Source organism: Perognathus longimembris, chromosome 18, assembly GCF_023159225.1.
Source record: "Perognathus longimembris pacificus isolate PPM17 chromosome 18, ASM2315922v1, whole genome shotgun sequence".
In the NCBI taxonomy this organism is placed as follows: Eukaryota; Metazoa; Chordata; class Mammalia; order Rodentia; family Heteromyidae; genus Perognathus; species Perognathus longimembris.
In genome coordinates, this window is record NC_063178.1 from 19,535,463 (window position 1) to 19,606,937 (window position 71,475).

General features: G+C 47.4%; 1 protein-coding gene across 5 annotated transcripts; it reads right to left on the reverse strand.

The window, feature by feature from the left end:
- Positions 1–4,857: 4,857 nt before the first annotated feature.
- On the reverse strand, positions 4,858–26,948 carry Clxn (calaxin). 5 transcript variants are annotated; one of them, XM_048367725.1, is made up of 8 exons: positions 26,891–26,948; positions 22,719–22,877; positions 21,383–21,487; positions 20,684–20,835; positions 19,768–19,872; positions 16,323–16,401; positions 9,978–9,981; positions 4,858–4,868 (listed from the first exon to the last, which is right to left on the reverse strand). In XM_048367725.1, exons 1-6 carry the CDS (start codon positions 26,946–26,948, stop codon positions 16,345–16,347), a joined length of 636 nt encoding a protein of 211 aa, XP_048223682.1. In that variant the 3' UTR covers positions 4,858–4,868; positions 9,978–9,981; positions 16,323–16,344. The 5 variants fall into 5 exon arrangements, 3 of the variants coding, with proteins under 3 accessions (XP_048223682.1, XP_048223681.1, XP_048223680.1); XR_007213991.1 differs by lacking the exons at positions 4,858–4,868; positions 9,978–9,981 and adding exons at positions 15,632–16,118; positions 16,154–16,209; XR_007213992.1 differs by lacking the exons at positions 4,858–4,868; positions 9,978–9,981; positions 21,383–21,487 and adding exons at positions 15,632–16,118; positions 16,154–16,209.
- Between the last annotated feature and the right edge of the window lie 44,527 nt (positions 26,949–71,475).

Below are 71,475 nucleotides of genomic sequence, written 5' to 3' on the forward strand. Positions count from 1 at the left end.
GCTATGGGCCAGAGCAAAGGGAAAATAAACAAGAAGCTGTGGGTCTTGGGGGGAAATCTTTTCCTGATGGAGTAAATGGCAGCATGAGGTACAAGGCAGCCACAAGTTACTAGGCGGGTAGGGGCACTGTGTCCTGCGACCCAAGGCCAGCAGGGAAGACGCGGAGACGCGATGGCATGCCGAGGCGCGTGGGGCAGGTCCTGCAGGGCGTTCTGCCTGATGGGAGTCTTGGTGAAGAGCTCCATCCACACATGGAAAAGTCCACCCCAATGAAAGGCAAAGCCGGGCCCCTGCCCCCCGGATGGGCACCTGATGGGGAGCGAGGCATCTTCTTGCCATCGGGCTGACTGGCAGGACCTTGAGCGTGCGTCCATTCCACCCCTTCCTGGTCAGGAAGGCACGGATTTCCCCCTCCCCCTCTTCCTCTCTGGACTTCCTGACAGAGCCCCATGAGAGAAGCCAGCAGCCCTCAGGATGCCCTTCCTCTCGCCCCCGGCCAAATCGCTTCTCGCTGCCATGAAGACCATTTCCTTTTATTGAAAAGTCTCCTTGGGTATATACAACATTTGCATTGAAATAACTCTGTGCTCGCTACAGAGGAGTTATTTTTGTGTGCAATGAATGGCAAGCAGAAATTCCTCTTGCAGCCAGTGACCTCGTCACCGCGGGCTGGGGCCATGTCTGTTGGATCTTCAGGACAGCCAGATCCGGGCTGGCTGGCGCAGGTCCCGGCGAGGGGATCTGATGCTGTACAGCACCTGTTGCAGGGATGGGAGGTGGGAATCAGACTGGGAATTCCAACCATGAGAGAGCAGCAAGCACCTGAGAGTCCAAGGCCGACAGAGCAAAGGGATGTCAGCAGTACTCGATTTTCCTCTAGAGCAGGGCTGTTCTCGATGCACGCGTGTACGCGTACACTGAAGCACCGGCCTTTGGGATACTTATGGATTTCAGCAAAGTGGACTTCCCTCTTTTTATGCTGGTACTGGGGTTTGAACTCTGGGCCTGGGAGCTTTTCCTTAGATTTTTTTCACTCAAGGCTGGCATTCTACTAAATCAGCCACAGCTCCCACTTCCAGCATTTTGGTGTGTAATGGTGGGTAAGCGTCTCGTGGGCTTTCCTGCCTGGGATGGCTTTGAAGCATGATCATTAGACCACAGCCTGAGTTGCTAGGGGTTCCGGCGTTAGCCACCGGGACTCCATTGCAGCTCCGAGTGCTTTCTGTGTGCTCTGCTATTCCTCCCCTCGCCCCAGCCAACCGTGTGTTGTTCACTTTACCGCTGAAGAGGACGCGTGAGCTCTAAAGCAGACGCTCTGTCCCCAAAGCCACCCTCTCCATGTGTAGGGAGGGCTCTTGGCCATGTCCTGTGCTCAGGGGCTACACTGGGACCCTGCAGGGGCCGCTTCCTGCTCCTAACAGAGCTTGAGGTCTGGCTTGTTTATTACCCAGGAGCCTGTGCTTCGCGGATGACTTTCCCCTGCCAGCCACCAGAAGTATGTTTCCCTTAAGGGAAGGGAGAGCGCATCTCGTCTGTTTTGCTTTGCCACACACCTGGCAATTCCTAGATAAGGCTAGACTATTGCCTCACTCCCTGCTCTATCTTCACGCAGCTGGCTGTTGTCCATCAAAGTGCAGCGCGGTGTGTCTCTGTGTGGCTTCCTATAGGAATTAGCATCGGGAGCCTATGTCGGCTCTCTTGCAAAATACGTTGAAGAAGCCAGCTTAGCATGTGCCCGGAGAGTTTGTTCCCTAGTACGTTCCATCTTAACTCTTCCATCCTGGGTCTCAACAGTCAGCACCCGGCCGCTAGCTTCCTCCCTTCCACCTCCTGCTTGCACAAATGTTAGGACGGCTGAGGAGGAGTCGGTGCGTCTAAGGCCTTGTTCGTGAAGGCTGTAATCAGAAGCTCAGAGGCTTATCTGCTGTTTCTGAAGCGAAGATCAGCTCGCCTGTGTGTCTAGTACATCTTTATTACCTGACCTCCACGTAGGGTCAACTTCCCTGTTATCTATGAAATGACTGGAAAGGCCAACAAGACTAGGAGACCCTGTGTCTAAATCTGGGAAATTCACTGGTAAGACTAGCAAGAGATTGCAACAGCCGACAGAGCAGAGAATGTGGGTAACTTGTAGAGAAGGACCTGCTGGATATAAGTGTGAATTCGTGTGTGTGTGTGTGTGTGTATGAGTACAAGTATGAAGTCATGTGTGTATGTGTGCATATACATACGCGTGTGTACACATGCACACACACACAGCCATGCACACACACACAGTTTAAATTAAAACTACATCCAAATGGTGAGACAAAGGGTAAAAGGTGAACCAATGCAACAGTAATACTTACAAGACAACATGCTGTAAACCAACTGTACAATGGGGGGGAGGGGTGTAGGAACTGGGGAGGAGGGAAGGTGGGAGAAAAATGAGGGACGAGGTAACAAGTTTGACAAAAATGTACTCACTACCTTATGTATGTAACTATAACCTCTCTGTATATCACCTTGACAATAAAAATTAAAAAAAAAACAGAAAACAAAACAAAACAAAAAACCAACAGAGGGTGGGGTGCTGGTTGGCCTAAACCTATAATCCTAGCATCTCAGAAAACTGAGGATCACAGTCAATCGCAGTTCGAAGCCAGGCCAGTCAGGAAAGTCTGTGAGACTCTCATCTCTAATTAGCCACTAAGAAGCAGAAGGGGAGCTATGGCTCAAGTGGTAGAGTTCTAGCCTTGAGTAAAAATGCTATAGGACAGCACCCTGAGTTCAAGCCCTAGTATTGGCACGCGTGCGCGCACACACACACACACACACACACACAGAGTAACAAAATGCTCTAAAAACTCTTACAGAATGGATTGCGGTTTGGTGGTCCGTAACAGGTATAGGAATGCATTTCTTCAAAGCAACCTGTGTGCGCGGGGCACTGTTTTCCTAAGAACACCTCCGCACGCTTAGCCCGCGGGGATTTGCCTTTGACCTGGAGTCAGCCGTCTATGAAAGTCGCCCATTGTGTTCTTAGCTGCGCATTTTTTCAGGGAAGGTATTTGTGCATCATCTAATGAGGAATCTCCTAATCACCTCCTCCTAGCAGCTGAACTGCACCTGCCTCGGCTCCTTCCGGGCATGCCCACGTAGGACGCCAGCCCCTGGAGGACTTCCAGCCCCGCTCAGGAACCGCGGCAGGTGGGCTGGCGGCCAGCGGCGCTCACTGAGCCCTGAGCCCGGGAGACAGGAGCCAGGCCGTGACGGAGATCATGACTGGAGACTTAGGCTGAGGCAGAAGACAGGTCAAAACCTTGCTGCGGCCAAAGCGCACGGAGCGTTACACGACAAATCATCCACATGTAAGAGCTAGGAGCGCCCACATCTACAGAGCACCCCGCCTAGGCCGGGTCCCTCTGTACATGTTCTAACTTAAACGTGTGGCAGGAATTACAATGACTGTCCAGTTGTCCTCCTGACGGTCCTTCCTCCCCACACAAACACACTGGGTACTTGCCTGGCGCTAAGACCAGAGAGTTCCTGGCATTTGTATGGACCCCTTGGGAAGGCCTGGGGGCAAAGCAGGTGACCCATCCATCTGCAGAGCCACGCTCCCAAAGCTTCATGATTGTGTGTGTATGTGTGCATGCACGCATGTCTGCACGCACATGTGCACGCCTAGGTATTGTGTGGCCAGATGCAAGTGGAGGGAGAAACCCGTTTCCTGGAATGACGGAGTAGTTCTCACGCAGCAAGCCAACCAAAGGCGCATTGGTTTGCTAGACCTGGTGTAGGATGTGGCTTCAAAGCACGGGAGAGGGGACAAGTCTCAGGGCCCCCAATGAGGAGGCAGCTTCAGTCTTACAGAAAGAAACAAATAAGAAAGGGGGGGGGAGGGAAAGGGAAAGGAAGGAAGGGAGGAAGGGAAGAAGGCATGTTTTGCCCAGCTTACCCGCAGCTGGGAGCCGGGATCTGCCATCTCTGGCTTCACCTAACCAAGCAGCAGAGATTCAATCATATCGTCTTAAAATAGAGGATTCCTACCATCCCCGTGTCCGGTCTCTGTGTATCTGTCTGGGGCCGGGAGATAAGTACTGAATTGTTCTGCATTCTGATTTTTATGCTGGTAACTAGTATTTCTCTCTCTCCAATGCGCGCACACACACACACACACACACACGCACGCACACACACCGTTTCACGTTTGTACATTCTTCCCCACGCGCAGCAGGTCCCGACAGGGCCATCTGCAACATCAGCTGGCTGTGTGCCTCACACGGACTGAGGACAAGAGACCTGGGCAGCCAGGCCCTTGGCCTGAGAAAGCAGGGGCTCAGCTCGCAGCAGAGCGAGTCCTCTCACGCAGCGCTGGTGCTTTGCTTCAGCTCGTTTTCTCCTCTCTGGGGCTCCCCAGCTGGCCTGTCAGAGGAGAGGCTCTGACAAGTGCCCGGAGCCTCTCCAGCGTGCTGTCCCCAGGACCATCTTCACCAGCTGGCCACAAGCCAGGGACCTACTGTCCCTCATCTCCAAAGCCCCCTCTGACCACCACCTCTTCCTGTCCTTCCCACGGCCTCTCCCACCTTCTCATCCATATTCTGACCCCCTCTGGCCTTCCTGTGGGCTGATCTGCTGAGGTGTTTCACAACCTGTCTTGCTCTTTTGCCACCCAGCCCCCCGCTTTGGAAAGGACCCATTTGCTCTTTGCTGCCTCCTCTTCTCTTCTGTTTCAGAACCTTCTCCAAGCCCTGCTTGACACTACTCTTCTGCACCTTTCTGCTTCTTGCCTGGATCAGCATCCAGGTGGAGCAAGGCCTGGGTTTCTTCTGCTTATTTTGTTGGTCACAGTCAATGTTCTAAAGGTCATGTCTTGAGTTAACTTTCTGGTAAGCTACCCAGCAACCCTCTTCCTAGACATCTATACTAGGCTCCCCTAAATGGAAAGGGTGAGCCTTCTAGGACCAAGCACTCAGAGTCGGTAAAAGACACATGACTCCATTTCCAACTCCGGTGTCCAGCTCAACACAATCGCGGCTTGTGTGTAAAACTGCCGGTACTTCTAAACGATGCTGAGAAATCATCTAACAAACTATTGTAGACTAGTTACGCTGTGTGCTAACCTGTAGTAGGGAAACCTTAAGAAGCTGCCTGGCCTGCAAGGCAACTGGGTTGAGATACTAAAGGCAGACAGACAGACACTCCCGTGTGCTGGACAGTGGGCAAGGCCCCGGCAGGAAGATGTCCTTCTTTCTTCTCTAGAGCAGGTGGCGGGCAGTGCCCGAGGGGAGGCTGGGCCTCGGACCCCCTGACATGTCCTTCTGGACAGCGTGGCGGTGGAGGACTGAAGGTCACTGAGGAGAGCAGAGGATTTGAGCGTGGGCTCGAGTGGCGCACTCTGTTGCAATTCTCAACATTCTAGACACTTCAGGGCACGCTTCCTGAGCACAGGGGCTCCCTGGGGATGGGGGGGGCTCCCCAGCCCCAGGCTTCCCCAGCACTGTCTCAGCTGGCCCACACTGGCCCTCAGGCCCCCCAGCCCTCCCTTCTGGAACAGCCAGAATCGGAGACTCGGCCAAACCCCTCCCCCCCTGCAAAGGCAGACAGCGAGGACAGCACAGCTATTGAGAGGGGAACCGCGTGGCTGGGAGGCGCGGGGCAAGTCCCGACTGCACCTGCAGGTTTGCCTTTCCTGAGGCCGCCGGGCACTGGCTGGGCTGCACCTGCCGCCTCTCCTCTCCGCGCATACCTGGGCGCCGTGCAGGCCCCGGCCTGCTGGCACATCCTGCCGCCCGCCAGCCCCGCTCCTGCTGCGCCCCGCTCCGCAGCCTGTCACTCCCCAGCCTGTCACTCCCAGCCCTCCAGCTGAGGCTCGCCGTCCATGCCCCCCCCCGCCCCCCTCCCTGCCTCCCTCTCTCCACGCTCTTCCACAAGGAGAGCCAGGCGTGGAAACGGTTTCCTCCCTCCGTGAGCGGTTGTACGTTCACCACCTCTCCCTCCCCCCCCATCCTCCTTCTACCTCTCCCGCCTTCTTTCTCGACAGCAGTCGCTCTGCTTCTCTAATCGCTTTGCTCCTGAAAGGCAGTGCAAGTTCCTCTCGCATCCCTCGCGGTGGGGCGTGTGGAGGGCAGTTACAGAGCAGAGACAGGCAAACACCGTGCAGCAATCCAGACGCCCTGAGTCTGGGGACCTCGGGATGAGGGAAACACCCCCAGATCCTGTGTCATGACCGCCTCGCCATGCCCGGTCTGCTGTTCCTCCCTCCCACACTTCTGTGAACTGCCATCACTGTCGGGTCATTAAGAGACTAGAGACTCCACCACATTTAATCACATTTACACTGCCCCAGCGGAAAATCCACCGCGGCATGAATTTAGCTTTTTGGAAATCATGAAACTTGGATGCAAATTTGTGTTTGGTCCATGGGACTTTAGATTCTCTGCTTTCATGCAAACCATACATCTTCTTGACTTCCTTAATATTTTAAAACTTTAGGGCTGGGCTGGGGATATGGCCTAGTGGCAAGAGTGCTTGCCTTGTATACATGAGGCCCTGGGTTCAATTCCCCAGCACCACATATACAGAAAATGGCCAGAAGTGGCGCTGTGGCTCAAGTGGCAGAGTGCTAGCCTTGAGCGGGAAGAAGCCAGGGACAGTGCTCAGGCCCTGAGTCCAAGCCCCAGGACTAGCCAAAAAAAAAAAAAACTTTAGGGCTAGTGTTACACACATACTAGGGGTTACTTTTCCCCCCATGTGGTGGAAATTGAACCGAGGGCCTTCATATTGCTAGGCAAGAGCTCTACATTGAGCTACCTGACAAGCAGTGTAGTAAGTTTTCAATGTAGATTTCCCTAAACTACAGTCATAAGTATCGTGCCAGTTGCTTTAAGAATTAGCATCCCATGGTAGGAGGGGCTGTTAAATGGGATAAACCGCCATGTATTTCGATGTTGAGCTTGTCGTGAGGGATGTATGTGTGTGAAAGAGATCATTTCATATAGCCTAAAAGAATAACATGAATTAAAATTCTACACATGTTCACATCGGAATATATCTTAGTTTCATGAGATTCCCTTCTTTCTATTAATTCAATTATAAAGATATTTTTAAAATATCCTTCAAATTCCTTGTGCTGACTAAGAGATAGTGTCACGTATGTAGCACCAGGAAGGAGCCAGGAGGCAGAATTTTTTTGCGCATAGTTAGCGTTCATATTTAATCATTTAATCTATGAAGAACACAAGCGCAGTCTAAGACAGCACTCAATTCTCACCCCTCGTCATCTGAGCGTGTACATCGTTTCCAGTTTAGGGAACCCTATCACAGACATTATCTCATTGCCTTGCAAGAACCCTGGGAGGAAGGGGTCCGGTGAGCACACGGGTTCCCGCTGCATTGCTCTCATATTATGGACATCTACAGACAGAAAGAAGTCTTTGTCACCACTCAAGGCAGCTCCGCTATCTCTGGTTCCTTCATCAGAGGACTCTGGCTTCGGCCATGGTGTCCACAGGCCAGTGGAGACCACAGCCCCTCTTCCTGCTCTGCGGTCTTTGCAGGCTTTGGAAGCCTCGTGGCTGCTGCGTGGGGTTTATCTTAGGGAGACTCTATTAGGCAAAAGCTCAGTCTTACATCTGGAATTCCATCAGCACCAAAGATGAAAGCCTTTACATCCAAAGTAGCGCTTCCAACCCAAACCAGACTCCCACGCGTGCTCAGATTAGAAGCGGGCAGGGAGAGAGATCTGAGGGCCCAAGGAGGTGTTCTTCACAGTGACACCGACAGCCTCCGGGACCCCAGGAAGACTGCTGAGAATGAGGGGGACACTCAGTTACGCCAGTGCTCAGAACTATCAGGCTAGAAGAACAGATGTTGCTGTAGACAAACCTTTCAGGCGAGAATTAGATAAGCCGAAGCCTGGCTTTGTCATTATCAGTTGGGAACACATACCAAGTTTCTGGATCATCCCAAACTCAGTTTCCTCAATCTGTAGGAGGAAAATTATCCTGCTTGTTCATGTTTACCTGTTGGACTTATGCTGAGAAACTGATGAGATAAGGAATGTGGAGGGCTTAGTATGAAAGTGCTCATTGGATTTTTGTGTAATTTATTATTGAGATCATGAGGGTTATTTTGAGTCCGTGCTCTGACTCTGCCATTTTCTGAAGGGTTCATTAAGAAAGGCTTAACCAAATGGTTTTAATTAGTATTCCAGGCTGCTCTGTGCTTCACACGAATGGCTCCACTTGGGTGGTACTGACTCAAGCTGCAAATGGGACTCCCAGAGAGAACTCTGGAATTCAGCGGCTTACTGCCGTCCGGCCTCCAGCCCAGTCTCGGGGCTGGGCGCCTCCGAGAGCAGCAATGTCCTTACTGGGGCAACACGGGGCTCAGGATCCCTTCCAAGTCCCAGGCAGGAGACTGGAAGGTGCGTCTCGGGTTGAGGGGGAGGACAGCCTGTATTTCACCCAGTTTATTTAAATGCCCTTTAAGTTGACAAGCCCTCACCCCAGGGAGCTCTCTGTGAGCCTGGCGGGGACCACATAATAGCTGCAGTGTGGCGCTGAGCAGGCAGGAGGAGGTAAAAATAAACAAGAGGATGTGTGTCTTAGGGGGAGGAATATTTTCTTGACGGATTAGGTAGGAGGCAAGAGGTACACAGAAAAAGCCACAAATTACCAAGGATGGAGCCATGAGCAGTTAACTGCCACCTAGGGTAATGGCACCCTGATAAAGGCATGTCACATGGAGAACTACACGGGGCTTTGCTGAGGATACTTCTCTGTTAGCTTCCCTCCCTTCGTGACTCTCCCAGGAAATGGAGCTTTCCGTGGGCGCTATCTTATGAGAAGGGGCTTTTCCTTTCCTAGGTACGGTGTTGGGCTCGGCTCCCTCCTGGGTGATAACTTAGATGGGAAATCACTTGAAGAAATCATCTACTTGGCGCTCACAGAGAGGGCCTCACTACACCCCCAAAACACAAGCCCTTTACCACTGACGTCCCTGAAAAGATTACCCAACTATTCCTACATTTCATAAGATGACCAGCTTGTGGGTTAAACTGCCACTTTGGTTGTGCATGTTTTCATAGATTGCTTATGAAGGATGGAATGGCCATACCTCTGCTAGCCACGCGAGGTGAGAACCGAGCCACTAGCTTTCATTTAGCAAGAGTTAGAAGATGGAAAAAGAAGGAAGACTTGGTCAGACCAAGTACAGACTCAAGTGATACGAAGAACCTAGGAGCAGCTCAGAGGAACACTGGCAGGCTGTTCGAATCGAATCCTACTTATCCACAGTCTTTGGTTTGCTGTGATGTAACCGTGCGTCTGTGTTGGGATGAGGGGGGCCGAGGCCGTGCCCTGCACGTGGCGTGCAGGTGTCGCTCATCCTGCGACCCAGGACAGGCCAGGAGCCGCTGGCTGCAGCCGGGATGGCTCCCGGGACGTGGCCCCGAGTGGGAACTTGGGGAATGTTTTGGATGATTTTATGGTGCCAGCAATTGCAGGCCTGGTTTCTTACAAGTGCAGTCTTGTACACAGAGATGTTTGTGGGCTAAGAATGTAGGACTACCAGTTTTCAGTGGTGGTTTTTAAATCCTGCAGTTAAAAAATAGTACTTGATTGTTTCCCAAACAGAATCTCTCTGTGCTGCTTGAGGGATGATGTGTACTTCTTCAAGAAGAGGCCCTGGTTGTTTTTCTGCTGGTCCTGGAAAGAAAGCGAGGAGGGAGAAGGCCAGGGCTTGGGGGTCCTGTGTGCGAGGAAGGGTATGCCCAGCCCTCCAGATTACAACCATTTGTTTCAGAGCCTCAGCCCCGCTGTCCCAAGAGTGGAAGCAGCTGGGCTCGAAGTTGGCTGTACTTAGGGTGCTAAGTTGAGTCAGGCCGAGCAGGGTAGAAGGGGCCCCCGGGTGGGCCAAGGTAGATAGCAAGGCTGCAGAGGAAGTTTGTGTGCCCAGATGGGTTGTCTAGGAAAGGAATTTTGTATTAAAACCACCCTTTCTTTTTTTCCAGCAGTACGGGAGATTGGACTCCAGACCTTTTGTTACTAGGTTGGCACTCTACTACTTGAGTCACAACCCCAGACTTCCTTTTTGCTGCTGATTTTGAAGATGGTCCCTAGTGACCTTTTCTACCTCGGTGGGCCTGGAACCATGATTCTCCAGACCTCAGCCTTCTAACTAGTGATGCTTACAGGCCTGAGTCACTGGACGCTGGCTCTCAGTTGAGAGTCACTGCAGTGGCGAAGTTACTGAAACCTGACAATGTAGACATGGCAACAGGAACACCTGCTGGGGTGCATGGTGACCAGGCACAGGAGCGGTGTTGCGATCGCACGCTGAGCAGCCCCTGGACGTGGACAGAGCAGTCTGCTCACAAGCTAGTATCATCGGAGACGCGTGCGAATGACTTGAGGGATTTCTTCATTAACACTTTTCTAGGTTTATGTAATGTTAAATGATAAGAAGGATTGTTCACATAAAACAACCTTCATAGAGTCCAACTTCAATAAAAATTTAGAAAGATATGCATACGTATAAATGTTACTTATTTATCTACACTGAGGGTGCAATGCAAGGCCTTACACGTACGAGGCAAGCTCCAGACCACCGAGTGACATCCCCAGCCCCGGATGTACACCTTAAGAATCGGTGCAGATCACACGCGTGTGGGTGGGTGGCATCAGCGAGGCGATGGAGAGGTTCCCGCACACGCGTGGCCCGCTGGGTCCTGTGCTAGGAAGGGCAGCTCGACCGCAAGACCTTCACGGAGCCCGGCCAGCCTGCACGTGATACCACTGCAGACGTCCTGGCCTGCAAGTCTGCTTTGCAGATTCACTGCAGGAAGGTATGAGGCGTGCAGGAAGATTAATCCACGGCGTGCTCACTTGTGGAATTACAAGGAGCAGTACAAATGGTTGGAACAAACAAAATGTCCACACGCAGAAGGCTGCTTCGTGCAGCCTGTTGGGAGGGAAGACTCGGCAGCCATGACACCCAGACCCTGAAGAACGTTCACGAGGTAGAGTGGCACACACATTTATCTACTCACATTTGTAGTTATTTTTGTGTCAGTACTGAGTCGTGTGCTCGGGGCCCAGAGCTCCTTCGTGGCTTTTTTAAACTTTGGGGTGGGGGTCTTTTGGTTTGGTTTTGTTCTGTGTTTTCTTCTCTGGTACTGGCCTACACTTCTAAGCAAGCACGTCTCCACTGAGCTACATCCCAGCCCTTGCTTGGCTTTTTTGCTCAAGGCCTGTGCTTCCCTACTTGAACCACACCTCCATTTCTGGCTTTTGGGGGTTAATTGAAGGTAAGAGGCTCACAGACTTTCCTGCCCAGGCTGGCTTTGAACCGTGATCCTCAGATCACAGCCTTTTTTAAGTACCTAGCATTATAGGCGTGAGCCACCAGTGCCCAGTTAGGTAAAGATACATTTAAAAAGCAGCTTACAAAGATGTTTACTTACAAATACCACTTAAAAAAAAAACCTGAAAGGATCCACTAGGATGTTTTTTAGTTTTTAATTTCTTAAACTTCTGAAATAGTTCTGAGTAAACTTCACTATTTTGTAATCAGAAAAATCAAGTAAAATTGATTTTTTTTTCCTTCTTTTTTTAAACCAGACTTCATGCTTGTCATCCTAGCTCCTTGGGAGGCTGAGCTGGGGAGGAGCCCTGTGCAGGGGCGGGCTGGGAAGAAAAGTTTGAGAGCGCGAGGGGGGGGAGGGGGGAGGGGGTCGAGATGGTGCAGGCTGGTCACCCCAAGCTATGCAGGAGGCTGAGATTAGGAAGGTCACATTTCTAAGCCAGTTAGGCAGAAACAGCCACAAAGTTGTGCACCCCCGCAACCCCAGCAAATGCAGGAAGAGGCACAGCTTAATGGGAGACAAGACTCTTTCTCAAAGGCAACCAGCAAGAAACAGGGCTAGACGCATGACTGCAGGGGTAGAGGACCAGCCTAGCAAGCACGAGGGCCTGAGACCAAATCTCAGTACTATCACAATTGCTTTTTCTTGAGCTAGATGCCAGTTAAGATGGTACTGGCCGCCACTCCTCTTCAGAAGGAGCACTTTAGCAATGGCTCCCCCTCAAAAGCAGCTTTGGAATTGGCACAGCGAGGGGGAGAAACTGTAGCACCCAATACGACACAGCACTCAGGAGGAGGGCAAGAAATGTGCGGGAGGCATTCCCCCCCCCATTCCCACCTCCCCACCAGACCCGGTTACCAGACCCCAACCAGGGTTCCCTCCCTGGTGGAAGAAAAGAGCAGCAGGGACTAACACCACCCACCCGCCACTCAGTGCCATCTTCCCAACCCCACAGGCAGCTCAGCTCTTAGAAACCGCAGCGTGACCCTGGCTGACAGGCTTGCCAGGGGCAGGAGACGCCCTGCGTCCGCGCCTCCCGCTCCACCCGCCATCCTCTCTCTAGAAAACACGAGGCATTTGACTCAAAAAGGAGCGGAGGAGCCAAGCAGCAGAGGCTCGTGCCTATAATCCTCACTAATTCCAAGGCTGGGGTCCGAGGATCACGGTTCAAAGCTAGCCAGGGCAGGAAACTCCATCAGACTCTTATCTCCAATTAAGCAGCAAAAATCCAGAAGTGGAGCTGTGGCTCAAGGGGTAGAGCACCAGCCTTGAGCACGAGAGCTCGGGGCCAGTGCCTGTAGACTCTGAGTTCAAACCCCAGGGCCGGCATCGAAACAGAAAGCCAACCACACAAACAAAAGACAAAAGCAGAGGATCTAAATGCTCATTTAAAAAGAAAAAGATCATAGGTATAGGGAAAAAAGTGTTCAACATCACCAGTTCAAAGTGAATACACTCAGCACCACATAAACAGAAAAAGCTGGAAGGGGCGCTGTGGCTCAGGTGGAGAGTGCTAGCCTTGAGCAAAAAGAAGCCAGGGACAGTGCTCAGGCCCTGAGTCCAAGCCCCAGAACTGGCCAAAAAAAAAAAAATGCCACAGCTCAGCTTTATGTGGTTATTATTATTGGGGCTGGAGATATGGCCTAGTGGCAAAGAGTGCCTGCCTTGTATACATGAAGCCCTGGGTTCAATTCCCCAGCACCACATATACAGAAAATGGCCAGAAGGGGCGCTGTGGCTCAAGAGGCAGAGTGCTAGCCTTGAGCAAAAAGAAGCCAGGGACAGTGCTCAGGCCCTGAGTTCAAGCCCCAGGACTGGCAAACAAAACAAAACAAAATAAAAAGTGAAAACAAATCAAAATCACAAAGTATCAGTTCACGCTACTTAGGATTACCCCAAAAAGATAAAAAGTAACATATACTGATAAGGATGTGGAAAAATAAGAACACTCCCAAACCACTGTGGGAGTAAAACAATATACAACTGTTATGGAAAACAATATAACAAATTAAAGATAGAACTAGCATGCCCTATTTCTAGGTATATATCCAAAGGAAATCAGACCATGCATTACAGGGGGAAACCTGTAATGAACCCACATTCTTTTCAGTGTTATTCTTAGTAGACATAATATACAAATACTCTAACTTAGAGGTCTGTGAATAGACAATACCATATGCATCTATGTATTCAATATGTGTGTCTGCATACACACCCGTGTCTACATACTATGGAATGTTACTCAGCCTTAAATCACAGGAAATTATGTCATTTGTGATAAGATGAAAGAACTAGAGGGCATTATTGTAAGTGAAGTAAGTCTTACGGAGAAAAACACTGCAAAGCATATTTTTTCTTTCTAAATTAGCTTTAAGAAGTTGTACAAAAAGGTTTCAAGTTTGTAAGGATGCTGAATCTTGATCAATGGCACATAATTTCCCCTCCCTCCCCTCCATTTCTCCCCATCCCATTTTTATGTGAAATCTTTGTTGTTGCTGTTGTTCTGGGTATTTGCTGTTGTACTGGGATTTGAACTCAAGACCTCATGCTTGCTAGGCAGGTGTTCTACCACTTGGACCACTTTTTTTTTTTTTTTTGCCAGTCCTGGGCCTTGGACTCAGGGCCTGAGCACTGTCCCTGGCTTCTTCCCGCTCAAGGCTAGCACTCTGCCACTTGAGCCACAGCGCCGCTTCTGGCCGTTTTCTGTATATGTGGTGCTGGGGAATCGAACCTAGGGCCTTGTGTATCCGAGGCAGGCACTCTTGCCACTAGGCTAACTCCCCAGCCCCTGGACCACTTTTTGCTTTGGTATTTTTGAGGTAGGTTCTCCCTTTTGCCTGGTCAACCATGGTACTTCTGTTTACAGTTCCTACCACACCTGAGATGACAGACACATGCTACCAAACCCATATTTTATCGACTAATCTTTTTTGCCTGGATTGGCCTTGAACAGCGGTCTTCCTGATCTCAGTCTGCTGAGAATCTAGGATGACTGGTTTGAACCAATTACACAATTTCTGTGGAGTTATAGAGAAACACCACAGCAGATAGTTGGATGATGGTTGCCAGTGACTAGGAGTAGGAGAAATAGAAAGATACAGGTAATGGGTATGGTTATGCAACATGAGTAAGTTCTGCAGGTAGTCAATGTGACAGTAGTTATTACGAGTCTTGAAATTTGCTAAGGGCAGCACATGACACCCACAAAGAAAATGAAAACTCTGTAAGACAATGGATATGTTAAATTCATGTGACCGCAGTTATTTCACAAGATGTATACAACAAAGCCTAAGTGAAAATTCACTATGTACAAGCTTTCCAATTACCTGTGAAGAAACATGGAAAAATTAAAAACTGTATTGCTTTGTTTCTACCTACTTATTGTGGGCAGGATCTGCACGGTAGGGCCCAACTGTAACAAGCAGCAAAACTTTTAAGGAAAGAATCGCTTGTCCTGTTCATTAGTAACAATCTTTTTTGGTTTTTGTCTACAAGATGCTATTTTGCTGGCACTTAGTGACGCTGTGCTGATGGAAGGGGAATTCTTCCCAGAGCAGCCTCTAAAGCTCCACGCACGGGGAGAGCAGATTCCCGAGTGCCCTCAGCCCAGGCGGCCTGGGGCACAGACCTCGCTAGGCCCCCGTAGGCCCCCGTAGGGGGGCGTTAGGAGGTTGCAGTGGTAGGCACGTTGGGCCACAATACAGTAGAGGCACTCATAGAGGGTACACAGACGCAGTGGGGGTGTCCTCCGGTAAGGACGGGGTTAGGTGGGCACTCTGGTCCTGGCTGACAGTGGCTTTGTCATCTGCCACCAAGCAGGGTCCAGGAGTCTGGAAAGACCCCAGAGATGAACAGCACGTGGTGAGCATGTGGTATCCGTCGCGCCTTAGGAACGGAGAGAACATTCCCCTTCTCTGCTCACCAAGAGCTTGCAGTGACGTCATGGGACCTGATGGCTTCCAATCCAATCTGCACTCGCTTTGCAAAATAACTTTATTGCTTTTAACAAGTTTTACAAAAGGTGTTCAATTCAACGCGTCAGCTTAGGAGTACAATGCATCTTGGTCAATGTCACCTCCTCCGTCGTTCTCCCCCGATTCCCCCGGTTCCCCCCATTCCCTCCATTTCCCCTGTTCCATTCTCACGTGTGGATATGGAAGAGTACGGCGGAATTCACCCATGCTTCCTTGCTCCAATGATCCGACCTGTTCCCCCTGACCTCCCCACCACCCCCCACCATACCTCAAGGTACCAGCTCCCTGGTATTTTATGAAACCGTAGGCTAGCGGGTCTAGAGTTGCACCCCTGGAGCGCTCCCCTGCACAGAGCATCGTTAGTGAACGTGCGTGCGTGCGCGTGTAGATTTCTTTGCGGTCGGCGCCTACTCCTTGGGCATCCGCTCCATGCAGAGGACAACCGCTATGGCAAATGGAAAGCTGCGTGCAGACGGAGTCCGTGCCCTCTGCTGGTAAGGCAAGAGCCGCCTCGATCACGGAAATCAAGTTGAAAGAGGCTCTGGGTGTCTTCCATCTCTGCTGCCTCCAATGCCTTAGGAAAAGGTGGTTCAATGAAAAATGCCAATGTTGTAGCCCTTTTTGTATCATCTTAATAATAGCTATGAAGGACATAGATTCAATGATTCAGTATACATCCCAGTATTTTCTGGCACGAGAACTGGGTTTGTCATGATTGGTGATTTTATAATCTGCCCATTATTCTAGTGGATCCAGAGATTTGATGACAGGTTTGTGCTTCAACCGGTGGTCCCGTGGTGGAAAGGCCTCCCAGCCATGCTAACTTTATTTTGCCAAACCAACATCTACCAAGACGCCTCCTGTCACAGAAGTGTTGCTTGTACCCTGCATCAGAGTTAAGAGATACATGTAAGCAAACCCCAAACTACAATTCAGCATCCTCTTTTTAAGCTGGCCAGAAAATAAAATTCAATGTATGCATCTCCTTTTGCACTCACGTAAAACAACTTACTTAGGAAGTCAATCTTGGAATTCATTTGAATCTTTGAATACTTGGGCTTCAAATTCCATTTGACTCTGTAAAATACAAGTATTCAATTTACTACAAGCGTCCCAAAAAATGAACAACATTAGATGCTTCGTGTGTTTCTGTACTATTACTGCAGAGTTGGGATGTCTGCAAAAGGACAGACATCAATAACTTTTTCCTTTGATATGCATGATGGAACTGGGGCTTGATCCCAGGGCCTTATGCTCTTGCTTAGCATTTTCTCTTAAGGCTGGTGGTTTTACCATTTGAGCCACATCTCTACTTCTGGCTTTTGCTGGCTAGTTGAAGATGGGAATCTCACAGACTCTTCTGCCTGAGCTAGCTTGGAATCTCGATCATCAAATCTCAGTCTCCTGAGTAGCTAAGACTTGCAGGCATGAGCCACTAGCACCTGACAGCTCTTCATGAGCTTTTCACTCAGGTTTATCAGTGTTGACAACATTCCAACAGCAATGCTTGCTTGGGGGGCCAAAAAGATGAGCCAATGCTATGACCCACAACCCAGGAGCCAGCAGCCTGGCCCAGCGCTCAGTGAGAAGCTGTGAGTATAAATGAGGATGAAGGCTGGAGCAGGGATCAGCACCAGTGGACTCTTGAGTGTCCGAGTGAAGCACTGGGGCATGGCCGGGGGGGTGGGGGGGAGAGAAGGCTGACTCAGAGCCACGGGGGAGGGAAGGGTGTGCTTCAGTCAGACAAGGACCATGAGAATTTACAGGATTCATTAACGGAGGGTAGATGACCTGAGCAAAGGCAGACGCGGGAGTGGATGAGGAGGAGAAGATGGTAGTGCAAGTCTTAAATCTACACACTTTTTCAAGAAACTGGGCTCTGAAGGAAAATCATTGGGAAAGAGAAGTGGGATAAAGCAAGTTTCCTCCTTCCCTCCCTCTCTTCCTTCTTTCCTTCCTGCTCCCCACTCCTTCCCTCTCCCTCTCTTCTTTCTTCTTCGCCCATGCTTGTTTATTTACTTAGTGTGCCAGAATTGGGGCTTGAATTTAGGGACTTAAGCTCTCATTTGGCTTTTTTGCTCAAGGTTGGAGTTCTACCACTTGAACCACAGCTCCACTTCGGGCTTTTGGTTGGTTAATTGGAGATAAAACTTCCATAGACATTCCTGCCTGGGGTAGATTTGAACCTCAATCTTCTTATCTCAGCCTCCTCAGAAACTAGGATTATAGGCATGAGCTGTTCGTGCCCAGCTTTCCTTTCCCTCCCTCCCTCCCTCCCTCCCTCCCTCCCTCCCTCCCTCCTTCCCTCCTTCCCTTCCTCCCTCCCTCTCTTCCTTTCTTTTATTTTTGTCTTTCAGGTGGAATGGTCTTAAATCCTTCAAATTCGGACAGGAAGGTTTGTTAGTGAAGGATACCGCGGTGGACGTTGGGAAAGCAGCGCAGATGCGGATCTCTCGGTGAGGCACCTCTGCGATCACACCTGTCCCCCCCCAACCTGTCCACCATCGTTCACTAGGCACCTACTTAGTGTCACATGTAGGGGGTGAGAAAAACACTGAGAAAAGAACAAAGTTCTAAGAGAGCGATGGAGCTAAGGGAGCGTCTATCTATATGATGGCACTGATAGCAAGTAAATATCAATTAGGAAATGAAAGACTTAAGAAAATGGAAACAGGGCCGTGATGGAAAGGGCAATGCTAAAATGGCCAAGGTGAGACTCTGCGAAGGTGTGGGAGACGGAGGCCCATGATCTGGGGAAAGTACTATGGGCAGAGGCCACCACTAATGCAAGACACAGAGATCAGAGCATCAACACGCTGGCATAGTTGTAGTGACCTCTACAGAGAGAGTCATGGAGAGGAGGAAATGTGGTTGGAGAAGGAGAGGACCATGGTGTCCACTTCAGGGTTGGAGCAAGGGTGGGGCATGATGGCCTTTGTATTTCCAAAGACAGTCAACAGTGGAAGCAAGAAAGCTCATGATCTTTATTGGAGGAGCAAAGGGAGGGGAAAGGAGGAATGGAGGGAGGAAGGGTGAGCAAATGCAGTCACTGTATGCAATGCACATGATGTGAGAATATGAACTACAGTAACTTGTGGGTAGAGATGGGAGGGGGAATGGGGAAGAATGAAGGAAAGGGGACAGTGCCAAGAAGCAGAGTACTCATAACCTGACTTAGGGAATAGTGACCCCATGACTTGACTACTTGATAATAATAACACAAAAGAAAGTGCATGGTCTAGTCTGGGGACAGATGCTTGTGTCATAGGTGTGGAGGGAAGAGATTACAGTCAGGGCTTGTAGGTTTCCAATAGAATAACTACACTAGGGAGACAGAGGAGGGGCAAGTTGGGGACACGTCCAACATGCAGCTGGAGATATGAACTTGAGCATAAGAGGCTGGAGATATTGGAAAGCACACCACGAACTTAAAACCTGCAGTGAACTCTGGAGATTGAGATCTGAGGATCGTGGTTTGAAAGCCAACCTACGAAAAAAAAATCCATGAAACTCATCTCAAATTAACCAGGAAAAAGAAATCAGAAGTGGAGCTGTGGCATAATTGGTAGAATACCAGCCTTGAGGGAAAAAGCCAGGAGAGTCTCAAGCTGGTGTGTTGGTACAAAAACAAGCAAAAATCCAGCAATGAACGGCTATCATCTTCATAACAAAACCTATGGTCCTTCTAGACTTCTGCTGCCTCCTCCATACCAGCTTCTTTTCTGAGACAGACTCATTTGCACGTGCCACTCACTCTTGTGCTCGCTCCTCCTCCCTCTCTTGTAAATACCTTATTCCTTTTGCATAGACTAATTAGTCCTGGTTCCTTGGTCCTTTGAAACAAACCCTCGTCTTTGGCCAATTCCCAATGGTTCCACACAAAAGGAAGGCTCTGGAATGGCGTACTCCATCTGTGTTGAGTGGACTCTGACAAGTTGTCTACATTCTCAGAGCCCAAGTTCCCTCATGGGTTCGAGAAGGATAACGATATCACCTACTTCTTAGGGCTGCTAGAGGGATTAAATGAGATTATGTGTAGCCCAGAGCTTGTAACTTGGCGTGACACAGCTGAAGCACCATGGAAGTCATTCAACATTATTATAATAATACTTATCACCCTCTTGTGCAATTATTTGCATGTTAGTTTTTTCCCCTCAAGCACGGCCATTGAGGCTTTCATCGGTGCTTCTGATTACACAGCAAGCCTCCTTAATTGTTTCTAACATGAATGACTAAGTTCAGGATTGAAAAACAAACCACTGAGCTCCAATAACACCATAAGGTGACGTGTCAGGTTCTTTCTTAGTGGCCTTTCTCTGCTTAGAAGTTTTTCACTACAGGTAAGTGTGATTCCCCTGGTCCACCATTCATCATACCAACAAGTTTTGGCTTGTTTATCCTAGATCATGTTTTGGATATGGTTCAGCAGAACTCCTGAACTACCTTTGGGTCCGGTAGGCAAGGTCCAAAGGCCTCTAGCAAAAGAGTCTCTTCGCGCACAGCTTTCTCATAGTCTGCAAAAGACAGCTTTCCATCGTGGTCATGGTCCTGAGGGGGGCAGGGGGCAGGAATGTTCCGGTGAACAAATGATAGAATTGTCGCAGACTCTCTACTCAGCCAACTGGTAATAGAAGAAATGTGCTAGGACAATGGGAAACTGGCTTGTGAAATTATAAAGGATTTTTTGAGGGGGCCACGAGGGAATCAAACCTAGGGCCTCGTGGGTATTAATCAAGAGTACCAGAGCTCTACCACTGAGTGACACGTGTAGCCCCAGAGATTTTTTTTCTGTCAGTATTGTGGCTTGAACTGGGGGTTGGGAGTGTTCCTTAGCTTTTCCATTCCAGGCTGATGGATCTACCACTTGACAGACTTTCCTGCCTGGGATTTCAACGACAATCCTCAGCTCTCGGGTGCAGCTAGGCTTACGGGTATGTGCCACTGGCACCTGGTTAAGGGTTTTCTTTTTTTTTCTTTTTTGGTTGGTCACAGGGCTTGAACTCTGGGCCTGGGCACTGTCCCTGAGCGTCTTGCCCAAGTTAGCATTTTTACCACTTTGAGCGACAGCGTCACTCCCAGTTTTCTGGTAGTTAATTGTAGATAAGAGTCTCACAGACTTTCCTGCCCAGGCTGCCTTTGAGCAGTGATCCTCAGCTCTCAGCTCCCTGAGTAGAGAGGATTACAGGCGCGAGCCACTGGCATCGGGCTAAGACTTAAAAAAAAAAAAATTTATCAACAAGCATAATCCAGGGGTTTTATTTGAACAGTAACGTGTAACTTAGCATAACTTGAGTTCTTTTATCCATTCCATATGTGAGCTGCACATTTCAATAGGAAACTGTAAGTTACTCATAATTACCATTTTCTTAAGTGTTATTTCAACCAAATCTTTAATTCCTTCATCAGGGTCTTCTTCAGATGGCTGTTTGAGAAGGCTGTTCTTCAACATGTGAAACATTTCCTCTTTTGAAATGAAGCCATCACCATTCAAATCAAACACTTCAAAGCAATCTTAAAAATATATCAAGTCATGAATTTGCTACAGTCGCTAAAGTAACATTTCCTATAATTAAGTGATCAAGGTCAAGGGTGATCTTGTCAGCGCTTTAACAGCCCACGAGCCTTGCTGCAAGCCTCACAGTGCGTGTTAACACACACTTGCTGGATATATTCAACAACCCTTCTGCCCTCTCTCCCCTCCCAGCCCAGAACGCTTGAATCAATGTTCCCTGGATTTACGCTTCAAGGCAAGAAATGTAAAACGTTTAGCATGTAAACACATGTATGTGTAACTAGCACGCCTGTGGTAATAATAATGCCTATGCCATCTTCCCTGGGGTGAATACTCCTCAGTATTGCTTTGTACTTGTTGATCCCTGAATGACTTAAATTCACGCCATCAAACAAGCTAATGAGGATTCAGACCAATCAATCAACCGAGCTGATGTGGATTCAGACCAATCAATCATCCAACCAGCCATTTCATTGGCTGGCTGGATTTAACTGTACAAGCCATTTTAGTCATAACATTTACAAAGAGAATAACCTTCCCACGTACATTTCATCTTTTCTTCTAACGATCCTCTAAGGAACAATGATAATCCATGAACCCACTCTGATACACTTATGGAGCCATCGTTATCTTTATCAAAACCTCGGAATACTGCAGAAAAAGAGAGATACTATGTAATCATTCTGCTAAATATTAATTCTCATTAAAGTACCTATTGTGGCATTCCTGTCTTTTAGAATTCAAAATTCAAAACCCTCAAGATTCCGTAGGTCAATATTCTTATTTGACCAAGAAGGAAACTAAGACATCAGAACATTAGAAAATGTTTTGAATTGCACAATCAAATTTCCCTTTCATATTTTGTAGAACTAGAGAATATTCTTAGATATCCAAATATATGAATCACTAATTAACAATATACATTAAATATTCTAACTATATTAGATGTAGTCAACATTAATATATAATACATAAAATACATAATTTTATGTTTTTATTACTTAAGTAATACTCTTACAGTGTAGGAATTTTTGTGTGTGCCAGTCCTCGGGCTTAAACCCTGAGCTTTAGTGCTCAGGATTAGCACACTCTACTGCTTGAGCCATAGCGCCAACTTTCAGGTTTTGTGCTGATTAGAGAAAAAAAGGTTCACAGATTTTCCTGCCAGAATGATTCTGAGTCTCAGCTCTCAGCCTCCTGAGTAGCTAGGATTACAGGCTGGAGCCACAGACACCTGCCTATACAATTGTTTTTAACTCTTACTGAGCTACTTTCCAGGCTATAAGGAAGCTTAATAATAAAATCAAGACTAACAAAAATACACTTTAAACCTTTACACTCTTGAACTTGCAATTGTCTTTTTAAAATAATTCTTATTTATTACATATCTCCGTAGAACTATAGATGTCTGGGGATTTTTGATATAAAGAGAGATAAATTGATTCAACTTCACTTTGCTCATTTCTTTTTATTTGTGTGTGTGTCAGTACTGCAGGACCTTGTTCTTTGTCTTTTTTGCTCGATGAAGCTATCACTCTCCCACTTGGGCCACAGTTCCACGTCGGGCTTTTTGCTTGTTATTTAAAGATAAGAGTCTCACAGATATCTGGGGCCTCGGCTGGCTTCAAACCACGATCCTCATCCCTCAGACTCCTCAGCCGCTTAGACCACAAGCATGAGCCACCTGCACCTGCCTTATTTTGCTCATGTCTCATATACAAAACAAAGAGACTATTATGCATTCTAGGTAAAATTCAGAAAATTACCAGTCTGGGTGAAACGGATGATGTGAAACACAAAGCATGCAAGGGCATGACCAAGCTCCAAAGTGTGTTTGCGGCAAGGGCTGGATTTTGCTGATTGAATCCTACGTGTCTCTCACCTCTGTCCATGATCATGTCATCTGTCATTCCAAATGTGGTGTGCAGGATGTTCCGGAACGCATTGCGGTCAAGTCCAGGGACGGAGCCCGGCCGCTCCGATGCTTCTCCCACCAAGGTATAAAAAAGCTTGATGAGTCTTTTCACTTCAAATTTGTTAACTGTAAAAGAACAAAATGGAGACTGAGCAGAAGGGCACTTTTCATCTTTAAGTTCTAACTTAAAATTTGCACGAATAAACATGTCATGTATCTATCTGTTATCTTCCTATCTATCTACAATCTATGTATATGTGATCTATGTATGTATGTATGTATGTGCATGTATCTATCCATCTATCTATTTATCTATCATCTACCTATCTATTTATGTGTCTCGACAAACATTCATCATCAAAGACAGCAGAAAGCAGACGTGCAATTGTCTCTTAGAGATGTTTTGAGATTCAGGACCCTTAAGTTATTGAAAGATGACAGCCATTACTAAATGAAAATGCTGCATTTGCCCCAAACAAAAAACCAGATGTTAGACTCAAGTTCACTGATGGTTAGGAGATAAGAAGATAATATTAGCCATGGGACATGAATAATGACTGCAGTGTCAGATTCTCAACTTTACAAAGCTGATAGAGGTCTGGCTCACAGTAAGAATGGTAAAGTTCCCCCAGCAGTTCATGAGATTTACAAACGAGCTCTCTTTTGTCTAACTCAGAACCATTTTTTTCTAACAAAGAAATTTAAGCATATGCTATCATTCAGAATGGTTCTTAAGGATTATATGAAAATAAACTATTCAGCAATGCTTTGCAGGTAGGACTCCTTTATTTAAGGGATGTTTGTACACAGGTTCTTGCTTGCATACATAATTGCATACAGTGTAGTGTTTGTAAACACTGAGTTAATTATTTGTGTTCCAACAACTACTTGATGTAAGTGGAAGGGTTATGCCTGGCATGAAGAACATAAAAGAAAAAGAGCCTAAATATGAAGAATGAGTAAAACATAGCAACAATTTTATTTCAGAACCAGATAAAAGTATGGTAGAATACTTGGCAAAAATAGGAACAAAACAAGTCTTAATGAGCTATTAAGCTACTGTGAAAACCACTATGATGGTCCCTCAAAAATTAAAACATAGACTTTCCATATGAACCAGAAGTTCTGAGTCCATGGACGAACTGAGAGAAGAAACTCAACTAGACAGTTGCATACCCATATTCACTGTAGCATTTTTCACATGGAAGCAAACCATTTCTAGATGGTTGAACGGCTAAACAAAAGGTGATATTCTTGCAATGGCGTATTATTCAGCCTTTAAGAAGGAAACAACATCCTATCCAATGCTACAAGCAGCAGGGCTATTTATGGGCATCATGGTAAGTAAAAGGATTGTGCTATGTGATTCCACTTAAGTGAGGTACCTATACTAGTCAAATTCATAATGATAGAATGTAGATGGGTTTTGAGGAAAGGAAGGAACTAGATAATTAGTATATAATTGGTACAAGGAAAAGATGAAAACATTCTGGAATGTGAGACTATTGCTAGACCACCCCCCCCCATCTGAAATTTCATTTAACTTGCGTTGGGCTCAGTTACCCACCAATGGAGTATAAAAATAGCAAAAGGAAGCATGGGCTCTCTCTCTCTCAAATATATAAATTTCAAGTAACTTTCATTGTAGAATATTGCTACAGTTGTTTATTTCTTTTTTTTTTTTTTCTTTGGCCAGTCCTGGGCCTTGGACTCAGGGCCTGAGCACTGTCCCTGGCTTCTTCCCGCTCAAGGCTAGCACTCTGCCACTTGAGCCACAGTGCCGCTTCTGGCCGTTTTCTGTATATGTTGTGCTGGGGAATCGAACCTAGGGCCTTGTGTATCCAAGGCAGGCACTCTTGCCACTAGGCTATATCCCCAGCCCTATTTCTTTATTTGTTATTACAGTGACTCTTACTGTACCCAATTTATAAATTAAAATGCATCACAGGTACATATATATAGGGTAAGTATGCAACTGTAGGTTTGGTACTATCTACGATTTTAGACATCAACTAGGAGACTAGACACAGTCCTCTCATGTGTAATGGGAGAACCCGTGTACTTCATATTACAGAATTACATATTCAGCCCAAGTACATTATAATGTACGTAATATATTATATTGCATAATATAGATATATATATACATACACACATATAAGTATATGTATGAAAAGAGAGAGCGCATATATGAATGAGGCAAAATTAAACCCACCAAAAACTGTTTTGAAGGAAGAGGGAGGAGCTAAAAAGGGGTTAAGAGGGCTGGGATGTAGCTCAGTGGCAAAGCGCTTGCCTAGCAAGTGCAACGTTCTGGGTTCGATCCCCAGTACCAAAAAAGAAAACACAAAAAAATACAGTTAAAAAAAAAACCAACCTAAAAAGGGTTAAGAGAGAATAATGTAAAACACAGTGAAGCTAGGTGTGGCGGCTCAAGCCTGTAATCCCTACCTACTTGGAAGGTGGAGACTGGGGGGGGGGGGGGGGAATCTCAGTTTGAACCCTCCCAGGCAAGAAAGACGTTCCCAGGCCTCCATTTCAACCCTGAGTGTGTGCAGCGGTGTGCCCGCGAGTCACTCCTCTGCAGAACGCTCTGTGTGTGTCTCGTGGATGCATTTCTGTAGCACAGTGGATTTACTTGGTGCTCGCTCAACCTTCTTTTCCTCTACCGGTTTCATCCACTACGTGATAATCCGACGAGTGATAAGAAGTGCGGCTTTGGTCAGGCTTCCTCTGGTTGGTGAAAGGCACCTTCGATTATTAAGATGTCAACTCGGCAACTGTCCCTACAGAACTCGGTGTCACTCGCGTGTAAGGGGTAAGTGTGGAAGCTTGAGGGGGATGATTTGCAGTGATGTTGACACGTCTGGAAAGGCACCGCCTCTCGATATGGTTTCATTTGTCTTTAGAAACGGCTGCTGGTCTTTCCACTGGAAGGTGGGAGTCGCGCTGGGGGCAGATTCTTGAGCTCGCGTTCAACTCGCCGCAAAGCGGTTCGGTTTCCGAGCAAGGCGTCCCCCTTCCCGGGGATGATGGGGCCGGTGCGGTGCGTGTGCTGCAATCCTGATCTCCGGTGAGGGGAGCCTCGGGTCCCCGCGCCCGCTGCGGGGCCTGCGGGGCTGCGGGGCCTGCGGGGCTGCGGGGCTGCGGGGCGGGGGGGCGGCGCGGTCCCCGGCTCGGCTCCTTTCCTCCTCCCCCGGCCCCTCACCCGGGATCCCCGGGTTCTCGCCCCCGCGTCTGCACCAGGGGCTCCGAGGGTCGGCGAGGCTTTTCCCGGCCTTTCTGTGCGTGAGCACGCGTGTGCGCACGTGTGCGCGCGTGTGTGCGTGCGTGTGCGCGTGGTGCGTGAGTGTGGTGTGTTCGTGCGCGTGTGGTGCGTGAGTGTGCGGTGTGTGCATGCGCATGTGTGCGTGGGTTCGTGCGTGTGCGTGGGTGTGGTGTGTTCGTGTGCGTGCGCGTCGCGTCCATGCGCGTGCCTGTGCCCGCGCGCGTCCGTGCGCGTGTGTGGCGTGCCTATGTGTGCACGCGCGTTGCGTCCGTGCGCGTGCCCGTGTGCGTGCCCGTGTGCGCGCGCGCGGCCGGGGGGGGGTGTGGGGGTGGTGAGCCCCTGACCGCGCGAGCCCAAGGCCCGGCCCCGGGGTGGGGGTGGGGTGCGGGGTGTTGGGGAGCCCCGGGGTGGGTGTGGGGGTGGGGGTTGGGGAGCCCCGGGGTGGGGGTGGGGTGCGGGGTGTTGGGGAGCCCCGGGGTGGGGGTGGGGTGCGGGGGGTTGGGGAGCCCCGGGGTGGGGGTGGGGTGCGGGGTGTTGGGGAGCCCCGGGGTGGGGGTGGGGGTGGGGTGCGGGGTGTTGGGGAGCCCCGGGGTGGGGGTGGGGGTGGGGTGCGGGGTGTTGGGGAGCCCCGGGGTGGGGGTGGGGTGCGGGGTGTTGGGGAGCCCCGGGGTGGGGGTGGGGTGCGGGGTGTTGGGGGGCCCCGGGGTGGGGGTGGGGTGCGGGGTGTTGGGGAGCCCCGGGGTGGGGGTGGGGTGCGGGGTGTTGGGGAGCCCCGGGGTGGGGGTGGGGTGCGGGGTGTTGGGGAGCCCCGGGGTGGGGGTGGGGGTGGGGGCCCCCCCACCCCGGGTCTCGGCCCCCCGCGCGCACTTACAGTGCCGGCTGCTTTTGGTCAGGGTGTCCGTCAGCTTCTGCAGCTTCTTGCGGTTCATGACGGGCGCGCATGCGGTCGGGCCCGGCGCGCGCTGCCTGCTCCCGCCGCGCAACTCGCGCCGCCGCCGCCGGGCGCCTCAGCCCCGCGGCTCGTCCGGGCCCGACGCCGCCGCCGCCGCCGCCGCGGCCCGCACCGACGGAGTGGCCATGGCAACGGCGCTCCGCCGCCCGCCGATTGGCTCCCGGGACAAGGGGCCTCGCGACGTCAGCGGCGCTCCGGGGGGCTGCGCGGGCGCGGATTGGCCCTCGCGCGGGGGGGCGGGGCGGAGCGGACGGCCCCGCCTCCCGCCTGGAGTGGCCCGGGCGGCTCCGGGGAACGCCGGGCCCTGAGACCCCACCCACCCCGTCCCTGCGGCGCACCTGCTCCCTGGCGGGTCACCGTCCCGAGCTGGGGCCTGGCCTTTCTGAGGAATTGCACTCTGGTTCTCCCCTGAATCCACCGTAACCGAAAACACATAGCCTTCGTCCTTCTGGGTTTGAATCCATTGCCATAATTTTCCAGGTCTTTCCATTTCTTTGCAAATGGTACAAAATCATTCTTTCCAATGCATGAATATCATTCTTTGTAATCCCAGTGTGTGTGTGTATATATATACATATATACACATATATGTATACACACACATACACACACACACACACACACACACACACCACATTTTCTCTATCCCTTGATCCGTTGAGGGGGCCTCTGGGCTGATTCTGCACCTTGGCTTTGTGTATACGTACCGGGGGCTTACTGTCCTCTCATCTGTAATCTTTTGAGTAAATGTCCAGGAGTGAAACTTCTGGATAATAAGGCAGGGTCTCCAACAAATAGTGCTGGGAAACCTGAATTATCCGCATGCACAAAGTGGAAACTGGATCCTTATAGCTCACCTTGCACCAGTCAAAATGGATGAATGACCTCAGTGTAAGACACGAAACTGTAAGAGGAAAGAGTAGGGGAAACATTAGGGCTCCTGGGCATAGGTAGAGGATTTCTGAGTGAGGATCCGGGAAAACAGTGAATCAAAAAAAAAAAAAAAAAAGACTTGAAAAATGGGACTGCATCAAATTAAAAAGTTTCTGCCTGGTAAAGGGCATAGCCAATGAGCTAAAAAGACAGCCTATATATATATGCTATATTTGCTATATATGCTAGCTATATATACATTAGACAATGGGCTATCACCCAGAATACACAAAGAACTTAAGTAATTCTCGAAACACAAACAACCCAATTAATGAATAGACTAATGGACTAGAGTCATCTCAGAAGAAAAAGTAAAAAACGTCCAATAAACAAATGAAGAAATACTCAACATCTCTGGACATAAAGGAATCGCAAATCAAAGCAACATTCAGATTCTGCCTCATGCCTGTTAGAATGGCCGTTATCAAGAAAACAAACCATAACAGATGCTGGTGAGGATATAGCCAAAAGGGAACCCTAACCCCCTACTCTTTCCGATTTTAGTTTCTTGGTTTCAGGTCTTACACTGAGGTCATGCACCCATTTTGATTGGTGCTGGTGCAAGGTGATATATAAGAGAGCCCTAAATACACTGTTTCGCCACTCTGAAAAGCAGTGTGGTGGTTCCTCAAAAACTAAACATGGCCAGGTGCAGATGAGGATCATGCATGGTTCAAAGCTAACCGGGGAAGGAAAGTCCTCAAAGCTCTTATCTCCAGTGAACCACCAGAAAACCAGAAGTGGCGCTGTGGCTCGGGTGGTAGAGCATTAGCTTTGAGCTTCTGAAGAGCTCAGGAATATTGCCCAGGCCCAGAGTTCATGACGCGCTCCGCACAGCAAAGAGTGGGCTGGGCCACCTCAGAAGAAAGCCTACCCTGGGGGCTCCTGGGGACCCCTCAGGTGAGCTCATCACGCCATGATTCATCTGGCCCGTCAACTGCATTCCCTTAAAGTGGAAAAAGATGATGTGTGTCAATGCTACAGTTTGTTGGGATTAAATAGGAAATTTGGAATATCTGGCACACACAAAAAAAAATTCTTAGCCTGTTGGGTGACATTTGTAAGGCCCCTCCTTTCTTCCTGACTCAGGTTCCCATGTTTGCTTGCTTGTTATTCGTGAAATGAATTGTTGTAAGAAAGTCATCTCTCTACGTGAGGGGCTACAAAGTTGACCTTACTATGAATTCTTTAGGTGAGTCTTTGTCAGGACTAGAATTACTGAATTAAAATTTCCCTCTTGTGAAGAATTTTAATTTAGTAATTCTAGTCCCTTAGAAATAAGTTATGGCCTTGTGGAGCTATCAGATCCCATTTTAAGGCAGAGCTGAAATGTCTCTTGTAGTCTTTAGTAACCTGTGCTGAGTAGACTCAGGATTGCTTATCCTCAAGAGCTTTCTCAGAGTAGGGAAGTTAAGTGCGAATGGTTACCTCATATCAAATCAATGAATAGTGGAACAATAGATGGTCGCACTTAATTTGTGGGTGACAAAATTTAACTGTGCGTAAAATAATCATAGAACTTTCCAAAAGCAAGCAACCCGGAGATGTATGCTCATATACATACAAAAGCACACGAGAGTGACTATTAATGCGGTAACATTTCCTTTCATTTTGTGTATAAAATAATCCTCCCTTTGACTCAGTATTCACTGGAAAGAGGCCATAATAAACAGTTTGACCTTGACATGATGAAAACATTTTTCTTAATATAGCTCTTTTACAATGAGGGCCTTTGGAATCTGCTTAGGAAATGACATCATAGAACTGATTGCCAAGTACAGTGCATTACAAATTATTATGAAATTGCTTTGATAACATGAAAAGAGAGATAGCAGCTATGTTACTGAAATTCACTTTTACTAATTTTATTTTGTAGAGATACTAGTGAAAATCTGGGGGCTGAGTGTAGCCAAACTTTGAGAAGTTGGATCTCCACTTTCTCCTTTGCTCCGACGCGGTAGTAACAATCTGGTCACTTTCTCCTTTGCTCCGACGCGGTAGTAACAAACTGCTTTGTCAGCAAGTGAATCCACCCCCCTTGTTGCTATGCTTATGACTTCTGCATAACTTTCACCCCAGTCCACCCACAGTCGCAATTCTTTAAAGCGCCCTTTCAAAATCCCTTTCTATGGAAAGTGAACCCTCATCATTCCTTGCCTCAGGATTATTTTCTTCCAGTACTTACCACTATGTGGAACAATGTCACGAGCTGTTTCTAATCAGTTCCTTTTCACGAAACTACAAGTGATATAAAGTTGTGCACTTTTTCTGCTCATCACTGTATCGCTGTGCTTACGTATCTGTCCTTCGGAGGCATGCCGACGAGTCCCTGCTTTATGGGCTACATTAACAGCAGTTGACAAGGGAAGTACTTGAGCAGGGTGGATCCCTGAGGCCTCTCACCCCTCCCCAGAGCAAGCAGAGATGGAAACCCCACCGTGCACATGGCAGGGGACTTCAGAGGGACCAAGTGGGGCCCATCGCAAGAGGTAGGAGCTATGATACAGATTTTTTTAAAATTTTTATTGTCAAACTGATGTACTGAGAGGTTACAGTTTCATACGTTAGGCATTGGATACATTTCTTGTACTGTTTGTTACCTCCTCTCTCATTCCCCCCTCACCTCCCCCTTTCCCTTTCCCCCATGAGGTGTTCAGTTCACTTACACCAAACAGTTTTGCAAGTATTGCTTTTGTAGTCGTTTGTCTTTTTTACCCTGTGTCTCTCGATTTTGGTATTCCCTTTCAGTTTCCTAGTTCTAATACCAGTATACATGGTTCCCAATGTACTCAGATAAGATTACAGAGATAGTGTAGGTACAACCACAGGAAGGGGTTACAAGAAGATCATCAACAATAGAAGCTACAGTTACACATAGAGCATTGAAAGTAGTTACAACAGTGATATAACAATCGTTTCCATAACATGGAGTTCATTTCACTCAGCATCATCTTATGTGTTCATAAGGGCATAGCTATTGGGTTCTTGTGATCCTCTGTTGTGACTTGCCTAAACCTGTGCTAATTATTCCCTATGAGGGAGACCATAGAGTCCATGTTTCTTTGGGTCTGGCTCACTTCACTTAGTATAATATTTTTATAAGTCCTTCCATTTCCTTATGAATGGGGCAATTTCTATAAGCTGACCTTTCGCCAAAACGAGCACTCAATATTGACTGGTGCTGACACATTTTTCTTTTCCATACTCAACTGACTAGTGAATAACTCCAATGCTAAAGGTTAACAAAAAATACGATTCTTCTATCTTACACGTAGTTTGTAAAGCATTAAGACTTATCCAGTGATAAGCCATTATTGTCTTAAGGTCAGAAGAGACTGGTAAAGCTCACTAAAAATCCTTGTGGAATCCAGTGCACCAGGTTCCACTGAATACACAGGGCTGTGCGCACCCACGCAAGGTCGGTGATGTCTGGGACCCACCTCAGGACCCTTGGCAATCTTTTCACACAAATCAGGAAACACGAAAAGTCACAGACTTCTACTTCTACACCCTAGGGCCCAGACTCACCCGAGGACTGAGCCTGGCACTGCTCCGACCTCTTAGCCAGTGGTAACCATAAAATGATCTGTAATTGGTCCAAATAGGTGTGACATGACTTTTCAGCCCAGCCCCATGGTCCTCCTTCACTAACTCAATGAAAGGCAGGTGTCCAGAAGTGCTTATCTCCAATTACTCTAACTCTTCATTCAACTATAATAGCCTAGAACTCTCTAACCCTCCTAGTCTTTATTCAGAAGAGCACCCCACATCCTCTCTACTTTATTCATCTTTGCTTCTTCCTGGCAATACTGGTTTTGGAGATATTTTTCAGCAAAAGCTACTCTTTCTTCAAATCTGTGCACTCACAGTCAGAACGAAGTTCAAACCCTCACCTCCACTTACCTTGTCATCCTTACAGGGGCTCCTTTCTTTCTCCTTTCTTTCTTCCCTCCCCAGACAGTACAGGCTATGCTATCAAAGTTCACTGCCACAACGCTGCCTTCATCCCTGTCTGTGCTCCTGCCTGGTCCTCTGTGAGCTTGCCATCTTCCATCTTGTTTTCTCAAAATCATCTGCATGGCTGCCCATGTCATCTAATCAGTCCTCACTGGAAGAGGCTCTTAGATATTCAGACCAGTGAAGCTTCGTAGTACAGTTTCCATGGTTCTCCCGGAGCTGACCTCTGCTCCGTGTGTCAGCCTCTCCTCGCACCAGTCTGTGTATTCAGAGACTGCAGTTCAAGCTGCCACTTTAGACCACACAAACCGTGGTTCTGGTGGAGTCACCCAACCATCTTCATGGGATGATGCCCCGATCCCACGGGGCCCAGGGCCACGAGCGTGCACGGGAGGCCATAGAAGCCTGGCTGTCACTTAGTTTGGAGCCAGGCAGAGTGGAGTGCAAGCTAGAAAGACCGCGGTGCTCCCACTGGACACACTCGGCTGGAATGCAAAATGTGTTTCTGCCTCCCTGACGTTTGGGCGTTCTCACACGCCTTCCTTCACACCTAATGCTACAAGCCCGGGCTATGCCAACAAGTTGAACGTCCATCTCTGTAAGGGTCCTTTCCGCTTGATGATTCCTGAACACAAAACTAACGTTGAGGTCCAGTCACTCCCGTGGTCCTTTCGTGAGACGCCATCTTATAAACCATCCGCAGCTCACTATTTTGACCAAAGGACATGACAGGTCCTATCAGCATAAAGCGTACTTTCATCTTTCCGTATTTGCTCCATATTTCAAATTAAGCAAAACCAAAATTAGACTGGCAGTTTCTTTTTAGGTAAAGTCTTCTATGTATCTCAAGACCAGGATCCTCCTGCCTTAGCCTCCTGGGTGCTGGAACTACAGGATTATGGGCATGTTCCACTGCATCCAACCTAGAACCCAGGACCTTTGCACAGGCTAGGCAAGTGAAGTACCGTTGAACTATATCCCAGCCCCTTATCTGAAAATTTAAAGTGGTTCTGTTATCCCCCGCCATTCAAATTCCCCACTGTTGTTCCCCTTGCCACACGTATAGTATGCTGTAGGAAGGGCTTTGGAGTATTTTTTTTCACAGGAAAGTGACTGTACGGATAGTTGAATGAACCTGAAGGCATATTCTCTACATATCCCCAGCCCCCAGGGACTCGCACTGCGTGTAACCTTAAGAGATCCTTAACACAGAAGCCTAAAATTGAGATCAACTAGTATTGTTTTTAAACATCATCTTGCAATACTATATAACTCTTCCATTTATATAACTGCTCAGCATGCATTTAAATAGTGAAAAGAAGATGAAAATATCAAGAATCTTTAAGCATTGTTCTAGAGAGGTAATTTACATAAATTGAAGGCCACTGATATTAAGAGTATGGTCTGAGGAGCCTTGAAAAGGGTGTTTCTGTGGCCGTCCTCCAGTAACCTGCTGCACATCTGCCCTGTGTCCAGCTTTCGGCTATCACTAATAAAGCTGCTGTGGACACTCATTGCAATTCCATTAAACTGCATGTAGTTAGTTCTCTCTGGTAAATACCTAGGAATGGAGTTCTAGCATATAATAGTTATAGATTTGTTTCTATGAGAAACTGCCTACCTGCATTCTGCGGGTAAGGCTCTGAGTTTGATGGAATTAAATGTGCCTTTTATTTCGGCATCGCTTTTGGAACGACCTTGCTAATTGTTGTGTAAAATACTTGCTGGATTATAATTGAGATAGCACCAAATGTATTGATTAATCTTGGGAGAACCGGCAGGATGACACTGAACACTTCAGCGTACATGCATAGAAAAGTTAGGACAGCCCTTTCAGTTCAGTCTTCATTCACTGTGTTGTCAACATGTTTGTAGTTTTCAAAAGCTTACTCTTGAATAGTTTAGGTTTTGGTGCTATCACACATGTTGTCACATGGATCACATATTTTGCATCCTAGCTGATGTCCTTCACTGCACAGCTGTTTTGTAAGTTCCATAGGGACTTCTAGGAGAGGATTGCAGTGTGGATGAAGGCTCACATTTTAATTTTTTCCTTTCCAAATTTGCTTTTATTTTTCTTCTTCTCTATTTCTGCTAGCGAGCCTACATTCAGTGTCTTATCATGCCTGTGATATTAGCTGAAAGTTTACACAGAATTTTCTTGAGGGATAAAGGGGTTTGAACTCAGGACTTGAGCTCTCTAGGCTTGCTTATAAGCTGGTACTCTTCCATCTGAGCCATGCCTCCTGCTCAGACTTTTGCTGGTTATTTTGGAGATGACTCTCAGACTTTTTGCCCAGGCTGGTGGCCTCCAGACCTCAGTTCCTCATAACTAGGATTATAGGTTGGGCCGGCAATGCCTGGCTTTTCTGAGAATTTTTTTATTGTTTATGGGTGCTGATGGATTTACCTCTTATCCACCGTTAATAAAAGGTATATCATGATTATCTATCAGGCACAGAAACAGTAACAGATCTGTGATGCCCGGCTCTTAGAAGAAATGATACAGAACTTCTTCAATCTCCTAGCTTTCTTACATGCTGCGAGGCTACGATTAGCAAGTATCAACGTGGAACAAAAAAGACCAGTGACTCCCTCTCCCATGAAGAATTATTGTAAAGATGTCACAACAGTTTAAAGACCTTGTTTTTTAAAATAAAACAGACTATATCACTTACTTGTTTACTTTGAATTTAATTTCTTTACTTGAACACTCTGCCCACCAATTATGCAATAGATTCATTAGATGTTGTGCTAGGTCTACAGTTTTACCCAGAGGCTTTAGTTTTGTTTTGTTTTCATGATGATTAAGACTGCCTCATTTTTTTTTCAGTAAAATGTTTGTGTTTACTGTTTCTTTGACATATCTCTCCTGTTTTCTTTCCTTTTTTGTTTTTTATAGGATGTTTAGATAGTCAATTTAGTTTAGACAGTCTAGTTTATAGTATATATTTAGTTTCAATACTATATTTTAAAATTTGAATGTGCTATTTGTACTTTTTCTAGAATGTACTGTTGTAATTTGCCCCATGGATGTAGTGTTTAATGATCCAATCAAGGTAGCCTACATTCCTGTCTCTTCACCTATTATCGGTTATTCTGTTTTTTGCAGGCTCATAAAATTCTCTTCCGGAAACAGAATTGATCAAATACTATAAAGTTAGACTTGTTGGCAATGGATGGCGACCATTTGAAAGGCCCCATTCATGTCCTTCCCTGTGACATGGGAAGACCATGCTTCTCAGCTCTTAGCTGCAAGCCGGGCCAGTTCAGCGGGGTTGTGGTCAACGGAAGCTTCCATTTCCGCTACGCAGTACCTCCTGGTGTTCTGATTGCTTCTCCATCGTGTGTAGAAGCAAAGGGAACAAAAGAAGAGTATGAATGAAGCTATGAGCCTAGCCCACTGTGCTTAGGCCACGAAGGGCAGCTCCTGGGGACATTTCCTGGGCCCAGGGGCCTCAGTGGTCATGGAAAGTGTAAGAAATATATCTCTATGGTTCCAAGACAAGTCACAGGTCATCTCTCCGGACTCTTGCAAACTTATGCAAGCAAGATAATGGAGCAAATGGGCACCAACAGAATCTAAATGTTTATGTAATTTCCTCTCTCTCTCTCTCTTTCTTTTTTAAAAATGCTTTTCCAAATAGAGCTGCTTTTCTTTGTACCTTTTAGTTGTTTGCTGACGAATGAGTTTTACATGATTGACGTGCTCATCTCCATGTAGTATTTCAACGGTGATTGTGGTGGCAAGAAAGAACCAGTGTATCCTAAAACTGTATGGCTTTCGACCTCCTTTTAGTAATAAGCAGATCACACCAAGCAAGACAAAAATATTTCTCATTCATGCAATGAGAATTTTGTGGAGAACTGTGCTAACATTTCAAAGCTTCAAATATCTTTCAGCCTTGGAAGATTATCCTCCGTGTTCTAGATACTTTTATTTTCTTTTTACCACGTTCAATATTTTGTTAACGATTCCTTATAAAAATTGACATGTCAGATGACTCGGCCCAATTTTAGAAAAATGTAAGTGACTAGAATATTCTAGAATGGTAGAGTACATATCTTAATGTTTTAACGTAACATTAGTTTGTTGGGACATACCCCCAGGGGATATGTTATACACATACATCTGTATCTGATGGTAAGGTAAAATCTTAAGATATGCACTCTACCATTTTAGAATATGTATGTATAGATATAGTTTAATGGCACATACAGAAGACATTTCAAAATCAAGCCAACTGGAAATTTACAAATGTATCTGAGTTTACCCTAGGAATCCAATACAGTTGTATTTCAAAGTAGAACATCTTATTAACTGACATAAGTCACAGCCTGTGAAACTAAAGCACAAGGAATCTTACAAAATTACGTTACTTTAACACATTTTTATTAAGCTGCTCTGTTTCCCTCCTGAGGCTCACAGATGTGTAAGTGTATCAATTAATGTAGTACCTATGTTTAGATTCATAGTCATATTAAACGCAAAGAAGTGGCTGGGCCCTGGTGGTTCCTGCCCATAATCCTAGCTACTCGGCAGGCTGAGATGCAAGGATTGTGGTTTGTAGGCAGTCTAAGAAGGAAAGTTCATGAGACTTTCCAACAAACCCACCAAAACAAGCTGGAGGTGGAGCTGTGACTCGTCTTGAGAAAAAGCTTAAGGACAAGTCCTGAGTTCAGCCCCAGAACCAGCAAAAAAGAAAAACAACAACAAACAAAAGTAAAAGCAGAGCTGTAACACAATGTCAATGTGACCTCATTGATGGTCACAAAAGTCTCTACATTTCTTTTTCTTCTTGCCAGCAAGTAGCAATAGATATGGGGACTATGTCAGGGGGAATTTGCTATGGGAGAAGAAGATACACTTCCCAAGGACCGAATATGCTCTTCTCAGGATGGTTCCATTCTATGTTGATTCAGATCCAACAATTTATGCTGCTTCCTGAATTTCTTTCTGCGTTTACATTTCTCGTTTCATTTCATTCTCGATGATACCTTCTGAAGGTATTAGGGCATTTTCTAGGAAAAGCAGCTGATGTTCGGAACAGTTCCTTGATGAATTACTCACAAGCCAGTGAGCTGGTATCTGGGCTTGGCTTGAGAGGCACTGTGTCCACATCTGCTGTGCACTGTCCAGTCTCATGGCCTCCCTGTCATCCTGACTTCCTGCCCTGTGCAAGACTGCATGCTTGCTTTTTCTCTTCAACTGACTTGGTAGATCACACTAGCTAATCCATCATGTCTCTCGGTTACACCAGAGGGGCCTCAGAAGGAAACACATCCATACCATTTATACATCCTCTTAAGAATTTCAGCATTCGTTCCATTGACGCCAGTTCTTTAAGAACGATTCATGGGAATTCTATCTGGGAAGTACTATGGCTAAATCTCCGGTTGCTACCCAGTGGCTTTTCTCTTCATCTCAGTCATGAACCTGTAGCTGGATACCCAGCTTCAGCCTGCCTGTTGATGGGGTGGTCACTGTGGCCTGAATACTGTGTTGTAGTCTGTGTTGTAAGATACCCAAGCAGGTCCACATTCCCCTTAGTGTAGAGTAGATAGTGAAGTTTCCTGCTGCCTGATTCAACCTTGCAGAGGGCGATGGAGAAATTTAGGTCTCTGGGTGCTTGTAAATGGAGCCACCCATGCCCAGAAGCTGAACATGTATTCAATAGAAATGGCCAGCCTATGCGAAGTCACTAGGTTGTTCCTTGACCATTTTGTGATAGTAGCCAGGCTTTCCTAAGTGAATATAGCTTATGGGGGGAGGTGGTAGCCTGGGACCAAGCCAATGCAATGTGTTTCTATCTACCTGTGTGAGGTACATAGAAAATAAGTAAGTAGCCGGCAACAGCGGCTACAGGGGAGTCTGAGAATGGGAACAAGTTGGATTCAAGACCAGCCTGGAAGAAAGTCAGTGGCACTGTTTCAATGGAAGAAGCTGTCTGTGGTGACACGTCTGTCCTCCAGCTAGCCAACAAGACCTAAAATACACAGATCGTAGACCAGAAACAGGAAAGCAGGAAATGAGACATTATTTCAAACGCTCAAAAAAGGGCCGAAGGTGTAGCTGAGTGGTAGAGCATCTGCCTGGCAAGTGCAAGTTGCCCCTACTATTATTATTGCTTTTTCAAAAGAAAGGAGGAATACAACCAGAAAGTTGAGACTTGTACTATGTCAGACAGTGGTAAGTGCCCACTAGGGAAAAATTTCACTGGGAAAAAGCCTTTTGGGAAACCCCTCAAGCACATGAGAGAGCCAGGCGTGCAGAAGCATACCTGGATGAAGGCATGGTTGGGAGCAGGAGGAACCAGGGCCGCAGCTCTGAGTCAAAACCAGGCCTGGAATGCCTGAGAAAGCATCAAGATGCCTGCGTAAGGCTTGGGCCAGCGACCAGGCTCTCCAGCACGAATGACCCTGAACCTAGGGACTCAAAGCCACAGTCAGTGACTAGCTGTCTATTCCATGGGTTGGTGGTCCTGTGCTTCTTCCCTCTGGCCAGGAGGAAAAGGATCTGAGGAGGCCCCTTGGGGCTTGTGTTGGCTAGGACGTGGTCTCTCTCCATTCTGTTACTAAGCACAGGCTTTGTTATGACAGAAAAATGTGAAAGCAACTCACACAGTCAGCCCAGATGCATGAGATGAGGCGCTGCACCCTTTGTGGGGGAAAAGTCTCCTCTTTCGGTATGCTAGGCAGCCCACCACGAGCATGTGTGTGCTAGTGCTAGGGCTTGAACTCAGGACTTGACCACTGACTCTTAGCTTTTTTGTTCAAAGCTGACGCTCTATCATGTGGGCCACAGCTCCACTTCCGGGTGTCTGGTGGCTGATTGGAGTTAAGACTCCCACAGACTCTTGCTCAGGTTGGGGCTTCGAATATCAGATCTCAGATCTCAGCCTCTTTAGTAGCTAGGATTGCAGGCATTTGCCACCAGCACTTGGAGTACATGACTGTTGCCACAATCTATTTCTATAATTGTCCTAGTTACTAGTGATGTAGTTGTTGGACACGTTCTTATGTCTAACTTGTAAGTTAAACTTTATCATAGGTATGAATGCATAGGAGACCCGATGTAATGAAGTTTGGGACTGTCTGTGGTTTCCAGTGTGTGTGGTGGGGGCTGGGGGGGGTGTCTCGGAACAGAGTGGGGGCGCCTGGTCGTAAAAGAGCTATATGACTACAGAGAGCCTCCAATTGGGCCTACTGGGCAAGCACTGGGCAAGCACTGGGCAAGCACTGTGGGCCCCTGAGTCACTTAGCGTAGAGCAGCAGGGCAGGCAGGGGACACTGAAGAGAGCACAGAGGACAAGCTGCCTTCCCAAGAAAGTCACCCGCAAGAGCTGCGTCTTTAACCCCTCTGCTCCCGACATCCCCACGGCTCAGAGCAAGCAGAAGGCGTGACGTCCCAGGCAGCATGAACCCAGGCATAGTCTCCAGAAAGAACCACCAAGTCAAAGCCCAGCAGGAGACAAAGGAGAGCGACAAGGTCCTTTCCAAGGCTTTTACTAACATGGACTGGCTTGGTCTCCAGGAAGGGCTTTGTTTCCCAAACAGCTGGTGTTCTTCCAGCAAGATGTTTGGCGCTGGGCAGCACTGGTGTCCGGGAGGAGGTTCGAGGCTGGGAGGAGGCCTCCACCCCCGCGGGTGCCCAGATATTTATGTCCCAGGCCAGAGGACAAGCAGGCCAGCAGGAAGGGGCGGGGCCTCCCTTTTCCTTTCCTGAAAGTGGAACTGGTACTGTCAAGCAGGCCACTGAACTCCACAGCTGAGCTAGCTGGGCACGTTGGTTAAGGAGAGAGACGTGCCTGAAAACACCATTTGAGCTTGCCTCATTGGCATTTGCCAGCATTTCTAACCAGGCATTCATGTTGTAACAGGTAAAAGTTGGAGGCCAAGAGTTGTGATGAAGAGGTCACATTGTGTTGTTTGAAGAACAAGCTTCACTTACTAAATGCCTCCAACATGCTAGTTCCTATGTGTGTGTGCTTGTGCGTTTAATACGCGGTGCTATGAAAGCCCTAGCAGGTACCACATTTTTGTCTACTGGACAGTCAAGGAAACTGAGGCTCACAGAGGCTAAATACATTTCTGGGTTTTACAAGCTAGGAAAAGTTCAGCATCAGAGGGGCTATGGCTTCCTTTCTAAAGAAAAGGTGGTACACAAACATGTGTTCAGTGTGTGTGTGTGTGTCTGTGTGTGTCTGTGTGTGTCTGTGTGTGTGTGTGTGTGTGTGTGTGTTGCCTTGGGAAGGCATGCCTTTGCCCGCATAACTCCTATCAAGAATTTCCTGGCTTTCCCCGTCTCAAGGGGCCATTTGTCCTAGGACACCACTGCTTCCTTTATCACTTGCCATTTCTTATCAGCCCCGAGTCCCTAGAAAGCTATTTCCCTTGGAAGATGAATGTGGACAGAGATCTTTGGGCGTGGAGAACGCTGTTTCCACACGGCCTCGCTGCCGAGGGTCCCGTCGGAGCACCGGGCCCTGCTCGGGTCTGGCTGGTAGAAGGCCCTTTCTCCTTGGCTTAGGTGCAAACTTGGTTTTATCGTTAGATGCATTAGAAAGCCGATGCTTTCCTGCCAAAAGCCCTGAAATGTATCTGTGCACAGTCGGGGAGTGGACCATGCTTGTTCACTATGTATGCCTTACCACATTTTCTATTATCTTCTAGACTTGACCTCACTTGGCACACGGTGTAATGTTGCCTTAAATGGATCATACCCGTGTATATTTACAGTAAAACTTCTTCTATGCATCAAAGGGTGTTAATGGCGCCTCATTTTACCCTAATTACCTCACTAACAACTGTCTCCAAATATAGGCACATTTGTATTTACTACTTCAACATACACTTATTATTATTAATCACTATTATTTGACACAGGCCTGGAGCTCACGATGTAGTTCAGGCTGACCTTGAACTTATGTTTCTCCTGTCTTTACTTCGTGAGTTGGAGATTATAGGTATGCATCACCATCGTTGGCTTCAAGCTCTGAGTTTATGTGTGTATATATGTGTGCATGCCTATGCATGAACTCGGAGCTTGGGCACTGTCTCTCAAAACTGTGCTCAAAACTGGCACCCTACCAACTCTACCATAGCTCTACTTCAAGCTTTTGGCTGGTTTATTAGAGATAAGAGTCTCATGAACTTTTCTGCTCGGGTTGACTCCAAATTATGATTCTCAGATCTCAGCCACCTGAGTAGCTAGGATTATAAACCACTGGCTCCCGACCAAGGCATGATTGTGTCTGTGTATGTGCGTGTGTGCGCACGCGTGTGTGTCAGTACTGGTGCTTGTACTCGGAACCTGGATTCTGTTCTTTAGCTTTTTCACTCAAGGCTGGTGCTCTACCACTTGAGCCACAGCTTCACTTCAAGCCCTTTGGCTCGTGAAGTAGAGAGAAGAATTTTATGGACTCCCTGTCCAAGCTAGCATCTAACTCCAATCCTTGGAGTTTAGCCTCTTGAGTAGCTAGGGTTCCAGGAGTGGCCACCTGCACCTGGAAAAGTTACAAATTCTTAGGGACACAACTTGACAGGAAGTGGAGGTTCACTAACAGAGGTAGACAGTCTGCTGGGTGTTCCAAGAAGGTTAGTCTGTGCCTTGGAAAAGATCCAAGCTAGAAAAGGCTCTTTCCTCTCGCTCTGTGAAACCTCCTCTGTGACAAATGAAGGTGCTTTTATGTTCCACAAGAGGGACGGTGACCGTGGGAAGTGTTTCCTTGCGCTCACATGCTTCCCAGCATCTCATTGCTCAGTGCTGTCAGGCAACTCTGGGTTCACAGATACAGCTCATCATTTCCAGGATGATCAATCGCATTTTTCCCTGCCTCTCAGAGAAAAGTGATTCTTATATTTTAATGAAATAGAAAACAAAAGATACACTGTAGCAGATCCTTTTGTTCAGCATTAATGTGTCCCGAGAAAAGTGCATTTTTCTTGTTTGATTTACAGTTAATATATCACACTCATTTATACTTTGCAACTGGATTTCCTTTGACCTTGAAAACCCATGTAAGACAAAGCTCCCAGTGTAAACAGCTTTCTTTTTCCCTCCCTGTTTGTCTCCTCCCAAGATATTCACATTTTCTATCGGACTTAAGAAACCTAGTGAAGTCTCTAGGCAGAGGAAAAATTAGCAGCTTGTAAAAGTCTCCTCTAAAACATATTTAGCAAATGTGTTCTTATTTTAATCTTTCATTTTAATTTATTGAGTATTCAAAGTTAGTCCCCGCGACCCGTCCCTGAACATCTAGCTTGGGGAGATAAATACTGTGCATCTCTTCCTCCTAGCTGCATTTGGCAATGTATCTGTGGCCAGTTTTTTACTCCACCCCTAAGGAAATAAGAGCGCTGTGTATTCTAGGGAAAACCCCCCACTCGTTTCCAGCATGTCTTTCCTCGGCTGTGTGCTCCGTGCTGTAGTCCTTGGTGGCTGGGAACAGAGTGGCTTTCTGTGGAGCTGGCGCTCCCGTCTCCGGCAGCCGACTCAGTGTCTGTGTGGGGAATTCCTGCTCCTGGCCCAAACCCACAGCCCTGGCTCAGGAAGGCCACAGCACATACTCTCTTTCCCTTGCTTGGCTAAGCATCTGTTCCCTGGAGACATTGGTGGGTTAGACAGTAAAATACAGAGAGAGCAAGAGACAAAGAGAGGCAGAAACACAGTGCAACAGAGACAGAGAAACACACAGAGAGACAGAGACAGAGAAACACAGACAGAGAGACACACAGAGAGAGAAACACAGAGACAGAGACAGACAGGGAGAGATACCCAGAGAGACCACAGAAGAGACAGAGACAGAGAAACACAGACAGAGAGGGAAAGAGAAAAGCAGAGAGACTGAGAGAGAGACAGAGAGAGAAACATACAGAGAGACAGAGAGACAGACAGGGAAAGACATGCAGAGAGACATACACACAGAGAGACAGAGACAGACAGGGAGAGACACCCAGAGAGACATTACACACAGAAGAGACAGAGAAACACAGAGACAGAGAGGGAGAGAGACACAGAGAGACAGAGAGAGAGAGAGAGAGAAACATAGAGAGGTTTTCACTCATATCCCTGACTTGAAAATTAAACTTAGTCTTTCTAAAGCAGAGTTCTCTGGACCTTTCTTTCTTTTATTTTATTTTTTTTAAATTTATTTATTCTTTTTTTGTCAAAGTGATGTACAAAGGGGTTACATTTTCATACATAAGGCAGTGAGTACATTTCTTACCCAACTTGTTACCTCCTCCCTCATCCCCCCGCCCGCCTTCCTCCCTCCCCATTTCCCTTCCCCTGTGAGTTGTATGTTGGTTTACAGCATATGGTTTTTGTAAGTATTGCTGTTTTACTGGTTTGTCTTTTTTGGCCATGGGGCTTGAACTCAGGGCCTGGGCGCTGTCCCTGAGTTTGTCTGCTCAAGGCTACCGCTCTACCACTTTGAGCCACAGCACCACTTCTGGTTTTCTGCTGGTTAATTGGAGATAAGAGTCTCATGGACTTTCCTGCCCAGGCTGGCTTTGAACCGCTGTCCTCAGAGCTCAGCCTCCTGAGTAGCTAGGATTACAGGCATGAGCCACCAGAGCCCGGCTTCCCTGAAACTTTCTACTGGGCAGCAGACACGGGATTCAAAAGTATGTCCTGCATTGATGAAGGGAGAGAGGAAGAGTGGCTGACTGCAGTTAGCATATTCAATGTACATCTGAGAAAATGGCAAGTCATTGGAGGGGATGTGTTGGTTGGGAGATGGGTGAAAACAATAGAAGAGTGATAGTCATCAAAATGCATTGTATTCATCAATTGATACGCTGAATTGAAGCTCCTCAGCATAACTAATGAAAGATAATGAAGTAAGGAAGTAGAGCTGTGGCTCAAGTGGCCATGCCCTGCCCTTGTCAGGTCTCTGCAGTCCTCGGGAAGCACCAGATGTGGTGCTGACTTCAGCGAGATTCGGGAACCCATTCCTTTGATGAATTCTGATGTCCCGCGGCTCTAAGAAGCAATGGACTGGGACTGAAACATCTGGAAGAAGAAGCCTTGCGAGTCCAGCCTGGTGATACTGGCAGCCGCCTCTGGCACGAGCCCCTGAGTGGCTGGGGAGCTGACCCTTCCAGCATGACACTGTAGGTGTGCTGAGCCAGGACCCAAGGCCAAGGTCAAGGGGCGCCTCTTCCAAGGTGAACGGGTACATCCCTCGGCGTAAGGGGTCTGAGGATGTTTCTGTTCCTCCAGCCTGGTGACTTCACCCTGATGCAGAGATGCAAGGTTTTGCATCTTAAACCTTTTCCTTTGACACCTTGGTAATTGAAACGTCTGTCTCTAAATCGACTTCTTTACCAAATCTTGGTCACATACACTTAGGGGATGAAACCCTGTCCTAAGCCATGATGGAACTCCATCATAGTGAAATGATTTTCCCCATTGTGAGAAACTGCACGAACTCTTTACTGGTAACATATTAGTGCAATGATAGAACACTTTCATAGAAACACCTACCAGCCCAGAGAGAGATACAATAGACAAGGTAGAGGCGTTAACTTTGAGAGGCGTCAAGATGCATTTATACATTGTTTGGGTTTGAGGCTTTTATTTATTCTACTTATTATCTATATAACATTTGTTTAGAATCGGTGAACGGAATCAGTCGTACTCATTTATTTAGGAGAGATTGGTTGAGTGAAATTGTTTGATGATTCTCTGCTTCCCTCAGATTGGGAGTTCACTCTAAGAGTAGAGGAAGGTTGAGTAACAGCATGAAAACAATTCACCTGAATAAGCAATCAATAGGAAAGCAAGCCAGAAAGGTGGGATCTTGTGCCTGCGAGGTGGGTTCGGGATCCTTCCGTAACTCCAGGTGCAGGAAAGAACACGTTTCCTCTGCTCAGAGCTGCTGTGGCGAAAGAGGGGTTGACTTAGGTGTCCTTCTGTGTCCTGGAGGATGATTACCTGGGCTTTTCCCTATTCCTCTCTCTAGAGAATCTACACGTAGCAGGCATCGTACATCAAATAAGCATAAAATGACTGACAGGTGGACAGAAGACAGAAAGACTTAGAACTCCAAAGTCTGAGGGAACTGTGTAAGTTCCCGGGCGCTATGTACTCAGAGTGTTTATGTGCCACCAATTCCTAAATCGCACTGACTAGCCGTCCAAGTCGATTGAGGGTTGCGGTCCTGGTGATAGGTCATGACAGGGAACTCTTTCGTGCAGATCAGTGTCTGCCCCCTCCTCTGCCATGCTGCAACACACAAGGAGGCAGCTGACTCAAGAGGGCACAGTCCCTCTTTAGCACCTCAGTGGGACAGCATCTTAGTCTTAGATTTCAGAGCCTCTAGAAAAGTGGGAAATGCGTCCTGTTGTCGGTAAGTCCATGCTTGTGGTACTCTGTGTCTTCTGACTGACAGACAAGCCTGGCTTTCAGTTCTCTCTTCCGCTCACTCATTGTCTGGGAGGTTTATGGGTAAGGGCAGTGGGTACCTGCACTCTAGGTCCTTAGTGGGCAAATAAGGGATTCTAATGGTGGTCACAGATTGCAGAAGGAAGGAAGCCAGTCTATAGGACTGCTTTCTGTGAGAGGGAGAAAGAGGAAGCTAGGAAGCATGAGGACAAGCCAGTTCTTAGCCTGTCATTTTTAATGTAAGCAGCATATTTCATTTTATTGCAGCTAGGATTTTCAGCCTAGTCTTGCTGAGAGACACCCTCCCCACCCCCCGAATGGCTCGCTGGTTTGTTAGGATACCGTCTAAGTTAGGTACTCACTGTTTCCTGACTAGGAACTTTTGCTAGGCCTAGCATTTTGGGGGCTTATTAAAAGGATTCAGAAGTGCAGATATTGCAGATTGATGATAATTTCAAAGCGGCAAACCCCAAAGTTAACCCAGTTCTTTCTTACTGTGCTCTTCAAAGCAGTTTTGGTTTGGCTTCCACATCTGTTATGGGGAAGGGTTTGAAGCAAGTCATATTTTATCTGCACTACCTCCCCATCTCTGGCTTACAGTTCTTGCCTCCAATCCCCTTGGGTATTTCTGCCAGCCTAGACTAAATAGTGTAGATTGTATATTTACAACATGCATTTCAGCCAGGAAAACAAGAGAGGCAGGGCAGGCATTGCAAAAACTTCTCATCAATGCTTCAATGCATTAAAAAAAAACTTTAAAGTAAATATAATGCGCATCAAAAATCCACAAAGTGAAATCAGGTTGTAAGTGTGAGTTCATGTTCATGTGCCTAAGCATGAAGAAGTGTTGCATGAGGCAGCCTTGAAGACGCCATAATTGAATTCCGTCATTATTCTGCTTAATGGGTCATTAAAATACCCACAGCGCTACGCAAAAGGTGGATACTTACATTCATGTCATAGTAGTTCCTTTCTGAAAAAAAGAAAAAAAAAACAGCATACAAGGAAAAGTTGTCCCAGGATAAGACAGGTTGCTCAGTAATATCATGTGCTTATTTAATATTATTTATTTTTTTATGTTACAGCCTCAGGGCCTTAGGCATTAAGAACTAAATCACAAGAAGCCTTACTGTACTTGTCTAACGTTTATTTTATGGTAGGGGAATATTTATTTTCAATAAATTATGCGGGCTCTGAAATGTACGTGTTGGTTGTGGCTTCGGATCACATCTTTGCTATCATTGGACAGTTCTTAGATGAAAACTTGCTTCTTATTTCAGCTTCCATTCAGGCAAGCCGACAGTCTCTTTCTCTTCCCCCTATATTAGGATTGGTTGCCTTATTACATACACTTTTTTTTGTATTTGTTCTTACAAATATCCTAATTATTTAAATAAAAATGACCAGACTTATCAGAAAGGGGTTTCTTGAAAGATAATTACTAGTGCATGCCAAAGAGAAGACAAAACCAACCTTTAGGAGAAGAGGCCTGAAACTTTTTAAAAAAAATTTTTTTTGGCAGCACTAGGATTTGAACTCATGGCCTTGTGCTTTCCAGCCTAGCACTGTAATACTAGAGTCATGTCTGGAGCCCAGCTTCTTGCTGGTTATTTTGGAGACAAAGTTTTACAGTCTTTTCTGCCAGAGCCGGCTTTGAATCATGATCTTGTAGATCTCAACTTCCTGAGTAGTAAGGATTATAGGCATGAGCCTCCCATGCCCAGTTATTGGTTCAGATGGGATCTTGTGAACTTTGTGCCCAGGCTGGTCCTAAACTATGATCCTCTTGATTTCAGCCTTCTGAATAACTAGGGTTACAGGTATGAGCTACTATTGCCTATGAAAATCTATTATGACTTGGTAAATATTTTTTCAGCTTTGAAAAAAGTAAACCTTTTGTTAACCTAAGAATGCAGGCAGTTCTTTGTTACAAACAGAAACATGCAATCTGTCTATTGCATGACTAAGGTCAAGCATGACCTTAGATAAGCAACTACTATCTGTAGAGCACCTCTCCGGATTGAGCTTGTTTCCAGGCTCCTCTTGTTGGACTGCAAGTTCTTTATGCTTGCTGCCTGCCCAGTCAAACCACTGTGCACTTCATCCTAAAGGACGTATCTTGTAGCATGTCTTTTGCACAAATGTTTGCTGATAGTGTCTGGATTCTCGCTGCCAAGGGAATGCCACACCCGAGTCAGCCAAGCTTTAAAGCTCAGATTTGAAGCTCGTTCTAGTTTCTCTGCTAGATTTCTGACGATTCATGAGACAGGAGCTCACCTGTCTCTGCGTCACTCGAGTGTCTGTCCTGAGACAAAGTCCAGCCGGGAGTTTTCATCTTTTCTGCCTGCGCATTTGTGCGTCCTGTTTTTCTATGTTGACATAGACAAGTGCATGGATTTTCCATGTGAATCACTCCTGTCGACCAATCTGGTTATCCAGGCAGTGTATAAGCCTGGGGCCTTTCTTCTCGGCTTAAGTAAACCCTTTGGAACAGGTGAGAGGAGAGGGGCTTTGCTGTAGGAAGAAATGTGTTCTGTTTGATTCATGATTTACTTCCAGTTAACACATAACATTTGAACTGGGCTGGTACCTCACACCTGTAATCCTAGCTACTGAGGAGGCTGAGAGTTTAGGATAGAGGTTTAAAGCGAGCAAAGTCTATGAGATTCTTAGCTACAGTTAACCAACAAAACTCCAGAAGTCAAGCTGTGGCTCAAGTGCCAACCTTGAGCAAAAAAGATAAAGGAATATGTGATGCCCTGAGTTCGAGTCCCAATACTAGCACTCTTCCCAGATGAGGCGACATAAAGTAACGGCTATGCTCATGTCCCCGCCTTGGGGAACACAGACTCCGAGACGCTGGGGATGGGAATAAGGGAGTGTTAGGTCAGAGTTCACAGGACGCTCATACTGAGCTCTCTCCCTTGCTTCTGCTTGATCTCATGGAGGTGCTTCCTGAAACTGTTGGCAACTCAATTTCTTTATCCATACAGTAAGGAAGCGTGATCATGCTTAGTCAATATTAATCAGACTTGGAATTATTTGATGAAGTCAAAGCACAAAGCATGTGTCTGGTACAGAATAAACAGCTCCTCCACACCAACTTTGACTATTATTTACATCTTTGTCTTTTGCTAACCTACCCCTAAAAACCTTCGAGCAAGTGAGAGTTTATCACAGACACCATAAAACTTCACGTTTTAAATGCTTTCAAGCTCCTTAGCAGAAGGGTCCCCTTTACTGACAAACAAAATCATTACCAAGTGAAAAGTATGGAATTTAAATACCACAGGTAATAAAAATGACAATGTGGATGTCATTATTTAATAGTGCTTTGAAAGATGCTCTCACTTTAATACCTGGCTTCCTGAATATTTTTTTACTTACTGAGAAGTCAATTTCCCTGACAGCTTTTATAGTACTTAAACCTACGTTTTTTTTTTCCTCCTGTGATAGCTTTTTTATTAGTACATGACATTGTTACCAAATTATTGTTTTTAAAAATGTGTGTAAATCCTTAAGTGTGCCTGCTATGGTGTGCATGTCAAAAGTTTAGCAAAATGATGTCACTCCAGGGTTGTCTGCTTTTGGGTAAAAATGCCAAAAGGTGCTCAGAGTCTGAGGCCTGGAAGACGTAGCTTGAGACCAGCTAGGTTCATCTGGGAGACACCATCTCCACTTAATCGGCACAGAGCAGGGGACTGGCGGTGTGACTCGAGTGGTAGAGCGCCAGCCAAGCAGGCTCCCAGAAGCAGTGAGGCCCGAGGTCCAACTTCAGTACCAGCCTGTGTTCAGAATGGGATCTGTGAATCGATGTGCTTCTGCAATGGTAAAGACCTTGCATAATAGAGTTCTTTCTTTTCTCTTATTTCTCTCTTCTTTTTCAAAGATGTGCCTTACGCAGGCTGTACTTGGGGGTCTGATCACTGTCCTTTAGTGTGTATGCTCAGTGCTGGCGCTCTACCACTTGAGCCAGAGCTCTACTTGCAGCTTTTTTGCTGGTTCATTGGAGATAAGAGCTTCACAGACTTTCCTGCCCAACCTGGCTTCAAACTGTGATCCTCAGATCTAAGCCTCCTGAACAGAGCATAATCTTAAACTTCATACTAACGCAACGGTGGCCCCAAGTTTTTAGTTTATTTTTGATATCAGCAAGTGACTATAACTGTACTTACACCAGATTTTGACAAACTCTTTATGAATGAATGGACTGTCTTCTTTCTTAAGTCCTACTTAGAAAATTACTTGGGAGAATGCATATAGACTTTTCAATAAGCTTGAATTTGGCCTATATCTTCAATAATACTCAGCCATTTAGCTGGTGAACACACAATAAACTCTCTAGTTACCTTCAGTATGTTTTGCTTCCAAACCTCTCAGGCAAGAGAAACTCCATCCATTGCCCTTTGCTCTGGGATCTTTGGTGCTCCCTTCCTGCGTTTGGGTGTCTTTTGTCTTCCTTCCTTAGTGCTAACTTGACTTAAAGATCACTACCATCGTGTAATTGTACATTTTGTCACCATAGTCCACAGCAGTTCACAAATCAGCTAATGCACTGTGGTTCATTTTGTATCGATGCTAACCAATGGTATCATAGCTCTATTGCTCTGGGTGGGCAGTACGAGGGTTTGAATTCAGAGCCTTGCAGTCTTCCGTTTGAGCCACATCCTCAGACCTTTTGCATTTGTTGCTTTTCAGACAGGCTCGACCATTTATACCCAGGCCAGTCTGAACTACCATACTCTAATTTACCTTTTCAAAGCCGGGATGACAGGTGTACACGACTTGGTCCAGCTTTTCATTGGTTGGAAGGGGGTCTTGTGTGTTTTCCGCTTGGCCTCCCAGTTCCAGCCAGGAATACAAACACGAACCATGGCGTCATGCTAAATACCTTGCTTTAAATCTGTAGTTTGTCACTAGTTTTGAAAGCAAGCATTTTGCCATACTCAAAATGCAGTTATAGAATTCAGCGAGTATCCTACAAAATTAAGGAAACTGAAGTAAAAGGGCTGGAGTTAGGAGCGATGAGAGAGAATGACAAAAGGGGGTGACACTGATCAAGATACATTATACTCGGAAACTGCTTTGTTGAACGACAACTGCTTAAAGATAATAATAATAAAAGTGGCAAAAATGATTAGGCAAGAAGCACTCCAAACCTATAATAATTGTATAGCACAATAGAATCAACATACCAAGTTTAGATGAAGCCCTGAAATGATCTCTTAATGCAATTTCACTTTACCTCAGCATTCTGCATGCACTTACAAATAAACGCCTGGGGTGGGGGTGAGGACATCCAAGATGGGCCCCCACAGAAAACCTTACTCAGCACAGTGTAGGGACACAGCATTTACTGTGGTCGAGAGTGCGGACTGGGGTCTGCACACTGGGTGGGGGGGTCTAGGGCGATCCACCAAAGAAGATGCACGGTGACAATGGTAACTGTAGTTGCATCGATTGGTTTGTCGTGACACAGCAACTGAGAGAGGCAACTGGTTTGATAGGAAGCAGCAAGGGCAGCTCCAGGGGGGTCCTCCTGGACTCCCATACTGACGTGGCCACTCTCAGGAGCAGGGTACCCCATTGATGGCGTTGTAGTGCGGCTTCAGCTGGTGCTTAACCAACCCGTCCTAAGTACAGAGTCTGTAATAGCAAGCGAAGACCCGCGGCTACAGTCAGCGCTTTCTAGTTTACAAATAGCACAAGGATGTCTGTAGGTCCTTCAAAACCACCACCTGATTGGCTAACATTTTCGGGATCATTTTCTTTCCACTTTCAAACTTGAGCTGAAACATGAGAGGCAGAAGCGACACTAGGCCTTTTGAGGAGGTGATTTTTCTCATTGAAAGCAACATTTGAAAACCAGTTTGCAAAATGTGGCCTCGAAGTTATCAAAACAAAAATGAGAGCAAACAAAAATCAAATCAAGGCAACCAACACCCCCCTTTCCCCTCCCTCCCCCACATTCTTGCCCCTGTGGCTGACACCTGTAATCCTAGCTGCTCAGGAGGCTGAGGTCTGAATAACTGTGGTTTGAGGCAAGTCTGGGCAGCAAAGTCCATGAGGTTCCATCTCCCAAATAATCAGCACAAAGCATGGCTGGCTGTGTGGTTCAAGAGGTGAAGCACTAGCCAAGCTGAGCAAGCAAGTTGAGAAAGCGCAAGGCCCTAAGTTCAAACTCTAGTACTGGGAACCAAACCAAACAAAATTCCACCCCATCTTCATGATATTTCCTTCTTCTTTGGAAGATTTTCCTCTTTGGACAGAACAAGAAGAATAGCATGGACAATGTCAGCGTTGGAAACGCAGGACCATCCACCAAGTTTCCCATGAAGGAAACAGTTCTGCTCCCTGGCCGCTCCTTCCATTCTCTTTTGCTTCAGTGGCTATTTATTAGACGTGGAAGAAAGAATAAAGAGTACAAGAAAATAGCACAGATGAATAAGGTTGACAATAATGCACTGTGATTTTTATCCTGTATACTGTGGACAAGCCAGCTGAGGTTAACAAAGGCATAGTTCTCACATAGTTCTCGAGCTCTGAACTAGGTACATTTGCTCTTGTTGTATCTCCTTCAACCCAAGCTCCCACCATTTAAAACCACCTACACGCTGTCTCTGTTGCCCTTTGTGCGCAGGGCAGAGCAGGAGGAACTGCGAGAAGTGGTTTTGACAGGCTGCTTTTACTTACAGACAGCCCAATAGCTGGAAACATATTCTACTCCGTTGCTTACTTTAAATGTTCGTCTTCTGAAAGAATCAATGGGTAGAATTGGATAGATAACCAGTTAGTTAATAAAGGGGTTTGATGGTAATCATGGTTTGGGAGACTGCTTTAAAATACTGTTTGATGTACTTTCTAATAGCGATAGCCAAATAGTTACAACCAGACACAGAATCCTTTAGTCATGTTTAAATCCCTGGCACTGAAATATGCATTTCTATTCGACAGCAGAAGAAATGTTGGAAAATTCACATTTAGTTTTCTTGTGGAAGGACCATGGCATGGAAATTTTATCTAACCCTCCCTCTGATTCAACCACAGAGGGGGTGGGTTCCTAGGTTATAACCATCTGTTTGCTGGGCCCAGAACCCAGCTTCCTGTGAGGGAGACTCGAGATCAAAGCCTTTGTGTTTAACCATAGAGCTGATGGCTTTATTTTTGTGTAAGGCAGTTCCACAAATGTTAAACCTTTATGTAAAAAATGGTCATTACTTACTCACGCTAAGTCTTAACTTCTGAGGCAATTTCAGAGCCAGCTGCTGGTTTCAGGCACTGAAAGTCTTGGTGAATTGTCACATCTTCCTTCAAAAGCTCTCCGTTTTTGCTCAGACCTTCTTTATGTAGTGTGTGTGTGTGTGTGTGTGTGTGTGTGTGTGTGTGTGGTGTGTTGGTACTGAGGCTTGAACTCAAGGTTTGGGCACTGTCCCTTGGCTTTTTCACTCTAGGCTAGCTGAGCCTGATTTTGGTGGTTAATTGGGGATAAAAATCTCATAGACTTCATCCAGAAGGCACGCAAGAATCCATTGCAAGTACGACGGAACTGAGCTAGATAAGGGACGGAGAGAGTGGAAAGGGGAGTGAAGATGTTGAAGTGGTGACATAGATCAAGGAGCACTGTACACTTAAACTCCTTGGTAAAATGGCAAAAATTTTCAATGCAGAGCCTAAAATGAAGGTAAGTAAGAGAAAGAATTGGGGTGGGAGGGGCGGGTGAGAAGGTGGCCAGGAGTGCCGTCCATCGAGATGCACTGTGTTCATAAACCGCGTGCTCGAACGGCAATTCCTTGCTTGGTACAACTACTTACAGATCATAAATATAGCAAAAGAAAAGAAGAACAAGGTCTTGGGGACTTATCCGCCCCGGCTGGCTTTGAGCTGTGCTCCTCAGATCTCAGCCCCTCGGTGGCAGGAGCTACCAGCGCCCGCTCACTCAGACCTTCTTGAACCCACTCGTGTCTTCCTGCAAGTGTCCCGGAGGTGGTGGTTTCCCAGCTGTCCTGGGGCTGGGCAAGGCTGCACACAGGCCACGGAGAGGCCGTGTTCTGCTGTAGCCTCCTTGCGATGAGGGGCTGCTCTGCTCCAGGGAGAGAGAAGCTTCTAGGCAGCCTTTGGATGCTGTGTAGCAGCTGCAGAGCCTGCTCAGTCTGGGAAGGTGGGCAAGCACGGGGTAGACTGTCACTGCCTCTGGGTCCCCGTGGCTTCCTGTGGCACAGAGTAAGAAGGCAGACGGTTTGCTGAGGTAGCTCTGAAGATGAAGCGATGTCTTTGAGATTTATTTACCGCTATAACTTGATGGTGAGAACACTTAGGATCTTGGGCTTGATTTGCAAGCTCAGTCTCTGCCCCAGCACACCTCTTTTTGAAAATGTAGTTCAAAATATAGTTTGAAAATACAGTGTGTGATTACAGTAGGAACTCAGTAAACATTTGCCATTGTAGATGGAATTGGAGTTGTCTTTCTTTCTTTTTTTGGGACCAGTACTGGGGCTTGAACTCACAGGACTTTCCCTTAGCATTTGTACTCGAAGCGGATGCTCTAGCATATGAGTCACAGATCCATTTCTGGCTTTGTGGCGGTTAATTAGATACGAGAATGTCACAGACTTTCATGCCTGTGTTGGCTACAAGTGATCTCAGATCTCAGCCAATTGAGTAGCTAGGATTGCAGATATGAGCCACTGGTGCCTGGCCTACTTAAGTCTTTCTTAAGTCATGATATTTGTCCTTCAAAAGTGAACTCACGGGCTGGGGATATGGCCTAGTGGCAAGAGTGCCTGCCTCATATACATGAGGCCCTGGGTTTGATTCCCCAGCACCACATATACAGAAAATGGCCAGAAGTGGCGCTGTGGCTCAAGTGGTAGAGTGCTAGCCTTGAGCAAAAAGAAGCCAGGGACAGTGCTGAGGCCCCAAGTCCAAGGCCCAGGACTGACAAAAAAAAAAAAAAAAAAAAGTGAACTCACAACAAGAACATGTGGTGTGAAGAGAACCTATACTACTCTGTAGATACCATGGAATCCAAAAGATTTGCCACATAAAGGGGATAATATTTTAGCTACACAGAAAATGTAAAGTTTTGCCTGTTCTGTGAGAGTGTACAAGCAAATTTATTTCATGTTCATTTCTTTCCTTTCTCCTTTTCCACAGTGCGATGACATCACTGGCGTGCTATTTTCTAGTGTCTCAGGATCTGGAGTGTGTTTATGTACCCTATCACCTGTTGACTTCTGCTCTCAGTTCCAGATTTCTCATTCGACAAACTTCTACTTACATCCTTTGCCCAAAAGGCTGGAATATCATTCTCTGAGGCACATTCAACTGTAGGAAGATGCTCGAGAAACTACAGTCTTTCCTTATTCACCGGCTTGAATAGTGTGTGTACAGCCACTCTGCGTATGTCCTAGGCCCTGGCAGCGTTGTAGACTTTCTCTCTGGCCAGCTCTGCATGTTCCTGTGTTTAAATTCCTATCCTAGTTTTAAAGGAACATCATCTTTGAAAACATTAACTTGAACGTTTTAGAGGCACAGGCAATTTATAAAAGTAAAAGCAACTGGTCTGGTGTGGGCTTTTTGAATAAGACAGTATACTCTGAAGAGCTAATGTAATATGACAGAGGCCCAGACTGGGTAGATAGATTAAAGTACATAAACCAATCACTGGTGGCTCAGGCCCATAATCCTACCTACTCACGTGGCTGAGATTTGAGGATTGCAGTTTGAAGCCAGCCTGGGCAGAAAAGTCTGTGAGACTTTTATTTCCTGTTAACCACCAAAAAGCCAGAAGTGGAGCTATATGTCAAGACATAGAGAGCCACACTTGAGCGAAAAAGCCAAGGGATGATGCTTAGGCCCCTAGTTCAAGCAACAGTATTGCCTACCCCCCCCCCCCCAAAAAAAAAGAAAGTACAAAGTCTGGCACTAGCGTGGTATGGAAAGTAATCAAGGATGGTGAGACACTGGGCTTGACTTGCAGCAACACACACACACACACACACACACACACACACACACACATTAAAAGTCACACTGCATCTAAGTTTAGTATTGCCTGCAGTTGAAGAGATAGAAGTGTATGCAATGTTCCATGTATACTACCTGCCAGTTGCTTTTCTTTGAGATAGAGATTTAAAATCAGAAGCGGCAAAGTATTTTTCCTTGTCAGAGAAAAGAAGATCTCCCACATTAGCATTTCAGAGCCTGGCAGAATTGACAGAGATAATGATACTAGCCTGCTTTTACCATCTGTGTAACGAAGATATTTTTCATAAAGCAATCAACCAGCATGCAGTCTCTTCACAGAAGTCCCGCGCAAACAGGGCGGCGGGACGATTGGGGAGGAAACACACTACAGTTCAGGTCTTTCCCCAGTACACGCTCTTCTTCCCCCACCCCCCCAAAGGCCTCTTCAACCGCACCGTGGTGTGGTTTTAGTGCTCTCCGCCTGCCCTCGAGCTCCAAAGCCATTCAGTGCCTTGTGACTCTTTGCCAAATGCAATGCATTATAATTTTCTCCCTAGCTCAAAATTTCCAAATGTTTTGGCAGCCTCAGACGGTTGTCTCTGCCCTCTCTCGTGTGTCACAGATGAGCTCTTCAAGCCTGCCTGCAAACAACCTAACATCATTGTGCTCTGTTCCAACTCAAAGGGAGCTCTCCTCGACACTTTCTGTTGCCTTTCTGCCCAGATCTGAGTAGATCTGGAGAAAACAGCTGAGGAAACACAGGCCCCAACATTGAAGCAAGAGTCTTCAGCAAAACAGACTGCAGTGAGGAGGCTCCTAAAGCCCTTTAGACCTTGGTGATTCATTTCTTAAAGTCGCCGAGGCCAACTCTGTCCAAAGCTCCTCAAAACTTCTCTCTACACAAGCAAATCACCCCAATAGTAAGGGAAGGAGAAGGAGGTGTTCATCTGGTAGAGAGAGCGTTAATAATGTACTTCTCGGTAACAAATAGTACAAGAAATGTATCCAATGCCTAACGTATGAAACTGTAACCTCTCTGTACATCAGTTTGATAATAAAAATTTGAAAAAAAATAATAATGGACTTCTCCTGCATGGATCTAGGACTCTGCTATGTGATGTGATCCAACAGGGAAGCCTGATTTCTTTCAGTTATCCCTTGGCTTGTACAAAGAGTGTGTGTGTGTGTGTGTGTGTGTGTGTGTGTGTGTGTGTGTGTGTGCCAGGACTGGGGCTTGAGCTCAAGGACTGGCTGCTGTCCCTTAGCATTTTGCTCAAGGCTAGACCTCTGCTACTTGATCCATAGCCCTACATCCAGTTTTTGTTGCTGCTGCTGTGTTTGTTGTTGTTGTTGTTTTAGGAGTTAATTGGAGACAAAGGTCTCATGGACATTCCTGCCTGGGATGATTTTGAACTATGGCCTTCAGACCTCCGCCTCCTGAATAGCTAGGATTATAGGCATGAGCCACCGGTGCTGGGCTTGACCATTTTTTGGTGTGTGATATCATTATCCTTCATGATTTCACATTTCCCGAGAAGGCCTTCACACCCACTGTGTTAGATCAGACCCAAAGATCCCAGTAAACTAGCTGGGTTTGCCCACTCACATTAAACACTGCTTCTTGATTCTTGCTGGCCTGGACTCTTGGCTTTGACCATAAAAAGGACACATATATAATGAGCCAGCAAGGCTGGCTTAGAAGCCAGGCCCTACCCTGGAACCCTCAGCATCATGGGAGAACTGAGCTGCAAGTTGACTTTTAGACCTGGGACTGTTTCTCATATGTGGAACCACTGAGGGTAGGCTATAAGCAAAGTGTAGGCAGATGTTTACTTTGTTTTTTCTCCAGCGGGTTGTCTTCACTCGTAACATTGTGGATTTAATTCACAGCTCATGTTTCATGAGGTAATTTATTACATAATCGCCAAATGGATAATATGTTATTTTTTCTTGTTAAAGCTCTTGAATCTCTCATTTGAACTTATACTGCAACCTTTATGCCATATCATCACACATTACTCCGTCCTTGTAAGTATGTGGTCATGCGTATGCATGTATGTCTGCATATGCGGTAAGCATGTGCGGTGACATGCTAGCTCTATGTGGGTCATCGCAGCAAAGAAAACATTCGAATCGCCCTTGTAACTTCAATACACTCACTGAGTTAAGGTATCGACAAGGGACTGGCTGGCAGTGTAGAGCCCACTTAAAAGTATTCCTTAAATGAATAAATACAATCATCTTTGGGGATGAGATGAAGCAGAAGCATTTCTGTTCTCAATTGAAAGTATGCTGTGGTGTTTATTTGATAAAGCAGGAAAGTGTTTATTCTAGAATAAACATCTAAGGAATATATTTGAAGAAAGTAAAAAAGTCCACTTCTTAAAGTGATTTTCAAGGGTCTGGAATGTCACAGCACTTCCCACAGAATAAAAAATAGAGAGACTATGTGTGACTCAAGAAATATGCACAGTTGCACATCTGCTCTCCAGCTTCTTTCTGATGTTAAAACAAAGCAGAAAGCACAAACATTTCAACAAAAGAAAGCTGAAAAGTGAGCAAACAGAAAATGGCTCTGGGTGTGCTCAGCCCGTGAAATGTGACAAACAGCTAGAAAGAGACGCTATACCTGCGTTCGTCGCGCCCGCGAGCCAGAGTGTGCCTAGCGGTACTGGGGGAACTCGGATTTGAACTCTGGGATTCATGCTTTTGCTTGTTATATGCATTTTTTTTTTCTGCTCAAGGTGGTGCTCTACCATTGGAGCCGTAGCTCCGTGTCTGGCTTTTTTGCTGGTTAATCGAAGAGTCTAATTGACTTTTTCTGCCAGAACTGGTTTGGAGCTGAGATCCTCAGCTCTCCGCCTCCTGCGCAGCGAGGATCGAACATGGGACCCTGGCGCACCCAACTTGCCTGCCTTCTGGGTGCATTTTTTTTTATTTTTTTTTTTACAAATGGGTTACTCTGACCAGAATCTAGCAATTGTGCATCAAAATGTCATAAATACAAGTTCGATGTAGGGAGTGTGCCGGTGCCGTGCTTACTTGGTTCTCTCATGCATGAATCAGGTATTTCCCACGTGAATAGCGAGGGATTGGCCACTCTCATCAGCTTGCATTCTACATGTAAACCCCGGCGACTATGGTCAGATCACCAGCTCTCCACGCGGCAGCCCCCTATGCAATCGGTAACTGTGCCTCCATCCTTCCTTTTCTTGTGTTATTCTTATCTCCCTTTCCCCCTTCTTCTCTGGTGTCTTCTCTCTTCTCTTCCTCCCTTCCTTCTCTTCTGTCTTCTATCTTCCTTCCTTCCATCTCTTTCTTTTATCACTGGGGTTTGGTCCTGTGTTCGTTAGGCAGGCACTGCACAGATGGAGCCATACTGAATCTAGGTTACTTTGGTTATTTCCTGGCTAGGTGCTGGTGTTTTTGTTTGGAGCTGACCAATGGCCACGCTCCTCCCCCCTGGCTGGGATTACTACCGGGGCTAGGAAGTCAGGCCACCCAAGCCAGCACAGAGTGGGCAAGCGTAGAAGGGTACCGCATTCCTCGGGGTGACCGCCGCTCGAGGGGAGCACTTACCCAAACCTCAATGAACTAGAAATGCAGTAATAGAATCTCGGTTTGCTGGTTTGTTCTGGAGGATATATTCGGAGCTGGAGAAGGTGAAGAGGTTGCAACACCACTTTGGGGATGGCAAATGGGCTGAGAAAACAGGCCCCAGGGGACAATGGGTGTGGCGTGGGCAGCGTCCACTCCCCAAGGCCATTTCCCGCCTCTTCCTGTCAGCCTGGAAAGGTTCTGGTTAGAGGCAAATTGAAGCACCTGATAGAGCTCCTTCACTTGCTCTTGCCGCTTCCATGACACCTCTGGACATGTTGACAGTGATGACCTTATCAAAAGCTGAGACAGGTACATCTTCCAATTCTCACTTTTCTTTTTCTAAAAATCCATTGGACTGTAAACCAACCGAACCGTAGCTTTCCTAGGCCATGTGTGCAGCCCAAGGGTTCCATAGTCCCGACACTGTCCCTGCTGCTCAGGATGCCCTACCTGCTTTGCCTCTAATAGACCAATGCAGTGACTTCTTATCACCTAGCTACTCCAGAGGGAGACCTCAGGAGGATCCAGGATTGAGGACAGCCTGGGCAAAAAGTTCCCAAGACCCCCCCCCCCCATCTCAGCCAATAAGCTGACCATGGGAGTTCATGTCTGTCATTCCAGACAGGATGTCTAAGTAGGCGGATCTCAGCCTGAAGCCAGCCTTTGGCAAGGACATGAGACTTTAGGTGAAGAATGGTGAAATCTCCCAAAGGGCGAGAACATGGCTGAAGTGGCAAGGTACCTGTCTAGCAAGAAATAATCATCATGCTTTTTTTTCCCAGATATGATTGCCAGGGTTATCTGTCCAACCCCCCGAACTCAGGCAGAGACATATGCCTTCTGAACTCCTTGGTCCCCAGAACCTCCAACAGGGCTGGCACTTAGAGTGTGCTCAACCTGGCGCCTGCCCGTCCTAGCCACTCGCTCCCTTTCCTCAGCGAGTCTTCCTGACGCTCACACCCGCTCTGCAGGGCACAACCAGACCGGCTCCACTTCTCCACAGACTTGCCGGCCCTCCTCCTTGTGCACACGGCTTACGAGTCCTGGCTGCCTGCCTGCGTGTCTTCATCTGCCCGGTTCTAACGGACTGACAGAGAAGGCTTGGGCCGGCCCGGCGCCAATGCTCCACAAAATCACACTGATCTGGAAAGCAGAAGGGAAGGTGGGCAGAAGGGAGCGGGGGGGGGGGGGGGGGAGGGGGGAGGGGGAAGGCAGAGAAGGGAGGGAAGCAATGCAGGAGGAGAGAAGGAAGTGGGGGGAGGAAGGGAGGGGAATTGCAGCCAGGAGAAGAAAATAAAACCGAGGTTATTTGGTTATGGTTGCTGTTGTGTGAGGCGGGCTGTCCTTAGGCAACTCAAGCTGGCCTCAAACTGGAGATCTTCCAGCCTCGGCCTCCTCGGTGCTGGGTGAGAGGTTTCACAAGATCCCTGCTGTGTCTCGGTGCGTGGATGAAGGCGTGCGCGGAAGGGCATGTCTCTCCTGCCTTCCGGAACAGTGCTCCTCCATCCTGGAGGAGATAGCCTCCAGCGCCCCCTCTTCCTGAGGGACTGGCCTGGGGTCCCTTTTCCCCCAGCACAGGAGCTGGGTCCCAGCCTCCCAGGCCAGGCACCGGAACGTGGCTGAGGCACGTCATCCCAAGTCTGTCGGGAGGTCTGGCATGCCTTGGCCACTCTCCTGAGATGCGGGGCCGGTTCCCGAGCGCCTCTGGTGCCGTGGCCATGGCAGCCCGGGCCGGACCCCAGGTCTGGCGGGTCCCCCATCCCAGTGGCAGGTGGGGTGGGGGCAGTCATTTGTGTGCGCAGGGAAAGCTGAGAGGACCCCAGTGTCCTCTCGGCACTGCAGGAAGCCACTGACCCTGAGATGCGGGCGGATCTCCATGCACAACAGCTGAGCCCGTTCCGAAGACGCTTCGGCCATGCTTTCACAGAACTGGCTAGACTGAACTAGGTGGGCATATTTGCTATCACCCAACTAGCAGCTGCGGGTACGTCAACCCAAGCCTTCCCTTTCAGGGTTAACAGACCTGGATGCGGTTCAGTGGTGGTGGCTTATGCCTGTCTTCCCGGCAACTTGGGAGGCAGACATCAGGAGGATTGTTGTTCAAGGCCAGCCTGGACAAAACATGAGCAGGATCCATAGTGACCAACAAGCAGGATATGAGTGCTGCACGTCTGTAACTCCACCTACAGGGAGGCCCAGCTGGGAAGGCTGAGATCGGCCCTGGGCTGAATGATGAGGCCCTATGGGGAAAAAAAAAACAAGTAAAACACAAAAAGAAGGGAGGGAGGGACGGAGGGACGGAGGGAGGGAGGAAGGAAAGGAGGAAGGGAGGGAAGGAAGGAGGGAGGGAAGGGAGGAGGGAGGGAAGTAAGGAAGATGGGAAGGAAGAAGGAAGGAAGACAGATAAGAAGGAAGGAAGGGGGAGAGACACACACAAGAGCCAAAGCACAGTTCTTTCCTTTCATGGCGTGTAATTGAGAGCAGAGTGTGGAACAGGAAACACTTGCTGTGGCTAAGTTGACACATAATCCATGAGCTTCTCCCCCCCTGAGCTGGCTGTCCTGTCAGGCTTACGGGTCCCTGCTGCTAGGGCGCCTAGGCAGCTCTGGGCCCGGGAGTGAAGGGAGGGCGAGGCCCAGCAGGGGACTGGCTCTGAGTCACTGGTGGGTGAGCCTTGGAGTGTGCCCGACATGTCTACTTGACTCCTGTCCAGCGGAGCAGGTAGACAGCTGCGGGGCAGATGGGCCTGGGCCTAGCAGGCTGCAACTGAACTGTGTCAGTCCTGCACACCAGGCGAGTTCCTTTCTGAGTCAGTTTTCAGCTAGAATGAATTATCCTGCGTGCACACTCCGCCATTCATGCTTGCTCGCTCTGCGATGGCACCGGGGTGCAAGAAAGGCTTGTCACGTGACTCACACAGACGCAGGGCTGGAGGGTGGAGGTGACGCTTGGAGAATGAGGGCGGGGCCAGCTCCCGTGTCCGTCAGGACCACCCTTTCCTCCCCTCTGACTGCAGACAGCCGCCGTGCGGGCTCCAACTTGGTGTGGCTGTGTGCCTTGGCCCCTTGGGTCATTGCTTGACCCTCTGTCACCAGAATCACCTTGCCTTGCTCACCCCCCAGCAGAGCAGACCACGGGAATCACCCACGCCATTGTCTATGTTCTTTAAGTTTGGGGAAGCTAGAGGTTCATCAAAGACTGGGGCTCGGAGTGGCGGTCATTTAGAACTTTCCTGATTCCTTGCCTTCATTTTTTTTTTTATGCCTGTAGACTCTGGTCAAAACTCAGATGACTGTACGGCATGCAGTTGGTGACAAGTGTGAGGCGCACGGCTGGACACAGAGGCCTTTGTGTGGCTCTGGAAGGAAGGCCGGAGACGTGAGCGGGGCGTGGGGAGCCCGGGCAGCCGGTCCTGGCGCTGGCGGGCTGCGGGGCGTGGGGAGCCCGGGCAGCCGGTCCTGGCGCTGGCGGGCTGCGGGGCGTGGGGAGCCCGGGCAGCCGGTCCTGGCGCTGGCGGGCTGCGTGCCTTGCAGAGGAGGGGCTGCGAACTGAAGCTGGGAACAAGGTTGGAGTCGTCAGGGAATTGGAAAGCTGGGCCCGGGACCTGGTGTGGAGACTTCTCCATTCCAGCCTGGGGAAGAGGGAAGGCCAGGCTTCCACTGCCTGTGCTCCCTGCACGCACTCCAAGCCCATGGGAGCCGGGCCAGGACAGAGGCCGCGCACACAGCAGCTCTGGAGGACACCTGCCTCCGGAGGAAGGAGTTCTCGGTACTCCCATTTCAGAGGAGTGTCGTCGGAGAAGGTGACCACCTGCCTGGCACTGGTCAATCAGGACACTGAGACTGAGAATGGCACCTAGGGATCGTGGTTTGAAACCAGGCAGACAAATCTGCAAGACAGCAAATCAGCAAAAAGCCAGGAGTGGTGGCATGACTCAAGTGGTAGAGTATCAGACTTGAGTGAAAAAGCTAAGCTAGAGTGAGGGATCCTGAGTTCAATCCCCAGTACCAGCAGAGAGAGAGAGAGAGAGAGAGGCAGAGAGAGAGGGGGGGGAAGGAAGGGAGGGAGGGAGGGAGGGAGGGAGGGAGGGAGGGCTAACATCTTACTCCAGGAATGAGTTTGTGGGTGAAAGGGGGCTGAAAAGAGTTCAGGGGTAGAGGAAGTGGGTCACAAGAACAGCTAAAACACTCCTGACTCAATGGGCCCCGGCTGCCTTCTCTGTCCCTTCTTCACGCCCTGGGCGGCTCTGAGGACTTCACTCCTCGTTACTATCCCTCTGCCATTCTCCTCTGCCGGGTGACCAAGTTCCCTGACTCCCAAGCACACTTCTTTAAAACTAAAATTAGTATTAAGTAGCTATACAAAGAGGTTGCGATTTCATAAGCCCAGTTATGCGTACAGTGCATCTTGATCAGTGTCACTCCTTTTACCATTCTCCCCTATTTTTTTCCTAGTCCATTTTATTAACCTACTTTGGGGCTGAATCCAAAAGAAAACTTTGTTGATTATTTGATTGTTTTTTTCTTTTAGCCTATGGCTTTCTTTCTAGTCCTTCCTACTCCTTCTACAATTTCCCCAATTACTGCAATCAGTTTTTGAAGACCATCTATCTGTTCCCCCATATGTCTTGCATTCATTTGTTCTCTGGGCCACCAGATTTTGCCATGACAACTTCTACTTGTCCCATTACTGGAGTGGAGGGTGGAGGGCACGTAAACATTCAGTTGTCCTGAACCCATTGAGCGGAACGTGGGAAAGAATTCAGCCAGTGGAGATGGAGCGGAGTTGTTGCTTCAGGTTTAAGTCACCGAGGGACTGACTCTAAGAAGACAGGCAGACTGTAATTGTGGCCCAGCAGCTCAGGGCCAAATACACTGTAGAATGCTAGAAGATACGGCGAAGAACAGCAGGTGACTGCCTCACAAAGCCCTCCTGAGTGCTGGAACGACACTTGGGTCAGGGAGACCAGAGGACACACAGGCCAAGACCGTCCCCTTCTGCCTTACAGAAGAGGAGGAGCCATGGTTCATATGAATCCAGGCGCCAAATGATGCAGACACCTTCGCTTGGTGGCCCCTACGCAGCAATTACTTGGCTTACGAGGATGAGTCTTAGAGCTGTAGGTTCCGTGGAGGTGATCTAGCACTTGCGGGCAGTGCTGTCTCTCCACCCTGTCCATCTTTAGCGGTATTCATTGTCCTGTCTGGATCCACACCTTTAGCAATGAGGGATCCTTTCAGACCAGCCGTTTGAAGAAGACAGCTCAGTACTGCCTCTGGTCATGATGCTTGTCTCTAAGAAAGGGAACTTGGTGAAGGCTCAAAAAGGCCAAAACACTTTCTGAGAATTATCTGGAAAGATCAGATTTCACACCGTGCAATCTGTTTGTAAGGAGATGCGGATCAATAGACTGTGGGGCGAGTCTGGGATTCAGGATCAATGGTGGGGTGTTTGCAGGGCTGAGGCCACCGCCAGGACTTTGGAAGTAAAGAGCGGGTTCCAGGAGAGTCAGCTGGCTCGGTGCTCCTCTGCCGGATGACTTTCCTAGAGGGACGACTCACTGGAGAGTGTGGGCAGCTCCTCGTCACCCTACACGCCCTTCCATCGACTTTAGAAAGCTTGTGTGTCTACCAGACGCAGCCTGCGTATTAGAGGTGATAATGTTATGGTAGCTCCTCGAAGCCCCAAATAAGCTGGAGGCTGGTGGAGGCGCACGCCTCTGGTCCTAGCTACTCCGGCGGCTGAGATCTGAGGCTCACCACCTGAAGCCAGCCTCGGCAGGAAAGTCCTTGAGACTCTGATTTCCATTTAACTAGCGAAATCCAGAAGGAGAGCTGTAGCTCAAGTGGTTAGAGCACCAGCCTTGCATAAAAAAAAAAACCCTAAGGTACAGCATCTAGGCCCTGGGTTCAAGTGCTGGCATAGAAACAAAACAAAACCAACAAAAAAAACCCATAAAAATCGAAACAACCCCCCCCCCCAAACTCAAAGCTAGAATGATATCCTTTCTAAGTAAGGTGAGTATACAATGTGGTTGAAGTTTTCAGAAAATCTTCCCCCGTCTTCTTGTCTCAGGAATCTGAAACCCAATTTTAATTCCTTTGATGGCAGAAAGAAATTTGCATGATGCCCAGGCTTTATCTCCTCCTGGATGCAGACATTTGGCACCTCGCAGCGTCCTCTGTGAGAGCCCTTGCACTGGGTGATTAATTGCCACCTCAGTCAGGATGCCAGAACTCTCAGGATAAGGCTGAAGATAAAGGGCAGACATCAAAGTGAAGCATGGCGTGCGCGCACACAGACACACACACAGACACACAGACACACAGACACACACTGGCTCCTCAGCCTCCTCTTCCATTTGCAGCTGGGTGGTGGTCAGAGGTGTGAGGACTGAGGAGGCACAAATGCCGGGCTCTGCAGCACCTGCTGGCCTGTAATCTGGCTGTTTGTCTTGAAAGGGCCGGTGAGACAGAGGCCCAAGTCCTTGAACCTGTGGAGAGCCCCCGTCGGCAGGGACTCCCGGCAGGAACAAAGGGCCTGGCCATATGGGAGGGATGCTTTGTGTCAAGTAGGTATCACATTCTGGCCCCAGCATGACAGACAAATGCCAGGCCAGATGAAGAGATACGATCTGCTCCACCCCGTGTGTCTGCACGTGGATCGGGTGTTGCGGGCAGATGCTGTGCCGATGAGCACGCAGGTGTGGGAAAGGGGAGAGGCGGGCGCTGCGGAGGCCGGGGGGGGGGGGGGCAGTGGGGGGTCCGAGGGGGGCTCGCTTGCCCGAGCTGCTCATCCATCCCAGTAGCTTTCTCTCTGTGCTGTGAAATACCCTCCAGGCCTTGCTCTGCTCCCCAGTCCTTTGTGGCCTCAGTTGTTTTTGATGTGCGTTTTATGCTTAGGCCCACAGCGGGGCCTCGGACCACAGTCCTCCTCCTTTAGCCTCCTTCATAATCGGGACTGTAGGAAGGAGTCATGGCACTCACCCCTGAACTGAACTGTTTGGTGGCATGAATCCTGTCTACTGAGTCCCTCGCTGACCTTTTCTGGCCAAGGAAGCTTGAAGGGAGTGTGGAAACGAAGGAGTCCACTATCAGAGCACTGGTTTGCCCGTCTCCTCCCCACGACAGCGACCGTCGCTCCCCATTCCTTTGTGTCCCCTGATGGTTAGACTAGCCTTTTTTAATGTTGGTGTCCTAGTTATGCTAGGTGAGTTTTGTTGGGACATTTCCACACAAGCTTCCCTGACTCCAGCACATTCCCTTGTCTCCCCTCTTCCTACCCAAATCAATGTCAACACTTTGATTGCACTGTTTGGATATATGCAGACAACTATCCAACCATATCCGTTCTCATTCACCCACTTCCTTAGTTCTCACTCCCCTATCAGTCATTATTTTTAGTGTATATTAATTGTACCAAAGGGTTTCAGATATGCATAAATTATATTTTGATCATAATGCCCCTCTCTATTTCTTTCTCTCTGCCTCCCTAGCCCCTTACTGATCAAAAGCTTTCTGTGTCATATATCAAGAAAACTAACACAGTTGTTACTACTTCCTCTTAGAGCTTGCTTTACTTGGCCTTTCTAACTTTCAGTGTTCCTTGATTCACAAAACGCACTGAGTTTCTCACACATGAGATTGTTTCTAACCATATTCATGGTTAGAAAGACACAAGCCTGGCAAATTACCACTCTTTAAGTCCTAGCAATCGAAATGACAGCAATGCGTTTCCTGTAGGTAGTCCAGCTGACCCTAACTTTACATGGAAAGGTCAAAGGCTGCCCATCGCCAACACACAGCAGAGAGGACTAAGGGCAGGACTGACCCTGCTGAACCACAGCCATTGAAATGCAATGGCATACGTGGAAGAAAACATGATGCATCGATCGGACAGAATATAAAAATCAGAAATCAAGCCATATTAAGCCATCAGTAATCTTTGACAAAGACAGGAAAGTAAGGTGGTAGAACAGAATGACTTTATGGTGCCGGACAACTAGATATTCACGTATAAAAGAAAAAATAAAGGACTCTAGGCCACTTTTTATTTTTTAATCTTCTTTTGGTACTTGTGCATGCTAAGTGAGCATTCTGCCACTGCCCCTGTTGCTCTGCTCAGACGCTTGGCTCTTCAACGCTTGTGAAATCTGTAGGAAGTCTCGCATCAAGAGTGAGTGCTAGTGTAAAAAATATAAAGTATGGATTTGGGATGATGGTGGGTCCGTACAGGCTCCTTCAGTGTAGGAAATGTTTCCGTGTGATAGGGCATGGAGGAGAGCCTCCTAAGCCCTTATTTGACAACAAGCACTGGCGTGATGACTGGGAAATGCACCCGGTGAGCTATTCTAGCTCTGTGGAGAGCTCTGGCAGAAGGGACACACTATCTATAGAGACACCATCTTCTCTCCTTGGTTCATTACACAGCCCGAGGATGTAGTGTGTGTAGTGTCCACTTGGTTTGTCCATTAAAGCAAAAGAGTATAGAAACTTCTTCCTTCGTGTGAAATAATTCAGAAGGGAATCCTATTGTGTTTCACTTGCCTGTCTACTTTCCAGCCAAAAGAAAATGGCTGAATGCCGGTGGCTCACACCTGTAATTTTAGCTACTCGGTAAGCTGAGATCCGAGGATCACGGGCCAAGAATCTGTGGCTCCACTGGTAGAGTGACAGCACAAAGCAAGCCGAACAAGCTTGAAGTTCTGAGTTCAAATCCTGGTACCCACAAAAAACAAACACGTAAAAAGCACTTGGATCATTTCTCAATAGCTGGATATAACTTAGACATGCCCAAGGAGGTGAACAGGGCTAAGCTTATAAATACCTAATTCCCATTAGCCACCTACGTATTTTATACTGGTAGCTGAAATTCCCACTAACATAATTGTGAGATGGTTTGCAATTAGTTTCATCTTACACAGATGTCACGTATTATATGATTGTTAAATACTTGAAGTACTTTACTGTCTTTGTCTTTTCTATCCCCTTCCAGCTTGCAGTTACCCAGCAATATAATCTGTTTTCTTTCTAGTACCTTCTCTAGGTTAAAGAAGAGGGTGGCCATGACAGATCTGGGAGCAACTCTGAGAGCAAGGCTGGAAACTGACCTGCGCGGTGACCTTTGCCTCATTCATCACTCTGGCTCCCACATTCTTCAGCTCACTTAACACCATCTTCCCCAAAAGATAACAGAGGTGCCTGGTCACATGCCTCTGAGACGCAGACCTGCTGGCTATGTGACCTGCACTTACAAGCTGACCAGGAGAGCAGGAAAGGAAACCAGACGTGCCTGCCCACCAGCTCGTCCTTGGTGAAGCATGGGGTGTCCTTCCTTCTTCTTCATCGTTTACAGGCCTTCGTGGACCCTTGTTCAGTTTTTCTGCACGCTGTCCTAGCTTTAGCTAGGCAGGAAATTCCCTCTTTACATGCATGACTTCCTTGGCCCTTTCTTACCCTGCAGACTTCAGGAGCAGCCTAATTCAGAATTCAGCCGTGAATCTCGTCCTGCGTGGGTCCTGTCACTCCCGCGTTCTGTACTCAGGGGAGTATGCAGTCCATGTCAGCCAGGAGCCACTAATTCCTAGTCTACGAAGTGTGGAACCAGCCAGGCACCATGAGCCAGGGCTCGTCCCTGTAATCCTACGTACTCAGGAGACTGAGATCTGAAGTCACAGTGCAAAGGCAGCCCGGGCAGGAAGGTGATGCGAGACCAATTAAACAGAAAACCTGGAAGTGCAAGTACAGCTCAAGTGGTAGAGCACCACCAGGCTGGGGTGGAAACGTCAGCTGAGAGCGTGAGGCTGTGAGTTCAAGCCCCAGGACCGGCACACAAATACAAAGAAGAAGATTTAAAAACAAAAGCAAAAACAGGGCAAGAACAAGTGAAATGTTTCTCTTATGATGTCCCTGAGCTTTGATTTCTTCTAAACAGCACTTTCCCCTCTCTTTCCTGAATGATTTGGTCTGGTGTGGAAGGCTGAATAAACACAAGAATTGCACTTGCCTTGCATTTGTCATTCAGTGCATTTCTCCACGGACCTCCGCGGCGGAACTGTCTTGGAGGATGGTGTGCTACTAGTCCAGGAGATAAGAACCTGACTTTGAAGTGTGCACCTGCTTGGAGGACCACTGACCTTGAGCGATGGACCTGTCCTCTATCCCCCTCCATCCTCTGCCCTGAAACATGCCAACAATGACGCACACAGTCCTGCGAGGCCACAGGGCCGAAGGAAGCAGTCTACCTCCAGAGAGTGCTCCTTAAGAGGTGGTCCTCAGAGACTCCATTTTCACCCATTCACAGGTCCTCTCACAATCTTCCCTCTGGTGTGTCCTCACAAATGCAGTTACGCATGCTACCATCTTCTCTCCATCCTTGCTCCGCTCCGGTCTTTCTCCTGGTGAGCATGCCCACTTTACATCTGAGCTCAATGTACAGGATCACTGAAAGCAACATGGACACATGGGAAAGGGTTTAGCTACAGAAGGCCAGTGACCTGGGCTGAGATCCGAGGGTTGAAGTTCAAAGCCATCCTGGAGAGGAAAGCCTATGAGACTCTGATCTCCAACGAACTACGGAACTCCCTGTCCATGTGGACGTGACCTGTAGCTCAAGTATAATGCTCAGGGAGGGACAGCGTCTAGGCCTTGAGTTCAAGCACCAGGAGCAGCGCATGCACACACACACACACACACACACACACACACACACACACACACCCATTGTAGGACCTCATTTATGAAGTCACACATGAGCTGAATGGGGGGAAGAGCGCCGGGGCCCCGGCTGAGTGAGGAGTCCTGTGGTGTAGACAACTGGATCATGACGTGGTTCCTCATGCAGACAGTCACAGTTCGCGTGCGCGTGGTCGTGCGACTTACCTGTCGCAAGGACTTATTACTGAGAGGTTATTTCAGGCCAATTGAAATGAGTATATATTAACATTTTCACGCCCAGAGACACATCTATCAAGCATTCCGCCTGATTAGACTGTACTGTTATGTTCAACAGTACAGAATCAAAACAAATAATCAGTGCCCTTGCCCGGGCCTGTGGCGGCGTTCATTGTCTTCCGATGTGGGGGCTTCTCTTACCTCTTCTATGTGGAATCTTACCATTTCTGGCTGATTTCATACAGGGAAGTGACCCCGTGTCTAACCTGGGTTCATTCCCGGGGAAGCTGTGGGCTCCATGTTGGAGCCGTTCCTGGGCTCTCATTATCGCGCTGTCCACCCTGTCCGTCCCACTCAAGCCCTTCTGGTCTTCTGCTTTGCACACAAAGCAGCCTTGCAGTCAAACAAAGCAAGATCGTGTGATGCCATTTTGGATAAGAGAAATAACTTAATGTACTTCCCGAAACCCTGAGCATTTCTCCTCCATTTCCTTCATCTTCCAGACATGATAGGTGTGTAAAGTCCAGTAAGGATCAAGAGATGTCTAGAATAATGAAGGAAATTAGTACACATTTTTTTTCAAGTAGAGTGTTCCAAAAAATGTCCCAGAGCTGGGCACTGGTAGCTCACGCCTGTAATCCTAGCTACTCAGGAAGCTAAATTCTGAGGGTCACAATTTGAAGCCAACCATGGAATAAAAGGTATGTGAGACTCTTCACCAATTAACCAGCAAAAACCAGGAGTGAATGTGTGGCACACGCGGTAGAGTTCCAGCCTTAAGTCAAAAAGCCAAGTACAAGGCCCTGAGTTCAAGCCCCAATATCAGCACATAAAAAAGCGGGGGAAAAACAACAATATACTGCCAGTCATACAAAGTGAATTTATTTAGCATGTACGTTGTACCTACATAATCAAAACCTAAATAAACTTCTGTCCCCAGTAGGATAGCATAAAACTGTTTCTTGCTGTTCTTTCTCATTAGGCACAAATTTCAAATCCAGAAATAACCAGAAAGAAACAGAGAAATGTTAGCGAGAAAGAAGAATAGGTGTAGACTTGGAGAAAAACATCTGATGAGGGGCAGAGAAAAAAACACAACATTACTTAGTACTCAGATTAATTTCTGAAAACAAAACAGAAGCTAATATAATACTAAAGACCATACAGTTATAGATAGAATAAAAAATACTCTGAAAAATTTAGCACACATACATTTGGCAATGCAGATGAATTTTACCAATTCCTTAAACACTCAAACTTATAATTCAATTAAGGGAAAAAACTGATACTTTGGTTAGTCTTATGTCTATTAAAGAAATTCAGTTTATAGTTAAATATCTTTCCCAAGAGAAATCTCTATATGCAGTTGATTTAACTTGAACGTTCTACAAAAGATTCTGCTACAAGAAGTAATGTCAGTCCTACATGCTCTTTTCCAGACAATAAAGAATGAAAATTTCCCAATTCCTATATGAAGCTTGTATTGCCTTGATACCAGACACAGACAAAGACTGCAACTAACATCCTAGAGAAAATATTATTTTGGGTGCTTGAAAGAAATAATTTGTTTGTTTTCTGCCCAATTCTGGATGCAAGTAGAATTCATCCCTGTTTTGTAATCTCCTAGTCCCGTTCCTTGTTCTCCCTTTCTCAAATCATGTTTGCTGGGCTTTATTATGCAATCTCTGTGTTTACATATGTGCAAAAATTACATTATCCCCACCACAACTCTTTCCTTCCTTCCGCTTCCCACTGTTTGTTTCCAC

Excerpts from the sequence above, each read along its gene's own strand:
- Clxn (XM_048367725.1), bottom strand. The coding sequence starts at position 26,948 with ATGAACCGCAAGAAGCTGCAGAAGCTGACGGACACCCTGACCAAAAGC. Across the intron at positions 21,488-22,718 it reads TGACATGATCATGGACAGAG|TATTCCGAGGTTTTGATAAA; the intron begins GTGAGAGACACG and ends CTTTTTCTGCAG. Across the intron at positions 16,402-19,767 it reads CTTGCCTACCGGACCCAAAG|AGTCAAATGGAATTTGAAGC; the intron begins GTAGTTCAGGAG and ends TGTATTTTACAG.